Source organism: Bacillus rossius, chromosome 2 (genome assembly GCF_032445375.1).
Source record: "Bacillus rossius redtenbacheri isolate Brsri chromosome 2, Brsri_v3, whole genome shotgun sequence".
In the NCBI taxonomy this organism is placed as follows: domain Eukaryota; kingdom Metazoa; phylum Arthropoda; class Insecta; order Phasmatodea; family Bacillidae; genus Bacillus; species Bacillus rossius.
The window spans coordinates 5211006-5283094 of record NC_086331.1 but is presented as its reverse complement, the minus strand read 5'-3'; the positions used below and the strand labels follow the sequence as shown (position 1 = coordinate 5283094).

Genomic DNA, 72089 nt, shown 5'->3' with positions numbered 1-72089 from the left:
AGGTACATTTCTACAATTTTTAGTGCATTTTATTAAATTTGTGAAGCCCTCCAAAGAAGAACGTGTTCTGTTATTCATGGACAATCATGAGATTCATTTGAGCATTAAAGCTCTTGACATGGCATCTAACAATGGGGTGATAATCGTAACATTCCCCCCGCATACCTCACACAAATTACAGCCCCTTGACTTATCAGTGTATGGGTCTCTTAAGTCTTGTTACAATCACTTAGTAAGTGCGTGGCTTGTCAACCATCCAGGTCAAACTTTCAATATCTATGCGGTAGGAGAAGTTATGGGTAAAGCATTTCCACATGCTTTCACCCCTACGAATATTATGAGTGGATTTAGGATAGCTGGAATTTTTCCTTTTGATAGGGAAATTTTTCGTGACGAAGACTTCTTACCCTCATATGTCACAGATAGGCCTGACATAACTGTAGTTATACCTTCTTTTGAAGTATCTGTAAGCCAAGCCAATGATGGGCCAAACAATGCTACATCAGATGTTTCAGTAGGCTTACAGGAAAGCATACCAACTGACGAAAGTGAACTGACTGCTCCAGGTTTATCTGTTGTGGTAGTTGAGCCTACAGAGTCTTTACCCAGAACTAGTAAAGGGGTAAGCCAAAGCATGGCCCTATTGCCAGAAGACGTCATACCATATCCCAAGGCCAAGGCAAGGAAATCTTTAAAGAAAGGAAGAAAACAAGGAAGGACATTGATTGCGACTAATTCCCCGGTAAAGCTTGAAATAAAAATGAATAAAGAAAAAAGAGACAGAGTAAAAAGAAAACATAATCTTAATGCAAATTCAAAAAATGTGAATACTAAAAAAGATAAACCTAAAAAATTAGACCAGCGAAAGAAAAAAATTTTGGTTCAGAAAGAGCTTCTGCAGGCTTCATCATCTGAAGAAGAAGAAGACGAAGCTGTCACCTTCATTGAAACTGATAGCAGTGAAGAAGAGGCTTACATTTTTTGTAATGGAACTTTTAAAGAGGATGCATCAGGTGAACAATGGATTCGATGCACATCTTGCAAACAATGGGCACATGAACTATGCGCTGATACTGGTACCTTTGGGTGGAAAACCTACCTTTGTGACTTTTGCAAAGGATAAAAAAAACTTTATGTTACACGAAAGAAATAAGTGACGATGGCATAACTTTACAAATTGAACCATATAGTTTGTGTATGATATGCATGTACCTTAATATTATTGTAAATAATGCATAATAGATATAAAATCACAACTGTATTTGTAGAACTTAAAACTGTATTTTTTTACTTATATTTTAAAACTATTTACTCTGTTTTTCAAGGTACAAGAGGGTGTGTTCCGTGGTACATGACCATGTTGTACCATGGAACACTTTGCATGACATTATATAGAATTTTTTTGTTGTTAAACAGAGGCGTGAAACATATAAACTCAAATAGAAAGTTGTTAAAATATCTTCAATAGTTATAATAAATATTTTTTCGGTTCAAAAAAGTGTAATAAAAAATTTAAAAAAAATAGAATCAATAAAGTGTTCCATGGTACAACAGGCTCCCCTACTATAAGTTTAAACTTGGCGAGCCTCTGGGTGTACCGCTGCCTAACTGAAAGCATAATATTTCTTATTTATTTCTTCCTCCCTCAACAGATGCTCTGGCCTAGAAACAACTCGCTGTCCTATCCATGACATTAATATAGAGAAAACACTTTTTCTTGATTTTTCTGAGTTTCCCTCCATAAAACGGCGAGCTTTGGTTTGACTCATAATGAACCTGATTGATTTTATCTTGCACACCCAAACACCTTATTTAGTACGTGATTTTATAGAAAACCTTCATAGGGTACGATGGACTATGGTAAAAAAACCAAAACTCTACCAAAGTTTTGTCCTTACCTCTTTTCCTTTTGATTTTAAATACAAAAATATATTGTGAATGTAAATTGTGAAAAGTTTGATTATGCGTACTGGAGCCTCTGCCCACAAATGTACCACTGAAAATGTTCCATTTGTCAACTGCCTGAAACTATTTGTCAATAAAAACAAATTTTGAAAAAATGGCTAGCGTCGCTGCCTACCAATCTGCGTCACAGGGTCCGGGGTGCGGTCGTCACAATAAATGTTTTTATTCTTAAAAATGACATCAGCACTATCTAGCTTCGAAAATATGAACCAAATGGCTACTGACTATTATGTCAACAGCAGACAGATCTGCACCACGCCCATCTCGCCACACCCACCACGCCCACCTCCAGACATACACACCTGCCAGTCGCTTTGGGGAGCAAAATGTCGCTTTTTTACCCCCACCCCATTATTCTGGTGTCTCCTCTACTAGTTTTGATGTGTTTATCCACTGTTGCCATGTGTGTATTCGTCTGCCAGATATATATTCCAAACATTGTAATGTAATTATTTAAATGTTAATTGTTAATTAAAGTAATGTACAGTATTCATTTGTCTCCCCTATTTAAAAGAATAATGTTCACTGTGTGACTACACTGCAAATCTCAGCCTGTGTAGTTTCCATGCTCGGCGTACTTTGCACGGGAAAGGTGGCCAACGGTGGCCCAGACTGGCCGAGGCCGCGCCAGTAGCCACTCGCTCGGCACAGGAGTAGGACACATCCGCACACCATGGGGTCTACAACATCTTGTCATCACCATCTATAACCTCCATAACACAAGTTTCTTATCGATTTGCATCGGCCTTGCTTTCGGTGCGGTTCAAAGGAACCTGCCGCATAACTTAATTATTTTGTTCAGAGTAACAAGTTTTCGTGAATTATATTTCCTTTCTTTGTAGTTAACGGGCCGCGTGAACATTCCAACATCGCCCACACTGGGCCATCTACGGATTTAACGGGCCAACTTTCTGCAAAACTATCGACTAATTTTTCACCCATAGGAATCTGTGGTGGGCCATGTTCGTCCTGGGAAACTATGCTTTCAATGGTCCTCCGCCCATACTCCAGTCCAGAGACTACTCATCTCTTGTGAAACATCACTGTTCCAACATATAGCAGAACTGTACTAGATGTAACTCCTCGCGAGACGTGTCAAGCTACCAACATCTGCATATCGTAGCTCCACGTACAGACTCCTTTCAAGCTGCGAGTGTAAATTTAATGTAATTGTGTTATTTTCAGTGTTCCATGTTCTGTAGCTCATATAGTGATTGCCGTGTTCTACATCGCGGATGTGACGTGTCATTAAGACTGTATCCCCGTATCATAATCCGCGGGCCTTCTTGAAACCTGACAGTTGGACACTCGTGATCATCGCCACACCCCTGCTTAAGTTGTAGCCGTAAAACTTGCATATCATAAATACGCAGAGACATGCTCCAGCTCCAACACTATATGGGCTGAGTGCTGTGCTAACACTGTAACACCCCTCGTGCCTCAAAATTGAATTATTTTAAAAGGAGCCTTGGAAACTTGCTGGATAAAAAAAGTTAAATAAATTGAATTACCAGAGGTGACACGAGGTGGGGAACAAACAAAATTTAGGAACTTCCTGTAACAAGCAAGGAAGAAGTGGGTGGATCGTTAAAATCAATAAATAAAAACTACACGATTAACTTGATCTATAGTTTCCCTGTTTTATTTGCCCTGATGAAGTATTTTGTTTCCATTATTTTACACACAAAAGGTTTTAACCAGTTTCAAAGATTAACAAAAAGAGAAACGAAAATGGGCTAGCCCGCGATTATTTAAAACAATTTACATTCTTATTTTGAAATATAAACATTTGCATTATAAGTTTCACACACAAAATTGGATGGATCCGATGATTACATTGAAAATTAGTTCTATTCGTTCTACATGTCCTTGAGAAAAACACTGGTCGCTGGTGGGTTGGTCATCCGCTTAAGATAGTTCGTAGCTAGGTGAAGGGGAAATTTTGAATTTACATTACCACCCGGGGTCTTCAAACGATCACGTCGGGAAGTCGAAACGTTTCTTCTAATGTGACCCACGGAACAGAAGGGGGGGGGGGGGGGGGGGGCCACGAGATGGGAGCAATCAATCTCTCCCCGTCATCGACCCTGTCTGCAACAGTCCAAATCAAAACTGATTAGAACTTGTATACAGGCAGTCTATGGGGCAGAAAATGCCCAAAAAAAATTTAAGGAAAAAAAAAAAAGGGGGGGGTCGCGAATTATCACTCACCAAAACAGGGGAGTTGCCCAGCACGCTGTAGTCGTGGAGTCAACCAGGGTCTGGAGCTCGCGAATTGCGCGGCGGGACGCGGATGATTTCTTCATTTCAAAAAAAAAATTAAAAGCTAAAAAAAATAACTATTACATTTCAGACGGACTAAACTACTTGAAAAAGATTATAGGGATAGCATCCCTCAATTAGGCGACTACATAGTCGGTTGCGGCCGGATGGAAGTTTTGCAAAGTCTCGTCGACTCGCCGATAATCAAACGGTCCGTCTGCAGTCGCGGCGCGAAGTGTCCCGCGGAGAAACGCATCTCGTAATTAAAAGTGCCCGCCGGCTCTTACAGGTGGGGGGGGTCTGGGCCGCCGAAAGATTCCGAACTTGCCCGAATGCGGGCGAAAAAAAAAACTCTGGCAGGAGTTTTGAAGTTGGCATCACTGGGCGACAGTAGAGCGCTCTGTCGGGGGGGGCCTGAGTTGAAAACAATCGACTCGCCGCTGGCGTCCATATAACTCAAGGGGGAGCAGGTGCCGCTCTCTGGCGCCTTAGAGGGTAGGCTAGCGGAGAAGTTCGCGACTTGGTCGCTAGGTAGCACTTGTGCTCAGTTTTAGCGCGCACATTTTTTTGAAGAGACCTTGGGAACGGTCACTGGTGCCCAGGGGGTTACGACCGGTCATTGGTCTTACTTGGAACGGAGAAATGGGGGGGAGGGTAAAAGTGCAACGGCGCTGAGAACAAGCGTCCCGTCGTGGCTGCAGGGGAGCGAACATAACACTAATACGTGATGAAAAAGGCCAATCTCAGCTCGTCTCTGAGAACTGGTCGCCTGCAAGCTACAGGCTTGTCTATGCAGTTAGGGTCACGAAGAGAAATGATATTACAGGCTTGAGGCGTGACTGAAGGCGGGGGAAACGGTAAGCTGTCTGCCAGTCAGGGATTAGGCCAGCAAAATATCCGATACGCCGATGGGAAAGGGGCTTCAGGGCACTGAGACAAAGTTTAACTCAGAGGAGTACACCAGACTAACAAATTAAAATTACTCTATAGTAGAGCAAATAAAATTTCCACACAAAAAATTTAAAATCATAATAAAAATTTAAAATATATCGTGTCGAATTTACTAATTAACGGCACATACTTCCCCCCTGAAAGACGGAGTCAGGGTGGCCCACTTGAGCCACCAAAAACCTGGGTTCCAGAAACTTACCCTGTACCAGGATCTACTGTAGTAAACTACTTACAATGGCTAACAATTCTTACGTGTTTAAATAAAGTCTAAAACTTACAGATAACTTATTAAATTAGGGGCGCCCCTTTAAACTAGACAACTTAGAGTAACACTTCTTAACTTAAATATCTTATAAACTAGTACCATGGATTTTTATATTACTTATAATTATGACCTAGGTTTTTTATATCAACACGTTGGTTGAGTATGGCATGCCGTAGTAGGAACGCTGTTCCTTGTATAAAGAAACACAGTGAAGAGTGCCCTCATTTTAGGTTGGGGTGTACTTTCTTCAACTGAGAAATGTGTGCGCGCGCGCGATATTCGCCGGAGCTGGGGTCGGCTAACGCGACCGTGACTGGCGTGAGGTATCGCTGGATCTGCCAGGGGCCATTCCAACGATATGAAAGCTTGGCTGACCTCTTGTCGATCGCCTTGCTGAGTGTGTGTGCTCTGCACAACACTAAATCTCCTACTCTGTAGGGATTGGGATAGCGTTTTTTGTTATATTTTTGCCTGCTTGCCTCGTGGGCCAAGTTCAGGTTTTTACGAGCTCTACTCCAGACTTCCTTAATGTTCCTGGGGTCGTCTGGTAGTAACTCTTTTAACGTCCATTGATTAGAGAGTGGGGTGTTGGGCTGGTATGTAAACATGAGTTCAAACGGTGTTGTTTTGTGACTTTCATGTCTGGCGGAATTGAAAGCCATTTGCAACCACACGAGATTGGAATCCCACCTATCCTGCGAATTCGCATGGAATGCTATTAAGGCAGACCGGAGGTTTCGGTTGAAACGCTCCGCATGCGAAGGCTGGGGGTAGTAGGGAGTCGTGGTCACATGCTGAATCCCGTGTGAAAAACACATGTTTTTGAACTGAGTCGATTTAAAGTTTGTGGCATTATCGGAAGCAATAATGGAAGGTACCCCGGATATTTTGAAAATATAATTTTGGAGGGCTCGAATGGTGATTTCGGCCGTGGCTCTTCTAACAGGGATTAGCCACACAAATTTTGAGAATGCATCTACGCATACTAGAAGCATTGAATTTCCGTCTTTTGACCTTGGGAAGGGTCCCACAAAATCTATGAAAAGTTTTTGCATGGGCCTTTCGGCCACATCGGAACTCAAAAATCCGAATTGTGTTTTCTGGGCAGGTTTGCTCAAATTGCATAACTTGCATAATTTGACCCTCTGGGTTATGTCTTTATGCATTCCGTCCCAGATGAAATGCTTGCGGATGTTTTCAATAGTTTTGAAAATGCCTAAATGTGCGCCTAAAGGTGATGAGTGATAATATTGAAAAATCATGTCCCTGAGATTTTGGGGTAAGGCTATTTTAAAATTCTTACATTGCTGAGTTCTTCGATAAAGAATTCCCTTAGATAGTTTGTGGTATTTTGGGGGTGAACCTGAGTTTATTTGCGCAATTATGTCAGACAGTTGCGGGTCCGAATTTTGGTGGGCTCGTAAATCCGAAAAGGCTAGCGGAAAATCTGTGAGCAATGCGTGGCAGGCCATAGGATTGTTTTCCTGAATCTCGGAGTTGGAAGGATTCTCGAACATTCGAGAAAGGGTGTCTGCCACGATGTTTTGTGAACCACGAATATGTTGGATGCTGAATTTGAGAGAAGCAATTTTTACAATCCACCGACCTAATTTGCCTAGTTGCTTCGGATGGGCTAGAAGCCAAGCAAGGGCCTGGTTGTCGGTTTCTAGTAGGAATTCTTTGTGTTCCAAATAGGGCCGGAACTTATCTATGCCGAAAACTACGGCAAGGCACTCAAGTTCGTATACCGAGGAGGCTTTCCTCTCCTGGTGTGTTAGGGTGCGGGAGGCGAAAGCTATAGGTTGCCTGCAGCCATCAAATTCTTGTGACAACACGGCCCCAATGGCCACACTGGATGCATCGGTTTGCAAAATAAAAGGTTTACTGAAATCAGCCATTCTAAGTACTGGAGGGCTAGCTATTGCATGTTTTAGAAAATCAAAAGCTTTGTCCTGTTCTGGACCCCAATTGAAAACGGAATTTTTTTTACGTAGAGCATTCAGTGGTGCTGCATGCTCAGCAAAATTAGGGATGAATTTGGCGTAAAAATTTGCCATGCCAATAAACCTGGAAATGCCCTTAGCATCTTTAGGGGGTTGGAAATCCTTTATCGCTTGTGTGCTATTAGGGTCAATGGTCACTCCTCGACTTGAAATCAGGTGTCCGAGAAAAGAAATTTCCTGCACTGCAAATTTCACCTTCTTTGTATTAACAGTGAGGCCGGATTTACGTAGTCGCTCAAGGACTTCTTGCAAATGAGCCATATGCTCTTCAAAAGATTCTGAATAAACAACGACATCATCAAGATAATTAAAAACAAATTTGAATTTCAGGTCGCCGAAAATTTGGTCTAGAAGGCGTGTTAACACTTGGGCGCCTGTGGCTAGGCCAAAGGGTACTACCTTGTATTGATACAGATTCCACGGAACGCAGAAACTTGTGACGTGTTTTGACTCTGGTGTTAGTGGTATTTGATGATAGGCCGAATTTAGGTCAAACACACTGAAAAATTTGGCTTTACTGAACCAGTGACATGCTGAATTTAGATCTGGTAATGGCGTCATCTCTACTTCAATTTGCCGATTTACGCGGCGGAAATCGACCACCATGCGGTGACCTTGGCCTTGGTCCTTGGGTACTAAAAATGCCGGGGAGGCGAAACTGGAAGTGGAAGGTTCGATAACATCTTTGTCCAATAAATTTTGTATGTGATCCCGCATTATCTGCATTTTAGGTCCTAATAATTGGTAAGGGTGACACCTAACTGGGGTTTTGTCCAAAAGCTTAATTTCATATTGGGTGAGATGGGTGTGCCCTAATTTTTCACTCAAAACGTCGGGAAAGTTACTGCATAACTTCTCTATTTCTTGTTTCTGTTCAAAGTTAAGATGGGTTAGTGAAATGTTATTATCACCTTTAGCCTCTGTGTGAATGGCATTTACTTTGCTCTGACATTTTGCGTCAGGTGACACAAAAGAAACAAAAACTTGGTTGTTAAATTTAAAGTGAACTCTTCGTGCTTTCAAATCAATTATCATGCCTGTTTTTGCAATAAAATCGGAACCAAAAATTAAATCTGTGGCCAAATCATCTGCTACTAAGAATGGGAAAGACCAAGAAAACAAATCGATTTTTACTTTAACAAAAACAATACGATTTACCTTCAAAGGCTGTTCAGCAGCTGTAAAACACTTTATTTTTATTGGCTCTACCTTTTGAGTCAAACGGTCTTGTTGTAATTTCCTGAATAGCTGGCCTGACACGAATGATCGCACGGATCCAGTATCTATGAGGCCTGGAACTTCTTGTTTTCCAATTATTGTGTTGGCGTAGGGCAAAACTGTGGGTATATTAGCTAGAATATTATGACATGTTCTTTTGTCCGTGGTTCGCGGACAATTACATTGTCTGCACATAGGCCTAAACGTGTTACAGTTTTCCGTTTGCTTGTCTTGGCGGGCTTTGTTTTTCTTAGCTCGCCTTTGTTTCTGTTTTCTTCTTTTGTTTTTTCCTCTGTGTGGGGAAGCGGTGTTTTGTTGAACTTTTTGTTCGTAATTTTTATTAGGGCCTTGGTGAAGGGAAAAATTCCTAATGGTTATTTGGGTGGCTGGCTTAGAAAAATTTTTTTCTGGCCAGCGGTTTACACGTTTTTTGGATTCTGAGAATTTTGATAGTTTGGGCGATAGTTTTTTGCGCGACACTGTTCAATGTAGTGCCCGGGTTTTTTGCAGTACCTGCAGACAGGTATCCGTTCATCTTTATTTTGAGGCTTAGCTACTTGTTCATTGCTGTTTTTGTGTTGCGAATTTTTGTTATAATACTGCTGTTTATTTTCTGTTATTCTGGTATTGTTGTGGGCGTAGGCATTAGCTTCTCGATTTCGCTGGTGGTCTGCGTATTCTACATTTGTGTTGGAGATGCACAAGCGATCAAGCTCGGCAAAATTTTGTGGTCGGGCCTGAAAAACTGCCCGCGATCTTTCTTGAGGGTTAATTCCATCAAGTATGTTAGAGACTATCTCACTCTCAGACACTCGCAACCGAAGAATTTGAGCGGCTAGTTTGATGTCTGCTATGTAATTAGGTAAGGCTTCATTTCTTTGTTGTAGCCTGTTGTACCATTCCAACCTGATGTTGGTCATCAAACGGGCTGGAATAAAATAATTTAGTATATCTTCGTGAAATTGATCAAAAGAATAATTTTGCTCAATAGCGAGCGTCACTCGCTCGCTCAAGGGTGGTTGTGTAAAGGGGAAAATAACTTCTAGGAGTTCCCTGTCTGGAAGGTTTGCCTTTTGTTTGATTTTGAACAAGTTCTTTAGGAAGTCGATTAGGCTCCTGGGCTCCAATCCTGTGGTTTCCTTAAAATTAGCCAGCAGTCTTTCAACGGGATTTGGTATCTTAGCGTAAAAACTACCTCCAGTTGTCTGATTGAAGGTAGGAACCACAGGTACTGGGTTCGGTGCTAGATTAGAGGCGTGAGGTGTGACTGGTGGAGGTTGAGTTTGGTTTTGAAGTTGGTATACCTGCGGGCCCAATGGCAGGTATGTGGTGGCGGGGCTGGGGTAAGGAAGTTGTGATTCTATCCTGCCACCAGGGTGCACAGGGGCTGGTTGTGGTAGCGTAGCTGCCAGGGTGGAAGGAAAAGCTATCAGTGGTGAAACTGACCTTCCACTGGCCGAGGAGGTGGGAAGGGCTTCTGGAGAGGTATGGAGGGATGAGAAGGCTGACCGGAATTCATGATAGGGGTTGAAAATGGCAGGTGAGGTGGAGGGTAGGTATATGGGTTGGGGCATGTAAACAGGATGAGCTGAGAGCGAATGCGTAGGATAGGCGAAGGTGACATTGGTGCTCGGGTGAGTACCAGTCGCCATGACAGTCGCAGATGGAAAATGAGATGGTGTGAATGTCGAAGTCAATGCCCGGCGACGTGATGTCACGGGGGGTGAGGGTGGTGGGGAGGGTAAAGGAGGTGGGGTAGGGACTGGGCTGCCTCCAGTGTGCAATTGTTTTGGGGGTTCCTGTACTTGACTGTCAGTTACTCCTCCTGCCACTGCCTCTACGGGTTCAAGTGTTCTTTGGTCGATTGGGGCTAGTTTGCTCCGCAATTGGAAATTTAGACCAGGAATCTGTTGCCTACAATTCTCGATCTCCCTTTGGTAGATCCCATTTAATTTCTTAGTGGCTACTAGTGTGAGGTTGGTAAATCTCGTGCCAATATGACTCAAGCGAGTTAGCGCACGTAAGATGTTGTTTTTATTTGTCTCGTCTCGTATAGAATTAGTGTAACTGTGGAGTTCCTGAAATTTATTACAAACACAGTTAAATTCCTCCAAAGAGTCCAAGTCAGCGAGATTAGTGACTTGTGGTTGAATTTCGTCGGCACACGCAGCTCGGAATCTTCTCCGGAGCATGCCCATGTTACCGAGGATTGACAAACCTCGAAATCGGAGTTCGTACTCCAGCTCGTCACGGAGGAGATACTCCGGCGTGAGCATTGTGTCCCTTTCGTAGGTGGAGCTTGGTCCAGTCTTACGAGGACAGCAAAACATATACACAAAATTTACGTTGATTGGCCAACCAACAAAGGCTTAAAACTATGGTTGAAACAGTACCTTAAATTCTACACAATACACTCTTAATTTAACTTAGCTTAATAATATCGTAGTTGCTCCGATGGGTTGGAAGTATGTGCCCAGAATACAAAAGTTAACTATAGCTGCCGGCAGACGAATGAGTTGGTACGTCTGGTTACGTCCCGCAGAGGTGAGAGACCTCTGGGGCATGTGGAGGAGGGGGGAGAGTAGCAGACTTCGTGCTATCACGCACGCGTGGCAAGATTACAGCTGTCAACAGACGCCGCGGCCCTCGGGCGTCGGGCGAGGAGAAAGGTAGGAGGGGTGTCTGTGACCTTGTGTGTGTCACGTCTGATAACTGCGCCGCTGTCGGGACAGCTGGGGACCACTTGGGGACGTCTCGCACGCTACGCGCTAGCCTAAGTCCACACGGAAATTTAACTCAAGATAAAATTTAAAAATTTTTTTTTTTACTCAATATAACTACGGGGTGTACCAGCGATCAGTTTACAATATTATTACAAAATTGCTATTATCAAAAATTAATTTAAAAAAATTTTTTTTTGTACTTTTATTTTTAGTTTAGATATGCTTATATTATTCAGGTATGCCTATAGATCAAGGAAACCATGCTCTGCTACCAAGTTGTAACACCCCTCGTGCCTCAAAATTGAATTATTTTAAAAGGAGCCTTGGAAACTTGCTGGATAAAAAAAGTTAAATAAATTGAATTACCAGAGGCGACACGAGGTGGGGAACAAACAAAATTTAGGAACTTCCTGTAACAAGCAAGGAGGAAGTGGGTGGATCGTTAAAATCAATAAATAAAAACTACACGATTAACTGGATCTATAGTTTCCCTTTTTTATTTGCCCTGATGAAGTATCTTGTTTCCATTATTTTACACACAAAAGGTTTTAACCAGTTTCAAAGATTAACAAAAAGAGAAACGAAAATGGGCTAGCCTGCGATTATTTAAAACAATTTACATTCTTAGTTTGAAATATAAACATTTGCATTATAAGTTTCACACACAAAATTGGATGGATCCGATGATTACATTGAAAATTAGTTCTATTCGTTCTACATGTCCTTGAGAAAAACACTGGTCGCTGGTGGGTTGGTCATCCGCTTAAGATAGTTCGTAGCTAGGTGAAGGGGAAATTTTGAATTTACATTACCACCCGGGGTCTTCAAACGATCACGTCGGGAAGTCGAAACGTTTCTTCTAATGTGACCCACGGAACAGAAGGGGGGGGGGGGGGCCACGAGATAGGAGCAATCAATCTCTCCCCGTCATCGACCCTGTCTGCAACAGTCCAAATCAAAACTGATTAGAACTTGTATACAGGCAGTCTATGGGGCAGAAAATTCCCAAAAAAAATTTAAGGAAAAAAAAAGGGGGGGGTCGCGAATTATCACTCACCAAAACAGGGGAGTTGCCCAGCACGCTGTAGTCGTGGAGTCAACCAGGGTCTGGAGCTCGCGAATTGCGCGGCGGGACGCGGATGATTTCTTCATTTCAAAAAAAAAAATTAAAAGCTAAAAAAAATAACTATTACATTGCAGACGGACTAAATTACTTGAAAAAGATTATAGGGATAGCATCCCTCAATTAGGCGACTACATAGTCGGTTGCGGCCGGATGGAAGTTTTGCAAAGTCTCGTCGACTCGCCGATAATCAAACGGTCCGTCTGCAGTCGCGGCGCGAAGTGTCCCGCGGAGAAACGCTTCTCGTAATTAAAAGTGCCCGCCGGCTCTTACAGGTGGGAGGGGGGGTCTGGGCCGCCGAAAGATTCCGAACTTGCCCGAATGCGGGCGAAAAAAAAAACTCTGGCAGGAGTTTTGAAGTTGGCATCACTGGGCGACAGTAGAGCGCTCTGTCGGGGGGGGGGGGGGGGGGCCCTGAGTTGAAAACAATCGACTCGCCGCTGGCGTCCATATAACTCAAGGGGGAGCAGGTGCCGCTCTCTGGCGCCTTAGAGGGTAGGCTAGCGGAGAAGTTCGCGACTTGGTCGCTAGGTAGCACTTGTGCTCAGTTTTAGCGCGCACGTTTTTTTGAAGAGACCTTGGGAACGGTCACTGGTGCCCAGGGGGTTACGACCGGTCATTGGTCTTACTTGGAACGGAGAAATGGGGGGGGGGAGGGTAAAAGTGCAACGGCGCTGAGAACAAGCGTCCCGTCGTGGCTGCAGGGGAGCGAACATAACACTAATACGTGATGAAAAAGGCCAATCTCAGCTCGTCTCTGAGAACTGGTCGCCTGCAAGCTACAGGCTTGTCTATGCAGTTAGGGTCACGAAGAGAAATGATATTACAGGCTTGAGGCGTGACTGAAGGCGGGGGAAACGGTAAGCTGTCTGCCAGTCAGGGATTAGGCCAGCAAAATATCCGATACGCCGATGGGAAAGGGGCTTCAGGGCACTGAGACAAAGTTTAACTCAGAGGAGTACACCAGACTAACAAATTAAAATTACTCTATAGTAGAGCAAATAAAATTTCCACACAAAAAATTTAAAATCATAATAAAAATTTAAAATATATCGTGTCGAATTTACTAATTAACGGCACAACACCATGTAAAGTGTTACCTACCTCTTCTATATTAAACCAACATCGTTTTGGAGTTGTTACTTCCTTTCATTTGACGCCGCCATCGGTGCTCCCTCTGAGAGCACAGGCCGCTATGTGTCCTCAACACCTGAGCCAGTGCTAGTGCGACGAACACGCCCACGCGTGTGTCTTAGTGCAGCGCCTCGAACGGCGTGACGTCAGTCACGGCCGTCTAAATGCTCAAAGCGCCCGGCCGGGTGTGGCAATGCGCAACAGGTATCCAGTGCACATGTAAATTATTTAACAAACAGAAACTAAAACTTTTAATGAGCAAAAAAATTGTCTTTAATTAATTAATGGTTGTGTCAAATATTTCCGCTCACAAAACTGGCCGGCATCGCCTTCCCGCGCTCCGTCGTTTTTCCCGCGGGTTTTCCTCCCCTCCCTGGCCCGGTTGCCAGGGAGAGTAGGCAGTCGCCATCCAGCACTCGCCAGGGCCGGCAGCTGCACACACGGGGAGCCTCCAATTTTCGCGCCAGTTTCCACGCTTAGCATCAATAGGTAATTATCTCCGAATCCTCTTTCTACAGCTCCCCGGTCGGCCCTAACCGGCTGTACGACATATCGTGCGGTCCTTAGATAAAGTGTGCAACCCGACCACGGGTTTTTCAGCGTAATACGTAATTCTGTGTTTTTAGGCAGCCTGCCAAGGCGCCTGCGCCTCACGCTATAAAACCTCCCCACGGAGAATTAGAACTTTGCCCACGCAGGGCGGCTTTGTGCCAAATGCGTAACTGAACTTACGAACGCCTCAACCCCTGGGACGTGCAACGGACGTGAACGAGAGACCACGTTGGGTCCCGTCGCGCCCGTTCCCAGTTTAAACGTGGCCCATGCCACTGCGAGAACCAGTCTCGCATCACGTGACTGTTAGACGTCTGGAGACCGTTTCCACCTCGAGTCCGGGACGTATTCATAATTATTCAGTGTTAATTATCGTGTTCAGATTAGTATGTGTCGTCATCATCATGTCATTGTATAAGTAAGTATTAATTGTTAACCCGCATAGACAGTAACAGATTCACGTAGTACGTGAATCACGAAATATCACGTGTTCTGCACCAGACTTGCCGCGCCACGAACCGTCATCACCGTAGCTCAGGTTAGCCTGCACCCCTTGGTGGAGTAATCCTCGGAACACCGTGAGACGTAATCAGTACCGCCATTCGAGGGCCGTGTAGGCGGAATGAAGGTTGACGACGATAGGGCCAGTCACGTGCCAGTGCCTTGTGTAACGTTCTATAACGTGTGCTACCAGAATAAAACAATCAAAGTTACGTGTTTATTTCACTAATACTGCATCCTGGGAGGCCATAACAGCCCGGGGAGTCCTTTGTCGACGCGTCCCTGCCTGCAGCCACGAGGCCAGGAACCCCGCCCTTGAGACCAAAATTTTCTTTATATCATTTTAACTAACGTTTTTTCAGAACAGGCAGCGGGGACGGCGTCACATTCAATAACTGATGTTTCCAGCCGCACGGCCGAACCCCCTCAGCCCACAGGGCATAAGCTATGAGTACTTCAACTATGAGACAGCCCATACAGTGGCTAGGTTTATGTAAAAGTATTTATCTTTTTTTGTGTGAGCACTGTTCCCCCTCCCCACTCTATGATGTTCTCCTATAGCAGTCTTCATCAGGCTGCGATCCGTAGCGGATGCAATGTTCTGTGGATAACACTCATCTTTGTCGCAACTGATCTCATAATTTCTGGTAAATATATTTAATCGACCTTAAAACCTTTTGCTTTCACTCCCCAAAAGTCTCCAAATAATTTTTACGGTGCAGGGCAAAACCCGACCGCTTTAAACTTCAACCTGCCGCATGACCTCTCCATCGTGTGGTTTCTTGCTTAAGACACTGGCCGACTCCAGAGAACAGAACATTACATAATTAAGTCATTCATTCGCCGGCCATCCTCAAACATAATTCTTGTGAATCTTTTAATCTTTTAATGGGATTCTAGACTTGTGCAGCAAAGCCTGATCCACATTTAAACTCTGTAATCTAAACTATCCTTTCTCAAGCAGACAGCTGTGGGAACTAATTTGGTGTGTTTCGCAAATACCTAACATAATTTGTTTCCAGTGTCACTGTAATTTGTCAGTGCACCTTATGTATACGTATTAACAATGCAGCATGTGATTAAAACCACAATTTCTACAAAATGTTTTAGTCATTTACCAAGTAGAGTATTCTAGCTAGGCAGCAGAGTATCAGCTAGTAAAGCAATGGTTTAGTCCTGGCCACCAAACTTAGTAAACCTTGCTGGGGCCGACAACGACCCACACACATTCAGTGGTTAGACACTTGAGCTAGTCTGGCGCAATTCTGACAATTAACAGCTTCCATTTATGCCAGCATCCAATGGGCTCACCTCGGGTTTCAGCCACGAGACCGCCAGTGATGGTTAGTGTGATGAACAATTTAAAATTACAGATGAATTTCTTTTTAATTGTGTGTGAAAACAGTTGATAATATGAACATCATGTCACCAGATTAATATTTAATTTTCAAACCGGGGGTATTAAGATTATTGCTTAAAAATGTCAACAGAGTACTTCTAATTGGATGGCATCATGTACCTACCAATGGATAAATGACCATGCCTTCAGGATCAAAAGCTAAACTTGGATTTGTGATATGGCACTTTTATTCTAAACTCAACTTAGATAATCTAAAACACCCACCGTCTTGTGTTTTAGTTTAGATTTCAGCCTATAGGAACGCTAAAAACAGTGGCGTGCAGCATGCTTGTATGCTCGTTGCGTGCAGCTCAGAATCTGTACTCTTTGTACTTTGGTTATAAGTTTGTGCGTTGTTTATTTATATGCTTAGTGGGTTTCAAATTAATTTTTGAACAAGTTACGATTTTAGATTTTAATAGCATGGATGAATTTATGGCACCAGCTTTTTTTGTGGTTGATGATGACAGCAATCACAACTTAAACACGTTACCTGCAGATGGTCCTAGCTACTTGTTGAAAGTTAGGTTAGTTTGTCAAGTTTACGTTTTTTGTATTAAATGCTCTGATTTTTTACGGTCGGTATTTATATGTGTGTTCAGATTTTTTAATAATTTCCAAGAAAGGCGTGAAGACTTCTAAATCATTCTAATGATTTGCACATTTTCATTTCATTTTCATTTCATTTATTAGCGTCCTATATTTGACAGTACATATGTCCAGGTTTTGTCAGTAACATTATAAATAAAATACAACATCATAATACACTAACAAAACAATATAAAAAAAATACATTATAACACAATAATATATGTTACAATAAAAAATGATAATAAAAAACAATGCAGCAATTTATGTAGATGCACTGAGGAATTCATTAACAGAGTATGGAGCTATTCGTAGTAGGTAATCTTTGAGATGTCGTTTAAATATGGTATGTGATTGGGATGCTGTATTTAACAGGGATATCGGTAGAACATTTATTAGTTTAAGGCCCATGTAAAAAGGGTTCAATTCGTATTTTTTTGTTGAATGAAAAGGAATGTGATTCTTATAAATGGATCTGGTAAAGTGATTATGTATTTCATTATTCTTTACATACTTAATATTTTGAATTACATAAATGACAACCGAATATATATAAATGGCTGGAAATGTTAAGAGTTTGTTATTCAGGAAAATAGGCCTACAAGAATCTGTCTTACTAAGATTATAAATAATTCTAATAACCCGTTTTTGAAGCTTAAATATCTTTAGCCAATTTAAGGAATTTCCCCAAAAAATAACACCATATCTCATTATTGAATATATGTTTGCATAATACATAGCAATTACTGCTTTATGTGAAGTTACAGTATTAATAGTTTTTATGGCAAAACAAAGAGAACTAAGTCTACGACACAGAAAAGATATATGATTAGTCCAATTTAGATTCTCATCAAGATTCAGTCCCAGTAATTTTGCTGTTTTTACAGTATTAAGAATATTATTGCCAATAGTCACTTCAATATTATTTAATCTATTTATTTGAGAGTTAAAATATATAATAGAAGATTTTTGAATATTTAGAATCAGTCTATTATCAGTAAACCAAGTTTGCATTTGGTTGAGGGTTATGGAAATTCTTTTTTGTAGTTCCTGTAAAGTCTGGCCTGTTACTATAATGGAGGTATCATCTGCAAACATGATAGTCTGGCCATAATCTAGAAACAAAGGTAAATCATTAATAAAAAGCAAAAACAAAAGTGGACCGAGAATTGAACCTTGGGGAACACCAATACCAATTTTCAAAATTTTTGACCTAGAAGTAGTGGTAATATTATTATAAGTCACATTAATACTAGTAATTTGTGAACGATTTGATAAGTAAGATTTTATAATATTGTTTGCAACACCTCTTATACCATATTTACTTAATTTTTCTAATAAAATATCATGGCTTACACAATCAAATGCTTTGGTTAAATCTACAAGTATGCAAGCTGTCAAGACTTTATTATCTAAATGAGAATAAATACTATTGAGTAGAGTGAACAATGCTTGTTCCGTTGACTTGCCTTTAACAAAACCATACTGATTACTGGTAATTATATTATAACAATTTAAGAATGAAAGCAACCGTTTTAATATAATCTTTTCAAGAATTTTTGAAAAATTTGGTAATAAAGCAATTGGTCTATAATTATTAATGCAGGTAGTATCACCCTTTTTATGTAGTGGAATAATTTTCGCTATTTTGAGCCTATCAGGAAATATGCCATTTTCTAAACATTTATTAAATATATAGACAAGGGGCTTTTTAATGTGTTCTGCACATGATTTTATTACAGAAATAGGAACATCATCAAGACCAACAGAATTTTTATTTTTCATACCTCTTATTATTTGAGTAATTTCATTTTCATCTACTGGTGTTAGGTACATTGAATGCAAATGCAAATGAATATCAAGTATTCTAGGTGATATTCCTGTATTTATAATGGTTGAATTGTTTTTTATTAAAGAGGATGCAATTTCCGTAAAATAGGCATTAAACTTATTAGCAATTTGGAAACTGTCAGTGATTGTATTATTATCATCATCAATTAAAGAAATGTTATGTTTATTATTGAAACATTTCATATCATTATTAATTATTTGCCACATTGTTTTACTTTTATTGGTGGAAGATAACAGTTTACATTCAATATAAAATTTTTTAGCATCTATAACAGATTTATTAAATTGTTTTTTAAATTTTTTATAATCATCTCGAATGTATGAATTTTTGTTGCGGAGAAGCTTCTCCTTATAATGATTTAAATTTCAAATCCAGAGGCAAGATCACTATTAATCCAAGGAGAGGACTTATTGTTAATGCTTATCCATAAATAGGGAAAGTATTGATTAAAATAAAGTAAAAATGTATTTATAAACAAGTTATATGCCTTATTGGGATTGCAAGTGTTATAGATTTCTTCCCACAATACAAGTGCAATCTCATTACAAAAAATATCTATTGTATCAAGTTTAAACAATCTTTTCAGTAAATGAGTAGTGGAATTATCATTAGATCTAAGTTCAGTGTCACTTAATTTTAATATTATATGTTGAGCCAAATGATCAGAAATAGCAGTATCAATAGTTTCTGCAAACAAAGTACTAGGGCTACATCTAATATTAGTAAGAATATTATCGATACATGTATTAATTGTATTGCCAATAATACATATTGCTTGGACCTAACACTGAAACTTGTGTTGGAATTTCATATCATAGTTTTGTAGTTGTAATGCATATAAAAAATAAGTTGAATAAAGTTATATATGCTAATGGGGTATGTTAAAAAGATATTACTGTAAAATGTCCATATGTGTGTGTGTGTGTGTGTGTGTGTATATATATATATATATATATCTGTATATATATATATATATATATATATATATATATATATATATATATACACACACACTATTTTTTTTCTTTATGGATACATTTTAACGATGTGAGACATCGGCATCGTTCACATTGTTGAAGCGTTTTATTATGCTTCTATAATTTATCACATCCCAGACCACCTGGCTAGCAAATACACTGGCCTAGGAGTGGACATACATGTTTCATGAACATTTGCAAAACTGAATTGGGCGAAATTGGGCAATCAAAAGGATTTAGGTTCCAAAAGGAATGTTACTTCTGATAATAAGTTGTTGAAATAATGTCTCTCAGACACCAACCGATATTTGTTTTATTGGTAGTTCACTAATATTCACAAGTTATCTAAGCCCCATTTTGAGACCACCAGTCCAAATACATGTTGAATTTACAAAAAAGGCACACATAATTTCTTTAAAGACTCCTAAAACTATCACATGGACAGGTATTAAAAGATGAATTATAAAAGATAGTTTGCAATTATGTTCCTTGGTTGCACACAAACTCATGGTAAAAGCCTAAGGACTAAATCCTCGGAACAAAGACAAAGTTTGCTAGATCCTTGTGGGCTTTTACCGACGACTGGTTACGAAATTCTAGTTTAAAGTTCCCAAAACGAAAAAAGATTGATTGTATTAGGTAACAGCCACCAAATTCTCTTTAAACTCGCATAAATATATTATTTGTGAGTCACCGCCTGACATGATCTATCGGTACCTTGTTCAGACGCTGACTACTAAGGCTATGTGCATGTGCGTATCGCCCGAAAGAAGAAGCAGTTGTACAACCTCTCCAACCAATCACAGCACATCCCTCACAAAAATTTAAACAGTGTACAAATTTCTTATGCCCTGCGACGAGGCTTTTTTGACAAATTACAACATGAAAAATATCACATCCGGTGACATCATTTTTGACCAATCAAAAAAATACCTATAAAAATACCAGCATGGCAATAGCACTGAGTCCTTTCTCATGGCTACCAAACTCTCTGTCTTTGATTACCACGCTTAGGGCAAACTATGCACCTGCTCGAATTCAGACAAAGAATCATGGCTAGAGCAAGAAAATTTCAAAAGAAAATTATGTTTTATATGCCATTTCGAAGAAAGCAAAAATAAGCAATCCGTAAATAATATGGGAAAGCATATAAAAAAGGAAAATTCACAAACAAACAGGTAAAAAGTAGGCCTAGGGGCTTATTCACCATAAAGCAAGCAAATTTGTCAGAACACTTTATAAAGCATGAAACAGTGTAAATTATGATTATAAAACATATGGCAAACAGAAATACTTCTTAAAAGGAATAAAAAGCTATTATTTACATGATATCAGAAAACCTAACCAATTTATTGAATATGATGATATGCCATAATAACTTTTTAATTAAGTGGGGAGTTTATTAGTCTGGGTTGTTACAAATTAAACAAGAAGTACTAAAAAATTCTTTTTTTTAAAACAGTATGCTGGTTAAGATCAAATATTTTATGTGCTGGTACATTTTGTTCATCATTCAACTGTTAAAAAAAGTAACATTTTATGAATTAAAAAAAAAAAACAATCTGTATGTATACAGAATATTTGGTTAAAATGTTAGTGCACTGACATGTCCTGCAGATTTTACTGTATGAGGGAAAATGAATGGGAAGTGTGGCAACTTTCCCTGACTGTGTATAAGCTATAACTTTTCTGAATTATAACGTGCATATGTTTTTGAATTGTGATGTAACAGGGTCGTTACCATAACGCCGAAATACCATAACACCGAATGTCAAAATTGACCACAACGCCGACATCTAGAAAACTGCTGTGTACCACAACGCCGAAATAACAACTGAATGAATTTGTGTGTGTTTCTTAAATCGATACTAATATTATAAAGCTGAAGATATTGTTTGTTTGTTTGAACGTGCTAATCTCAGGAACCACTGGTCCGATTTGAAAAATTATTTCAGTGTTGGATAGTACATTTATCGAGGAAGGCTATAGGCTATATTATATTATCAATAACATTAGAGATCCTTACTAAAAGTCCAATTTAGAATCAAATGCTGTGGAGGGGGTTAGATACAACATGCAGTACACGTGCGAAGTGTGTGTTGACAATGCCGCAGGCGCTAGAAGTTTATTTCCTATTGCCTATTAACATTGTTGCCACGCACTAGATGCCCTATCATTCTTAATTTTCCCATACAAGTAAAAAACACCCGTGTGATATTAACAATGAAGCAATCAGTACCCTCATAAGAGTTCAATTAGTATTTAAATACTTTTTATTACTTTAAATCACAAACCTAAACTACTGTTTTTTTTTTTCCTCTCTCTGTGTTTAATTTGTTGTTTATTGCCCTTTTTTTCAAGTATATATATTTTACAGACTTGAAACTTTACAGTAATGTTCCTTATATTACGCAGGATGACATTTTCCGAAAATTAGATCCCATGGGTGGTTAAAACCAGGCAACAGTGGGTACTTTGTCTGCATGAGAACAGGATTTTGCATTGTTCATGCCTTCTGCGTCTCCATGGCAACGGGCATCGCGCGGCAGTGGCGTACCCACAAGGAGGGGCAAGTATAATGAGCGGCGCAAGAGTGATCTGCCTGTAGACTGCCGTAGCGAAGTACGGGTACATCAGTTGTACGTTGCGTGCACGAGTCTGGAAACCATCGGTGCTATTCATTTTCTCTCCGGTACATTATACAGCATTGTAATAAATTTTCACTGAATTTTTTTTTATTTACCATTACTGTAAATGGGAGATGTGGCTTAATTTTTTTCCATTAGTATAGCGGTGCGAAGCCGGGTCGGGCAGCTAGTGTACCTTAATGCCGAAATACCACAATCAAACCTAACCTTACCTAACCTAACCTAACCTAGCGTAATAGAACCTAACCTAACTTAACATAGCCTATCCTAGCCTAACCTAACCTAACCTAACCTAACCTAACCTAACCTAACCTAACCTAACCTAACCTAGTCTAACCTAACCTAACCTTTGTGGCAGTCCTGCAATGACATTTTTCGGCGTTAGTGTATTTTGGCGTTGTGGTACACAGCAGTTTTCTAGCTGTCTGCGTTGTGGTCAGTTTGGCATTTCGACGTTGTGATGCATCCCTGATATAACATCATCTACTTGCGGTGGCAGATTGATAACCTTATGAAGGGGAAAGGTGCTTTTTCCCAGTTTTTGTCTGAAAACATTTTTTTTACTCAGTTTAAGTGGTTATCAGAAGACTTGAGTTCCTCGAGCCGTCTGTCCACTTGTAGACTCGCTTTGGTTTTGATTCCAGGCGTGAAACTGCTGCACTTCCTGATATAGTTGTAGCGGATGTACACAGGCTGCCTGTGAAAAAAAATTCTACAAGGCATATTATACCAGTGAGTATACTGAATATCTCATTTTTTTAATTACATCACTAGTAGAACTATTCTTGTGATTATTAATACTGGTATTCCAGAACACAAAAAAAAAAAAAGATTTTGGTGTTTAATATGCTACACATGTACCCTAACCATATTCCAAGTGCACAAAACCAATCCTATCCGTGACCTGTCTGATGCTCAAACTTTGGCACATTCGCAGAGCTCACTTTTTCGGTGATTTCGTCTAGATGGCAGACTCACATCTGAAGCCATTAACTCGTATATAGTCACTTTCTTTAACACCATGGGACATACCAAGCGTATTTTGCCAAATGATGCTTTATGGCAGCGAAACTATCCTGGAATACATTTTGTACACTCTAATGGTCATAACAAAAAATAATCACAACTCTAAAAGTACTTGAGAAAATTAGAAAGGTGTGTAATTTTTTTGCAATGGTTTTGCTATCTCTAGTATTTTTTGCAGTAACAATTGTATTGATGGTTGCGAAACGTCTGCTAGAATGCATTTAAACCAGTTTATACCTTTCGGAGGGCACCGTTTATTAAAACGGTTGCTGATTTGCTACCTTACTGGGATTTGTTTGGACACATTCTTAAATGTGGCAATTTTAAAAAAAATTATTAAATACTCAGTATTCAATAATAATATAAACATGATAATAAAATTAATTATTAATTTAGTAAAGCAATCAACATAACATTTATTTAATAATAACAATGAAATAAATTATGCATATGGGCAAAAGTTTATAAACACAATTTCTATCACTAATATTTACAATAAATTAATTTTTTTTATGATATGGACTAGTGTTCAATATCATTCATTAAAGTACATGATTTGAAAGCAAATGCTTAATTTTTATTTGTATGTAACCTGCTTTTGTCCTGTCAATTTTTGTTGCATTCTGCATATGCATCATAAAAATTCATTCTCAACTTTTTTTAATAGCACATTTAAAGAAGTATAATTTCAAAAATACTTTACACGTTTGAAATAGGTGAAATTAAATAAGCAAAAATTTTGTGAACAAATAAGCCTAATTAAAAATAATATCAGCAACTATTTTCTTAATGTTGTGCAAGCCAATTGAATTAAAAAAGATATCTTACTGAAAAAAACTAACTCACTGCACAAGGTCAAGTATAAGCAAATCTAAACATTTCCAAAAATCTGTTAGCAGTACAATTTTGATTGCAAATAATAATTGGAAACATTTGCATTTATTTATGTAACTATTTATTTTTTAACTAAACAAATAGGCATTTATTTAGTATTTTTGGACTTAAAAGAAATGTTTACTTAATTGTTGTGGCAGACAAAGATTTTTGGCACGGACAACAAATGTTTATACTTGTGAGTAGCACTTACTGTCGTGACATGTATAACTCTTGTCTTTATATTCTAAGCTTTTTTTGTGTCTTATAAAACCACAAATTAAAGTAATAATCCTAATTTTAATCAGGAGGTTTTTTTAATTGTCCCTATTTAATTATACAGTTAACCATTCACTTTCAAAATTATGTGGGCACATTTTATACAAACTGCATTTTAATATCTTTATCTTAGATGAATTTAGTATAACACAAATTTCTGGTTTCTATTTATTAAATTTATTTTTTGTATAATAAAAGTTTGTTTTATAACAGCTAATGCTTATTTTAGTGTAAACTTTATCATATCAATAGTTGGCTACACTTCATAAAATATATGTTAATATCATTGTTTCTGCAACGTACAATTGCGTGGAAAGTTATGTGATTCGGCATTTTGTTTATGTGTAACGTAGTATTATAAAACAATATGTAGAATTTGGGTAGAAAATGAGGTAAACAGTCTGGGAAGATTTAAAATTAATTCAAGGAAAACCTGGAAATACCCAGGAATTTTTTTTAATATATATTTTTTTATTTAAATTTGTCACATGCCCACCGACAGTCAAAAGACTGTATTGGGGGTCACGAAACGTAAAGACAAATGCATAGTAATCACTGCAAAGGTATGGACTCCCACCACTGTTGGTACCACACATTAGCAGTGATACCAACATATGAACACAAACACTAATACAGTAAATAAAGACAACACAAGAACACAAACTAACTTAAAAATGGCTTATTCATAATTGCAATAAATAACAGGCATGGACTTATAACTAAGTAAGCTATAAAAATATTTGAAGTTTGCACTTGCAGTTATACACTATTAGAATTAAAATAAAGTTTATTATAATTTGATATAAACCTGAAAATAAGACCATTATTAGTATGAAGAGTACACAGGGTTGAATGTAAGCTGGAATTAAATAGGAAATTCTCAAGTGTATTGTCTAGAAGATGCAAGCAATTAAATGATAATTGTGAACAATAGGCCCGACAGTCTAGAAGAGGAGTTAAATTAGGTCATGGGAAATTCATCAAAATAATTAATTGGATAACTTTTTTTTTTTTAATATTTTCAATTTTTTTCAATATCAGTTAGGTTGATGCCATTCCAGATAATAGAACAATATTCCAACTTTCACCTTATAAGTGCCAAATAGAGTGAGATAATTGAGTCTGAATAAGTTGCATAAGAAGTAATCAATTTTATAAAAGCTAAAGATCTTTGATCATGAGTATATAAATATTCAATATGTTTGTGAAAATATAATTAAGGATCTAGAATGACACCAAGGTTCTTTATGAAAGGGGATTTAGAGATTAAAGAATCAGCTAATTTGTACTCATATTCAATTGTATGATATTTCCTGGTTTTATCTTTATTGAGTTTGATAAGATTTTGTAAACACCAGTTAATAACTTCAATAATGTCTTTTTGTAATAAGAGACCATAATTTAATGTAGAAATAATTTTATAGATTTTTAGATATCAGTTAGCTCTGAACACTCGGCTGCGCCTTGGGATTTGAATAGTCGCCCTGGGAAAGTCTCTCTGCAGCCAATAGCAAATGGTCCGGAAACTTTGCGTGTGGGTCAGCACTGCCGGGCCCAAACGCTTTGGTTTCACTGTGAAGATCCATTGTCGTAATGGCAACAACTAGTCTGGGCTTGGCTTCTGCTTCCGAAACGGACACGACCGGGCCGAAAGAATGCTGTTAAGTTCCGGGGCGGTGGAGCCAGAGGGATGTCCAAGGGTAGTCCAGTCATTTGGTGATCAAAAAGAGGTTTACCGAGAAAGTTTTCCGGGAGTTTTAAAAATTAGTATGCTCATATATTTCGACATGCTCTTTTCGAATTTTCGCTTTTTGGCAATTGTATGCTGAAACCATTGATTTCACAGAAAAAAAGGTAAGTATGTACATAAATTATAGCAAATTTTGTCTAGTTGAATATTACACAGCTATTTTTATCGCTAAATGAGTTGCAAAGGAAATATTGTCAAAAAAATTGTTTTTGGGCGCCATTTTTCCAAAATGGCGTCACGAGCGGCAAAGTTACGAGGTGGCAAAGTGAAAATTCTAAAAGAGCACTTCGAAATCCATAAGCGTACCAATTTTCAAAACTCCCGAAAAACTTTCCAGGTAAAACTCCCAAATGACTGGACTAACGGCTGGCCCTACGGGACCAGTTTTCCTAGGGTCCCCTGGGGCCCGGACTGGGGCAGTTACCGTGTCGGCTGACAGGCTAACAGGCGGTACCAGCCCGCAAGTGCATGACAAATCTAGGCAGTAGTCAATGCTGGGAGTCCCCGCCAAGGTACCCTCTACCCAAGGTTAGTAGAGAGAGGTTGCCTCGATCGCTTGCGCATCGTTCTGCGCATCGCGTCACTTGCAGCCCCGGCTCGGCTTGCCAGCTCGTCCGCTCCTATCAGTTACTTAGTTTACAAGCACATCTGCTCATAATAACGTGTCAAACTACAGCGTAATGCAGGGAGAGTTATTGTAGTGAGGAGTTTAATTGAGAGTGCTTGTGTTATAAAATGTTAGTGTTGCTTATATCATAAGTGCACAGGTGCTTCTTTAATTATAACTAGCAGGCAAAATGTTAAGAACATGAATTTAAAGTGAATTTGTTTTGTTAGGCTAAACACTGTTAAAAAGTTGTATTTAAACATTACAATGCCAGGTACGCGGTGTACAGTGGCTGTGTGTACAAATAGTTTGGTAAAAACAAAATCTTTACCTGAAACAAATTATATAAAATATCATCGATTCCCACGTGATGATCATCTGTTGAAAGTGTGGGTTCAGAAATGCAGACGTGATGGTGAGTGGAATCCAAAAACAACTTACATTATGTTCAGAGCACTTTACAGATGATTACGAGCGCGACTTGAAAGCTGAGTTGTTAAATACATGCATTAAAAGACGTCTTAAACCAAATGCTGTACCTTCATTAAAACTTGGAATTACAACACCTGTAGAAACATTGGAAAGTCGTGTGCGCCGAGAAGACAGAGTTAAATGCAGGGAAAACAAAAAAAAAATGTTATGTAAATTAATCGTAGATTCAAATGAAAATGTAAGTGAGGAAGAAACATGTTCTTGTAGTCAGTTAAAGCATTCAAAGTCTTGTTCTAACAATGACTTGGTTGAAATGCTTAGGAAGAAAATCCAAATTCTTAAAGAAAATTTGTTTCTTGCTGAAAGAAAGTCAGTTTTAAATTTGGAAGTCATGAAAAAACTCAAAAAAGAAAACGTAAATATTAAAAACAAACAAAAAAAATCGTTCTTCGTTAGAGTTCCGCATGCGGAATATTCTTTCAAGTGTTTTTTCAAAAAATCAAATTGACTTATTACTTTCATTGAAAAAAAGAGTAAACTGGACCAATGAGGAAATAGCTCTCGCTTTCACTTTGCGTTATTTCAGTAAGTGATGTTATTTATTTTTAAAACAGAAACTTAACTTCCCATTGCCTGGACTTTCAACTCTTCAACGATGGGCATCTTCATTTGACATGAGAAAACGTATCCTAGTAAAACATGTTCGAACTTTTGAATGTAGCACGTTCTTCGTTGCTAGACTTAGAACACATTGTTATTCTTTGATGAAGTAAAAGTGAAGAAAACGCTCCAGTATGATGCAAAAGAGGATGAAACGATTACACGAAAAACTGCTCTATTCAAGTTAGAAATTTATTTTTAAATCTAAATTCAGTTTATTTATATTGCAAACATTCCCAAAACGTTTTAATGAGCTATGGCTACTTTTATTAAACACTAAGAAATTGATATGCAATTATTTTAAATATTATAATCTTGCTGAGAAATAAATACAAATAAACCATTTTGTTTACTAGTTACATATTAATTATATTAATTTTTAAAAATTCATGGATTCATCATTGATATTTTGAAAATTTTTACTGTCACTGAAAAAATATGTTGAAATAATAATTCATCCTTGTTTTCAGTCACAGCATGTTGTCATTTGAAAAGCATATCAAAACGATTATAATTAACAGTAATCTACAAAGCATAAATGAAATACCATAAGTATTGCGTATGAGACAGGTGAAACGAGCCGAGCTGATAAGAGAAAGCCGTCAGTCAGCAGGTGTAGTATTACGGCTGGGAACGGCGGGGCTGCAGATGACGTCAGAGCGTAGTGTCGGGCTGTCTACATTGTTCTTATGGGATCGAGACAACCTCTCTCTACTAACCTTGCCCTCTACCGACGCGGGTCGCATGGTGAGAAATCGCTCTGGCAGTTGGTGGCTCTGATTGCTTAGAGCACTTCCAGACGAGTTCCCACCCCGTTGATAGGCGGACGCGGTGAGCGGCGATACAGCTCCCGACACTAGCCTGGTAAGCTAGTAGATGTAGGATTCACTTCGGCCAGATCACAGGCCCGCTGGGTTTTCAGAGAGGAACTTTGTACTCAGAACAATGTGTCACAGTTAAAATGACACCTGAAAAGTATAGCTATGACTAAGAGTGACAATACATGTAAAAAAAAAAAGAAACAAATTTATTGTGATTCAGCACATTACACCACTTGGTAAAAAAAAAAGTCAGGTGTTAATTATAAACTGTCATGTTGTTTATTAATGAAAAGTTAATGAGGTGGGTTTCTGCTAGCATAAAATACAAGATGTTCAAATACAAATAAAAATTAATGTTGAAATCAGCATGAAATTTGGCCAACACACTGGGCTAGCCTTGCCCTAACCTATACCTGACACATTATACAATTCATGCTTTTTATTGCTTGCAAAAATATGTAATGTATTAGAATAATGAACCTGTAATATTTTAAGATGTAGTGTTGTTCCAGTTAAAAACTATACATCTTATAAGTACAGTAAACTCTCGATTATCCGGGCCTGGATTATCCGGTTTTCGGGTTATCCGTGCTTGATTTTTTTATGAAGTTGTAAAAAAAATGACGGGTGTAGCTACGCCGCGACTGCGCAGCGCTTTTTTTTTTTACTGCTGACCCTTCAGACCCTCGTTCCCCCGCCATCTTCACCCGTCAATTTGTCACATTTTAAACCATAAAGGAATGCTTTGACTGCTGCTTCCGGCTCAACTCCCCCCCCCCCCCCCCCCCCCCCGCCTTTTCATTTTCTTTTCAAGCGTTCTTTTCAAAGCGCCCCACCACGCTATAAAAAAAAAGTCCATCTACCTCTTTTACCTTCCCACACTCCTGACGGCTGGAAGAGGCATATTTCATGCAGTTATTTACATCAGTTCTCCCAGGCACATTTGTTTTTGTAATCATGTCTGGTAAAAGGAAACGTAAAGTGCTGACAATAGCAGAGAAGTTAGAAGTTGTGGACAGGTTAAGAAAAGGAGAAACTGCCGCGAAATTAGCACAGGAATATGAAATTGTAATCCAAACCGTGCGAGACATTAATAAAAGTGAAGAAAAACTTTTGCAGTTTGCTAGTAGATCAGACATTGTGGCAGGGCCTTCTAAATGTAAAAGCATGAAAACATCTACCCACGCACACGCACGCAACGAGGTCTCACACTCGCACAAAAGGAACAAGGCTCTCGTACACACGTACACACATGGGGGGGGGGGGGGGGTGGTTTAGGAATTTCCCCTGTACCGGCCGAAGCAGCCAGTAACACAATGGGAGGGGGAGGGCTTCTTGAAAACGCCGAGCGAGAGAGAGAGACAGAGAGAGAAAGGGAGTATGTTGTTCGCCATCAGACACCCCTTCCTCACCCAAAAACCCCCACCCAACAACAGCCATCATTCTTTCTGGACAGCTAGGTGCGAGTCATGGTCCACAGCCCCCGCGCCAGCATAGCCACGTCCCTCTCTCGCTTTGCAGCCTTTGTTTACGGCATGAACCTTTTTTTCCTTCCAACTAACGGTATTTTTCCTTGTTTGAAGATGCCATTTAAATCACTCTTTCTTACGAAAGAGCCAACAAGGAAGCACTCGTAATAACCAGATTAGTTTAGGATTATTATTTACGTAGTCAAACTGACAGTGCATTTCAAAACTCTCGTAACTTCGAAGGTCTCGTAGTATCCCATACTCGTAGTTATGACTGTAAAGTGCATCCTAATTTTAATAGGTGGAATTAACAAGAAACAATATCTTGCCGCGCGAGGTAGAAAAATAAAATGCAATAGCTGGAAGGGGGAAAATAAGGTGTATAATATTGTGCTGTGGTTCAGACACTTATTTTGTAGTGACCCCGGATAATAGGTCGTTAAAAGGTGGAGGGTGATGCTGAGATGGGACTGCCGCTCTCCCTCCCATAGCAATAAAGGGGACAGGAGAAGGATGGTGGCAACACAGTGCCAGTATTGTTTACGGTCCAATAAGCTGGGACACGGTATACAAAGCCTTTGCTTGTACTCATCTAATTCTACTGAAGAGACACTCTTTTGCCAGTAAATACACCATTTTTAAGTGGTGAAACGGATTATCCTGGTTTACTTATGGGCATTCAATTATCCGGGCATCGGAAGGTCCCAATTAACACGGATTATCGAGAGTTTACTGTACAACTATATGACTTGCCGTCGTCCGGGGTCTCGGGCTCGAGTCCCGGTGCGGTTCCTAGCGGGAGTGGCTGTTGCAAATGTAATGAGTCCGGGTGGGCGCCAGACTAGTTCTGGTGCTAGTCGGTAGTTGGGTCGTGGGGTCGATTGCCCTGCGTGGCCCACTAGGACCGTCGGCGATGTTGCGTGGGTTTGAGGACTTCCCTACTCGGCGGGGGTTGGGAATAGCAGGTTTAAAGAAGCGTACGCTGAAGTGAGCTAATAAATGACGTGCGTCATTTATTCAGTCGACAGTGGCTCTGGTGTAACGTTGCTGGTTACACGCCACGTTGTACAAGAGGTGACGTTACAAGATACAAATTACACAATTACACGCAACTGAGTCTGAGAGTTACTGAATTACCGTAGCACAAGTTTACAAAAGGAATGTTACACGAGGTTGCGTTATACAAGTTTACGAATGTTACGTGGAGAGGTGCGTCGCACAAGTTTACAAAAGAAAATGTTACACGAGGTTGCGTTGCACAAGTTTACAAAAGAATTGTTACACGAGGTTGCGTTGCACAAGTTTACAAAAGAAAATGTTACACGAGGGTGCGTTGCACAAGGTTACAAAGAAATGTTACAAAGTCACTAATTATTCCGTATTATCGTGTCCCTAGGCTTTTCTGAGCCTGGTTACTCAACGAGGGGTGAGGGTGATTGGAGGCGGCCAATCCCGTAAATCTGCGTATTGAGGCGGTGCTCGCGTCCACTGCAGTGGAGCGCGGACCGCAGCTAAATTCGCTCAAGAGTTCCCTTACGGGGAGTGTCAGCGCCGGAGCGACTGAGATTAACAAAAGTTCTGTCCTCGGGAGTCGGCCCGTACCGGATAATGCACCTACCCCGCGGACCAAGTGTGGTGCAGGGGGGGGTGTGATATTTATGCGGCCGGATTAGGTCCTGGACCGAAAAGCTGGACCGGGTACATACGGAGAGATTATTAAAAGGGTTTGAAGAATGACTATATTTACCAGAAGTGAACTCGGTGTGGACAAAGGATGATGTCTCTCCATGGGACGTGCGTCCGCCCCGGTCCACGAGTCGCGTTGAACTGGCGTCATGTCGTGGCGTCCGGCCGAGGCTCGGTGGCCCTCGCGCCAGGGTTGACCTCATTACGTTAATTTCTGATCTGATAAGTTAATAAGAGAATTTAATGATGCTAAATTCTTATATTAATTTTAAAGGCTGAATTAAGGTCATTTGTCCCTTCTATGAATTGAAAGTTATTATATTTAAGAATTTTTATGTTTGAATGTTTTACGTCACACCAGCGACTGTTCGTCTCTTGTCAGATTGCTCTGGTGGGGTTAATGACGCAACACAAGGTTTGAATAATTATGTCATAAGGTCTGGTTGATTGATTCCGGCAGAAGGCCGCCAGGGGAACACTCACACGCGTATTGCTGTAGTTACACACATGAGTGCCCGGGCACTCCTACTTCGCACTTCCGTCAACCGACTTTAAATTACTACGTAATATAGTCTAATAATTAGTGTTTGTTTTTTATAACGTGGTTGATTGCAGTCTGTTTATTTGGGGGGGGTCGGGTTCTACCTTAGTTGTTGGTGGCTCGCCTGACTCGGGTGGGCCATGGCTAGGGGCGTGTTCCGTTAGCGGGGTGAGTACTGGCGGTTGCAGGTCGGGCTTTAGGGTGGCCTTCGGTCGGACGACGTCAAACGCCCCCCCCTCGAGAAGCCCGACCTTGCGCCGCTAGTGACCCCGCTACGTGGGGGCGCCCCTAGCTTCGGCAGCAGCTCCAGCCAGGTGGTGCTCGCGGCGGCCGCAGCTGGTAGGGCCTGCGTACTGGATCCAGGTCGTCCCACGTCGAACAGCCGGGTGTTGGCTCGTCGGCGTGGTCCGGCAGCTGATAGGGCCCGCGCTCTGGACCTGGTGCGTCCCGCGTCGAGTGCCCAAGGTGGTCCGGCAGCTGGTAGGGCCCGCGCTCTGGACCTGGTGCGTCCCGCGTCGAGTGTCCGAGGTGGTCCGGCAGCTGGTAGGGCCCGCGCTCTGGACCTGGTGCATCCCGCGTCGAGTGCCCGAGGTGGTCCGGCAGCTGGTAGGGCCCGCGCTCTGGACCTGGTGCGTCCCGCGTCGAGTGCCCGAGGTGGTCCGGCAGCTGGTAGGGCCCGCGCTCTTGACCTGATGCGTCCCGCGTCGTGAGTCCAGGTGGTGGGACGTGGGCGGGGGCCCGTGGTGCCTACCCCCGTACGTATTCGTCCAGGTACCTGGGTGGCCGGCGGTTCCTCGGGGGGAGGTTCCCTGGGGCGTCTCCTGGGTCCGGGGGCTCCTGGGGCGATGTGGCGGCATCTGGCCGTAGGTCGTCCGGGGCTGAACGCGGCGTGGTGTGGTACGGACGTCTCTCCCGCTCCGGGATGCCAGGCGGCCCCAGGTCAGTGGTCTCGTCGTCTGGTTCCGTCACCACGGGAATGGTTTCAGCCTCGCCGTCCTCTGTCGAGGTGCTGAGGGAGTCCGGGAGCTCGGTGATCGAGAGTGTCTCGACGCCGTCCTCTGGCGGTCTCGGTGTAGTCGTGGGATCGTCAGTGTCCGGAGGCCACTCGATGAGGGGTCCTTGGGGCTCGTCTTCGCGGGTAGGTGTCCCGCTGGGCTCGTCGGCTACCTCTGGTGCCGGTGTGGCCGTCGTGTCCTCGTACACGAGCGCCCGTGGTCGGCTCTGACCAGTTGGGCTTCGTGCCGGGGTGGTCTCGGCGGGCGTGTCCCCCTCAGGCGCTCCCTCGGTGTCCGGTGTGGGTGCTACCTCCTCGTCGGGGGGGTTCTCCCCGGGTAGGTGGGCCAGCCGCAGATCGTCGCGGTGTACCTTCCTGTCCCGTCTCCCGCCGGTGCATACTAGGAAAGTGGTCCTCCCGAGCCGTTGGCGTACGGGGTGGGGGCCGCTCCACCTTGGGGCGAGTCCAGCGCAATAGTTGCGGGGCGCGTTGGAGAGGGGGTGCACGCGGACAAACACCTGGTCGCCTACCCGCACCGCAGGCGGGGGGTGTTCGGTCGTGGGTGTTATTTCCTGGGCGTATCGCCTCTGACGTTGTCGAGCCTCGTCGTGTTCGGCGGTGCGCCGTTGATCGTGGTCGGCTGTGTCTTCTGCCGGGTGGGGTGGTCCGTGTGTGGTCCATTCCCCTGGCAGTGGCAGGTTGTGCCCCTGCACCATCTCTGCCGGTGTGCGGCCGGTGGCGGCGTTGGTGCGTCTCCGGACGCAGAACAGTGCGTCTGGCACGTGGGTATCCCACTGAGTGTGGTCCGCCCCCAGTCGTATGCGCAGTTGTGCCTTCAGCTCCTGGTTCCGTCGTTCGGTGGGGTTTGCCCTCGGGTGGTAGGCTGGCGTCGAGTGGTGTTCGACCTCGTGGTCGGTGCACCAGGCCTTCCACTGACGGCCCAGGAACTGGCTGGCGTTGTCTGTTAATATGGACTGGGGGTAGTCCCAACGTGACATAAACTCGTTGGTCAGGATGTGAAGTAGAGTGGTGGTCCTGATGTTGCTGCACGGGTACGCTTCGGTCCACCGCGTGAACAAGTCCGTCACGACAAGCAGGAAGCGTTTCCCGCGGGGCGTGCGGGGGTAGGGGCCCATCACGTCCAGTGCAATGGTCTGGAAGGCTGTGGTGGGCTCCCTAGGCCGTTGTTGCTCCTCCCCGTCCCGTCGGCGTGCCTTTCGTCTCTGGCAGACCTCGCACTCGCGTACGTACTCACGGACGTCGTGGGTCAGACCTGGCCAGTGGTAGTGTCGGCCCACTTCGCGGCGGGTCTGGTCCGTCCCGGGGTGCCCCGCGAGGTCGTGGTCGTGGTGGAACCGCAATGTGGCCTCTCGCGCCTCCGTGGGGACGTAGGTTCGTCAGTCGCCGTGGTGGCCTGGGGTCCGCGTCATGACTACGCCGTCCTGCACACGCCAGGTACCGTGCTCGGCCGCTGGGATCTGTCGACGTCGGCGGTCGGCGTCGGCTGACGTCTCCTGGGCCTGGCATACGCGCCGATACAGGTCGGCGGCGGTGTTGGGCGGTCCTTCCTCGTCCTGGGCTTCGGCCGTGAGGCGGCTACATGTAGTGTCACTGTGTTCGGGTGGGTTTGGCGTGACTGGGGGTAGCATGGCGTCCCAGTCGTCCCGCAGTTCGGTGTTCTGGTCGGGTTCACGTGATAACAGGTCGGGCAGCTGATTTTCGGTGCCGGGGACATGCTCTACCTCGAAATCAAACGATTGTAGAAACAAGGCCCACCGAATCAGTTTGCCCTTCCTGCCCTGCATTGTGTGTAGCCACGTCAGGCATCGGTTATCTGTCCGCAGTGTAAAGGTCTTTCCCTCGAGGTGTGGCCGGTACTTTTTCATGGCCCAGACTACGGCTAGGCACTCCTGCTCGTTGCTGTGATATCGGCGCTCTGCCGAGCCGAGCTTTGCGCTAGCGTAGTCTGTGACCTCACGCTCGCCGTCCGGGCCTACGTGGTATAGTACCGCGCCCACCCCGAGGTTACTCGCGTCCGTCTGTAGGTAGAGGTGACGTTCTGGGTTTACACGCGTGAGCGTGTGACACTGTGTGAAGGCGAGTTTGACCTCTTCGAATGCGCGCTGGGCGTGGTCGTTCCACCGGTAACGTGACTGGGGTGACAGGAGGTCTATCAGGGGGGCTATTGTCCTCGAGAAGTTAGGGACGTAGCACCGGAGCCAGTTGATCAGGCCGATGAAGCGCTGTAACTGTTTCCGCGTTCGCGGTACCTCGGCTTCAGCGATCTTCGTGAGGTGGCTCGCTTGCGGCCGGTTACCCGCGGCGCTCACGACGTGCCCCAGAAACTCGACTTCCTGCGTCCCGATGTGGCACTTGTGGTGTGCGACGGTCAAGTGGTGGGTAGCGAGGCGTTCTAGGACCAGTGTAAGGTGTCGGATGTGTTCCTCCCAGGTCTCCGAGAATACGATTACGTCGTCGAGGTACGCTAGTGCGAAGCGATCGACGTAGCCCTCAAGTACGCGCGTCATCATCCCCTGGAACGTCGCAGGGGCTCATTTCAGTCCGAATGGCATCGCTCAAAATTGGAATTTGCGGCCGTCGGGGATGGTGAACGCGGTCTTCTCGCGGTCTTCGGTCCGGATGGGAACCTGCCAGTACCCTGACTTAAGGTCGAGGGTACTGAACACCGTTGCTCGTCCCAGTCCTGCTACCGCGTTCTCCACGCTGATCTGGGGTGGCGGGGCGCTAACTGTGATAGTGTTCAGTGGCCGGAAGTCTACGCAGAACCGCAGTGATCCGTCCTTCTTCGGCGCGAGTACTATGCAGGCGTTGTAGCGACTATTCGACGGTTCAATAACACCATCCCGGAGCATCTCCGCGACCTGTTCCCGTATGGCACGTTGCTCCCGGAAACCGTATCCTCTGGGGGGCTCGTACACCAGGTTGTTGTGGGTGGTCGGGATGTGGTGCTCGGTGACCGTAGTTCGTCTGAGGGGGTCAGACACCGTGAATATTTCCTGTCGCTCTGCTAGTACCCGGTCGATGGCGGCGCGGTACTCGGGTGGGACGTCGTGACGTACCTGGTGAAGTGTGACGGTTTCGTGAGCCCGTGCGGGTAGGGACCCGACGGCATAGACTACCAGCCGCTCTTGCGTGCCGATGTGTACCCGAGTGGCCTTGGTCTCAATTACGGCGTCCTGCTCTGCTAGCCAGGGCTGCCCCAGGACTATCTCCTCGCGGAGGTCCTCGACGACGAGGGCGGTCACAGTGGTGGTGTAGCCCCTTATCCTAACCTGGAGTGTCGCTCGCCCTACGGTCAGGCATGGTCGGGTGTTCGTGGCTAATTGCAATTCCGTCTGTTGAGGTTGGAGTTTCCCGGGCGGTACCAGGTGGGGGGCTACAAATACGTGACTCGCCCCTGTGTCGACTAGAGCAGCCGCGGCTCGCCCGTCAACCTCTACGGGGATGCGCAGGAGGCTGTCCCGCGGGTGGGTCAGCTGGTACAGTTGGGGGGGTCTCTCCCTTCCCGTGACAACCGGGAGCGGTGTTCCTAATGCTCCGCCCCCGGGTTGGCGTTTCCCGGCGGTTGGTTCGCGCGAGGAGGTGGTAATGGGCAATCCTTGTGCCAGTGGCGTGTACCGTCTGGGCAACCTCGCTGGCACAGTGGTAGTCCCTGGACGTCCTGCGTTGCCGACCTGGTGGGTGTGGCGTTGGTTTGGGGCGTGTTTTCGATGGCTCGTCGCCGGGTCGGTGGCTGGTTGTCAGCTCCCCCCTGTTGTGATGCCTGGCTGAGGCGTCCCCGACTCGTGTTCGGTGTGCCCCGTTGCCAGAGGTCGCGCAGGTTCTGTTCGATGGCCGCTGCTTGTTGCACGTATTCCTCTACCGACTCTGGGCGACAACAACGCATGAAAGGCTGGAGGCCGGTGTGGAGTAACGCTGTGACAGTGGGTAGCGCTGTCGTGGGTCGAGCGTGCGGGTTGACGCGTGCGAAGAGGCGTAGTTTCCGTGATACGAATTGTTCGGCCGTCTCGCCGTCCTTCTGCCGCTCGCCATAGAACTGTGAGGTGCAGTCGACTAATGCCTGTTCAGTGTCGAATCGGCGGGTTAGTGCGCCGGCGAACTCCGTCCACGGCATGCCGAACCGTCCCCATATGTCCCACCATTCGTGGGCTGTGCCTCGCAGTTGCCCGCTGGCCTGTCCCGACCACTCGTCTACTGGTATACCTGCTCGGGTCAATCGCACTTCACAGTTTTCTACGAAAGTTCGTGGGTCCTCATGGGTGAGGCCACCGAATTCAGGTAGTGTGACCTTGCCCTGATAACCTTGGGGGCGGTTGTACGTAACGAGGTTTGGGTCGACGGGTGGCGGTGGCTGTTGCGCATGGTGTTCCTCTTTCGCGGCGTGTGTGAATGTCGTGCAGGTGGTCGAGCGAGTGCTCACCACGGTGGTGTTAGTTACTGTTTCCGTCTTTACGGTTGGTGCTTGGTTCTTCCCCGGGAACTGTCCGTCCCACGGCTGTACCCATGAGTGGTCGTGTGGGTCCTGACTGTGGGGGGTGCATTGGCAGGTCATGTACCATGGTCTCGACCCCGTCAGTAGGTCTGTCCCCCTGGGCAGTAAGCACTGGGCGCATAGAACGTCGGAGTTCCGGGTTTGCATGTTGCGCTAGTTATGGTGCGTGTTTAGCGGTGTTGGTCTGTGCTTCTCGCTCGCGGCTCTGTGTGCGCGGTGCAGGCTTGCGCGCGGGGTCGCGCTCGCCGGCTGGGCAGGTGCCCGGACAGCCGCACAAAACGGAGGCCGAGAATGGCCGCGGCGGAGGTGGTGCGCAGGTCGTTCTGCGCAGCGACGGCCGAGAGCGCCCGGACAGCCGCACGAAGCGGAGGTCGAAAACTGTCCGCGTTGGGGAGGGGGTACGGATGAGCGTGCGAGGCAACGGGCGAGGGCGCCCGGACACTCGTACAAACCAGAGGCCAATGATGGACGCTGCGGAGAGGGGGGTCGGGCTGTGACGTAGGCTTCTGCGTCGCGGCTGGCGCTGGAATGCCGAGTGGGGTGGGGGGTGGTTGAAGCCCCTTTGTCCGCTTGCTTCGTCGCGCCGGCCTGTCTTGACCCTAATTACTTTTGCCTGTGCAAAATGGCCGTCCCGTGTCCGTGCTGTGGCTTGGCGTAGCAGGAAAAAAGATTATGATTTAATAATGGCTCAAATTTTCCGTTTTTTCGTGAAAGTTCTTGTGATTTTTCGTGGGGAAAATCCTGATTTTTCTATCTTCGCCCCACGCAGCGGGCGCCAAATGCCGTCGTCCGGGGTCTCGGGCTCGAGTCCCGGTGCGGTTCCTAGCGGGAGTGGCTGTTGCAAATGTAATGAGTCCGGGTGGGCGCCAGACTAGTTCTGGTGCTAGTCGGTAGTTGGGTCGTGGGGTCGATTGCCCTGCGTGGCCCACTAGGACCGTCGGCGATGTTGCGTGGGTTTGAGGACTTCCCTACTCGGCGGGGGTTGGGAATAGCAGGTTTAAAGAAGCGTACGCTGAAGTGAGCTAATAAATGACGTGCGTCATTTATTCAGTCGACAGTGGCTCTGGTGTAACGTTGCTGGTTACACGCCACGTCGTACAAGAGGTGACGTTACAAGATACAAATTACACAATTACACGCAACTGAGTCTGAGAGTTACTGAATTACCGTAGCACAAGTTTACAAAAGGAATGTTACACGAGGTTGCGTTATACAAGTTTACGAATGTTACGTGGAGAGGTGCGTCGCACAAGTTTACAAAAGAAAATGTTACACGAGGTTGCGTTGCACAAGTTTACAAAAGAATTGTTACACGAGGTTGCGTTGCACAAGTTTACAAAAGAAAATGTTACACGAGGGTGCGTTGCACAAGGTTACAAAGAAATGTTACAAAGTCACTAATTATTCCGTATTATCGTGTCCCTAGGCTTTTCTGAGCCTGGTTACTCAACGAGGGGTGAGGGTGATTGGAGGCGGCCAATCCCGTAAATCTGCGTATTGAGGCGGTGCTCGCGTCCACTGCAGTGGAGCGCGGACCGCAGCTAAATTCGCTCAAGAGTTCCCTTACGGGGAGTGTCAGCGCCGGAGCGACTGAGATTAACAAAAGTTCTGTCCTCGGGAGTCGGCCCGTACCGGATAATGCACCTACCCCGCGGACCAAGTGTGGTGCAGGGGGGGGTGTGATATTTATGCGGCCGGATTAGGTCCTGGACCGAAAAGCTGGACCGGGTACACACGGAGAGATTATTAAAAGGGTTTGAAGAATGACTATATTTACCAGAAGTGAACTCGGTGTGGACAAAGGATGATGTCTCTCTGTGGGACGTGCGTCCGCCCCGGTCCACGAGTCGCGTTGAACTGGCGTCATGTCGTGGCGTCCGGCCGAGGCTCGGTGGCCCTCGCTCCAGGGTTGACCTCATTACGTTAATTTCTGATCTGATAAGTTAATAAGAGAATTTAATGATGCTAAATTCTTATATTAATTATAAAGGCTGAATTAAGGTCATTTGTCCCTTCTATGAATTGAAAGTTATTATATTTAAGAATTTTTATGTTTGAATGTTTTACGTCACACCAGCGACTGTTCGTCTCTTGTCAGATTGCTCTGGTGGGGTTAATGACGCAACACAAGGTTTGAATAATTATGTCATAAGGTCTGGTTGATTGATTCCGGCAGAAGGCCGCCAGGGGAACACTCACACGCGTATTGCTGTAGTTACACACGTGAGTGCCCGGGCACTCCTACGTCGCACTTCCGTCAACCGACTTTAAATTACTACGTAATATAGTCTAATAATTAGTGTTTGTTTTTTATAACGTGGTTGATTGCAGTCTGTTTATTTGGGGGGGGGTCGGGTTCTACCTTAGTTGTTGGTGGCTCGCCTGACTCGGGTGGGCCATGGCTAGGGGCGCGTTCCGTTAGCGGGGTGAGTACTGGCGGTTGCAGGTCGGGCTTTAGGGTGGCCTTCGGTCGGACGACGTCAGACTAATGTAAAAATGAGCGAAAACATTATTGCAATTTGTTAAAATATTGTCACGTGCACCTAGCCGGTGCCACCGCCATTTCTGTCACGATCCACCTTCAGAGGGGGGGGCGAGAATCGTAGCTCTTTACATAGAAACAACTCGCTTGGCATCAACTAGTCTTAACTTCATAAAATACTTTACTGTACCTAGGATCATAGGTTCGTCATCCCGTACAGGATGTCTGGTGAGAGCTGAACTAAGGAGATTTTGCAAAATAACATAATACTTAATTAAAATTATTTTATTCTTAAAGTCAAATACTCAACATCATTTTAAAGAACATTTAAATAGCGGGATTACAATTTAAAACAATAATCTCTTTACTTCCTTAACGATTGAACGACCTTACAAGAGAGAGAATGAGAGAACTTCACTAAACACTTCCCTAGTCCTTCCGAATACCTCAAATCATAATTAATACTTAAAATTAAAACAAAGATAAGTCCATACTCACATTTTCCGAAAAGCCTTTCTTGATCGATTACTTTAAAAAAATAACGTAGGGGCCTCTCCTGCCCTTGAAATCCCGAACGAACATTACATTTTAAAAACTATGACGCGTGACCCCTGACGAGGGCCATAGCCTCCGCCCGAAAGCTTGACGACTACATTATGACCTAACTTAAATTAAACGACTCGTGGCCTCTGGCGTCGGCCATAGCTTCCGCCCGAAAGCTTGAATTCCTACATCACGAACGAACTAACAACTCGTGACCACAGGTGAGACGCATAGCCTCCGCCTGAGTGAGCCCCGAGTCACCAATCACTTGCGCTTAAATTCGCGCGCCCTGCCGCGCCTACCATAACAAAAGCTCGTTATTGAAGTCAAATTTACTAAACAACTAACTAGAACATCTGGGAAGACTACCCCCCCTCTACCCCAATGTGCAGGCCACACCGCGCGGCTTGTTACGACAGCGCGCCCCAGTAACTGCGGCCCGTGGCTGCGCCAGCGCGCGGCCAAACAAACAAACAAAATTCTGCAAGCCCGCAGCGCGCCGCGCCGGCCCCGTGCCCCAATTACATGGTCACGCCACTTGCGCTGACGAGTGAACAGAGCAGCCAGCCCAGAGTCCCGTCAGTAAAGTCCCTAAATTTGATTTCAACAACCCTGCAAAATTTCAACCCGCGACATAACCCTCCCCTCACAGAGCTCGAGCCCCATCGAGCTACCTCAAAATTACAAATTGTCTTTTTCCATTAAACCATAACTATAAATTCCTCATTTCACAAAAATAATAATTTTCTTAGTTCCTTGCTGTCTGAACATACATCTAGATTCTGCATAAGATTTATTTTAAAACAACAAGTATTCATAAAATTAAATGTAAAACTTTTATCTGGTTTGTTCTCACAGGAACCTTCAGAGGCTCGAGTTCTCAATTCTAAAAAAATTGTTCTGTTAGTGAAGCTCTCTTTACAAATTAAATTACTGTTCTTAGTTTCTCAGTATTCGTTAAACAATGTGCAAATTCTTGATAATTATTATTATTTTTTTTTTTCGGTTTCTGTTTATTACCATACTTCTTTCGTTCTTCAAAAAAAATTAAGTGTCCTTACAGTGTTTCAATTAATTAAACTCTTATCTCGTGAAGGTTGGTGCAACTCCTCGAAGTCAGTGTTGTCGAGAAGAGTAGCTCCCTGGGCTGGCCATCAGCAAACACCACTCAACTCCAACAGCTACTGGACTGGCTTCCAGGGCAGCTCACAACTTCTCCCCACATCTGCTTCGGAGTTGTGCCATCCTCATCACGAACAGATTACAATTCTGAAACATCATCAACAGGCATTACCATCACGCCTGACAAATACAAAACTAACTACTAAACTGCAATCGATGGGCAAGGATGCAAACACACAAAAAAATAAAATTAATTAATTCAACTGCTAACATAAAGTATCCCACCCTTAGCATAATCTAATCAGGCAAATAATTTGATAGGAAAAACTTAAGGAAGGGAAACATGACCTCCAATAATTTTCCCTAACTCTTGAGTCTTGATCTTCTCTATACAGCAAATAGTCCCCACGAAGTAACTGGGTTGAAGGTCAGTTCACATGACCCACCCATAACCTCTTCTACTCTTCTTTTCTTCTGGGGGCAACCACAATGCCCACCAATCTCTCTCCATGGTGCCGAACCAGCTATCCCATGAGAGTAAACAACGTAGTCAATAGGAGCGCAGAGGGGAAACACCAATCTCTGGCTTGTCGAGTCATAAAACTGCTTTATCTTCTTCTTCTTCTTCTTCTGAGTAAAACATCTGATTAATCTTGCTACTATTCTTCCCAACAATAAAAAAAAAGTTCATCAGGTATCTTCATAAAAAAACATTCTAACTAATAATAAGTCTTCTTTTTCTTCTTTTTTTTTTCTGTTAGATGTAATAGAAGGCCATGTTAGGGAGGTTATAGGGAAAAAGAGTGGCCAATTCCCACCCCATCACCCACCTAGATCATGACTAATTAACTTTTAAACTTTCTATTTCAAACAAATAAAAAAAAACATTTTTTTATTCAAACTTTTAAACTATAATTACTTTTACTTCATAACCTCAAAAGCTAATCAATAATTCTAAATGAAATTGTGATTTACTGCATCCTTGTTCCATCCGATCTGTTTGTTTATAACCTTTCTTGTAAAGTATAAAATTTTCAAACATTACTAATTCAAAAAAAAATTAAATTCTGGTGTCCTTTGAGTTACAATTAACTTTACTATTTCTTAGCTTGAAATAATTTAAGTTTTCAGAACTATTTCATTGTCTAATTCACAACACTTAAAAATCAACTCAAAACAACAAATCATCAAAATCAACAAGATCATCTGACCTACCTATCAGTACTGTGAACTTGAACTGTTCGTACACATTTATAATAAGCTATTGTATTTAAATTCCAACCTAAATAAGGTTTAAAAAAAACTACTAATCCCTCTGTAAATTAAGAAAATTAACTTTAAAAATTAAACTTAAGGTATTAGTTCTTTTTGACAGCTACCACAACTCACTAGTTCCATTACATTACTATAACCTAAAAAGTTCTGTAAATAATGTTTATAACAAAAAAAAACTCCAGTTACTGTCTTCCATAATAAAAATAAAACTTTACATGACCTTATTAATCTCCACTTGTAAGTCCATGGCTGCCAGCTTTCTCTTCTCTTGAATCTTCAGTCTTGGCTCTTGTTTCAGTGATCTTGTATCTTGTCTCTCGAACTCTTGTCATCTTGTAAACTGGACTGCTGCTCAGCTCATCTTAAGGAATCTGTAACAGTTTCAAAAATACATGTTAATTTAAATTACATAATTCCTGTTCTTTGGTCCTAAAAAAAAATTGTATTATTAGTACACATTACCCTGAAACAACATTATTATTCATTGTTTATTACTTAAAAAAAATGCTTTACCATAAAATCCTTTTTTGTTCTTTTCATTAGGCCTATTTATTTTCCTTCTTCTTAATTAAATTCTGCTTCAAATGTTAATCCTAACTTAAGACCTACCATCTATTTATTATTCATTACCTACATTATTTATGTTACCCTAAAATTCCCATAAGTTTCTAATACTTCCTATCAAAGACATTCTCTCTAAAAAAAAATTTACTTGTGACTCTTAACTTAACAAACTTAAAAAAAACTTTTACACTAGACTTAACTTATTATTCATTCTTAGTTACTAAATTTCTATATGTAAACTTTAGTACTTACAAACAAAAACTGCCTATTTCTCTCTACCTCTTAATCTCTTTCAATTATTACAATAATAATGTTACCTTGCATCTTTAAACTTTCTTCTTTTCAATTAAATTAGACATCTCATAACAATAAAAATTCTGCCTATACTCTTCTTATGGGTGTACAAACCAACAACAAAATTTCAAATTCTCAAGTTTCCTTATATTTAAATTATGCAATACAAATAACCTCTGTGGTGCCTGTACCCTTTAGGCCTACCACCTTCTCCTCTCACAGCATAACTCTTATTCCTCGGGGTCTGTATTCACTGTTCCAAATCAAATATCTCAAATAAATTAAAAACAAATTTATTATTTTAAGAAAACAAAAATTTACATTGAATTTACTATGGAGCCTGGAAATCTTAATGTCTCACAGCAGCTAACATGACTAAATCCCATGGAACCCCAGGTTTACATAACCTGTGCCCAAAAATTTAAGCATACCAGGCTTTCTCTGCACTGGTTTTACAGCATCACACACTATTTAGGGCCCCTGATCTGCCATCAGTCCCAAGGAGTTTTCCCACAACCCCTCTCTACACAAGCGCCTACCGCATTCCTCTCAAATGGCTATCGGTTTTACGGCATTCTTTTGGGATCCGACCATCAAGTTAGGGCTAATCGAACATTAAACCTCCATACTTTCAAACAATAAAAATCAATTAAATTTTCTCTGTAAATTCTAAAAATCAAAAAAAATTATTCCAACATGCCAAAGAAACTTCCAAAAAAAATTCATAATCTTATCTTCAAACCATTAAAATAAAAATAAATAGATTACTCTGTTTTCTCCTTAATAACTGTAAACTGTCACCAAATATCATGTCATAAATTTTAACTATGCTTACTGACTCTTAATCAAAAAATCTCATTTGTCCTAATTAATAAACAACCGATTTCCTTAAAATCTCACTGTATCTCTCACACTCAAACTTCACTGGCTGAATATCTCAATAAATTCAAAAACAATTATCTAAACTCTTAAAGAAACTCCTCCCCAATTATTCAAATTACTTCACCTTATTTTATTTCATTACTTAAAACACCTTACTCAAAAAAAATTAATTAATTATCTAGCTATCTTCCATTATTATTTATTTACCGAACAAAACTTTCTCCTAAATTAATTTAGTAAAATTCAATTTCACATTAGGCAAGTACACTAACTCTCTACAGCAATGTTTCTCATTTCCCTCCTTCCTAACTGAATCCAATCTTACTTAACCTCCAGGGAATTTACCTCACAAAATAACCAAAAATTTCACTGTAGTGCCTATCTGCTATAGGCCCACTACACAGGGGGCTCTAACCCCACCAACAAACTTCATTGAAATGGTACCCTATCCCATACAGGATAGCCACTTCGGTACTACCATGGGGAACTCCTGCCCCAAACTACTCACAACTCTCAGGATTCTCCTGACCCTTAATTCCGTAGTCAGCCCATCTCCTATGGTCTGCGCTACAATTCCCTTTCTTCCCAGGGACACAACGCCTCACCTTAGGGTCCCTCGCCCTAATGAAAACATTAATTTTGTCTCTCTGTTCTTTTGGAGTAAATTCCCTCTACACACAAAATCTAGCCTTCCCAGTTTTCTTAATGCTTATCGATTTTATAGTGTACCTCCTTAATAATGTTTACAAATCCCAAAAAAATATTTTTAAAACCGAGGTAGAATTTAACTAACAAAAACATAAACAACTTACAACGAAACACTTCTAGCCTATACATCATACACTTCTTAAAATAAATTACTTACATACTGAAAGTTCCTCTTCTCCTAAAACACACTTAAATTTAAATTTATTTAACCAATAGACTATTTTCTTATCGCTAAGTTACCGTACAGCTGATCAAAACAAGGTCACGGCCTGTCCACGTCTCCGTATGAGCCCGTGACGTCACCGAATTCCATCAGGTGCGCCAACCCTCGCTTGCGGTTCCTCCGTTCTCCGCTAGGTCTCAGCACCTCCCCGTCACGTGTTCACTCTGCCACGTCCACTGACGTGTCGTTCTGAAACAACTCTCAACATTTTTCTAATTAAAACAAAACATCACTATAAATTCTATAACTCTCTTTTACATAAACTCTCGTTTTCTCTTTAATTCCTTTCTAACGTTTATCCTTCCCTCGACTGATTTAATTCGTACGTCTCGTCTCCTACGCGCACGAAAACAAAACAAACTTCTCTTGAAAATAATTCCTATTTACGACAAAAAACTTTATTTTAAATTATAATTCTCTTAACCTACAATCTTAAAATGAACTTCAATTAAATTAAACCACTTGCATTATCTCTAATAAGCATTTAACTTATAACGTATTCTCCTCACGTAATAATCCCCGATATAAATCTACAATAAATTCAACGACTTAAAACAACTTATCACTATAAACTTTATCCTTACAAGTATCCTCAAATAAACATCTGTTACGTCAAAAAAAAAATCTCAAAGACTTCCTCCACTATAGACTAAAATTCCGTAATCCTCTCCTCAAGTAAACTCTTAATAACCTGCTATCAGAAGCTGAAACTAATTTAATAATAAACATAAAAATCTACCTCTCTCTCTCTCCAGAAATAGAACCTATCCGGCGAACTCTACCATTTCTTGTAACGTGCACCTAGCCGGTGCCACCGCCATTTCTGTCACGATCCACCTTCAGAGGGGGGGGCGAGAATCGTAGCTCTTTACATAGAAACAACTCGCTTGGCATCAACTAGTCTTAACTTCATAAAATACTTTACTGTACCTAGGATCATAGGTTCGTCATCCCGTACAGGATGTCTGGTGAGAGCTGAACTAAGGAGATTTTGCAAAATAACATAATACTTAATTAAAATTATTTTATTCTTAAAGTCAAATACTCAACATCATTTTAAAGAACATTTAAATAGCGGGATTACAATTTAAAACAATAATCTCTTTACTTCCTTAACGATTGAACGACCTTACAAGAGAGAGAATGAGAGAACTTCACTAAACACTTCCCTAGTCCTTCCGAATACCTCAAATCATAATTAATACTTAAAATTAAAACAAAGATAAGTCCATACTCACATTTTCCGAAAAGCCTTTCTTGATCGATTACTTTAAAAAAATAACGTAGGGGCCTCTCCTGCCCTTGAAATCCCGAACGAACATTACATTTTAAAAACTATGACGCGTGACCCCTGACGAGGGCCATAGCCTCCGCCCGAAAGCTTGACGACTACATTATGACCTAACTTAAATTAAACGACTCGTGGCCTCTGGCGTCGGCCATAGCTTCCGCCCGAAAGCTTGAATTCCTACATCACGAACGAACTAACAACTCGTGACCACAGGTGAGACGCATAGCCTCCGCCTGAGTGAGCCCCGAGTCACCAATCACTTGCGCTTAAATTCGCGCGCCCTGCCGCGCCTACCATAACAAAAGCTCGTTATTGAAGTCAAATTTACTAAACAACTAACTAGAACATCTGGGAAGACTACCCCCCCTCTACCCCAATGTGCAGGCCACACCGCGCGGCTTGTTACGACAGCGCGCCCCAGTAACTGCGGCCCGTGGCTGCGCCAGCGCGCGGCCAAACAAACAAACAAAATTCTGCAAGCCCGCAGCGCGCCGCGCCGGCCCCGTGCCCCAATTACATGGTCACGCCACTTGCGCTGACGAGTGAACAGAGCAGCCAGCCCAGAGTCCCGTCAGTAAAGTCCCTAAATTTGATTTCAACAACCCTGCAAAATTTCAACCCGCGACAATATGCTGTCACAACAGAACAGTTTTGTACTGTTATTAGAAAACATTTAATAATGAAATTAATTATTTCATTTGATAGGGTTGTATATCGCACAGTTATGCGCAGTGGCTAAAGGGGCCCCAAACACTTAAGGTACCTTTATTAAGCATAGTATTAAGTACTAGATGATAACAAGTGGACAGCAGCGCACGTCTACATAAATAAACATGCTGGCATGTGCTGACTTGTTAAAGCTTTTGTAACATCAGGAACAAAAAAAAACTTTTTCTTTGCTTTGTAGGAGGAGAAGGCAGATGATAATACTCATGTGCCAGATATTCTGAAACTGACTTATGAAGATCAAATGGAGCATGTGGAAATCTTCAGTGAGATGCGTGAAAAAGTGGCTTGGGCCAAAATCAAGCATCCACAGCCCGACCCCCCTCAGGTAAGAACAACAAATGTGTATTCAGGAAGCGTGGGACTGTGAAGCAGGGAGGATGAAAAACTTGATTTTTTATTTATAGAATTTTAATAGGGTTCAAATGTTCCATATTTGTGTGCTGATCAATGAAAAAATAATGAAAAAATACTACTTTGGATCCACAGTTCATGCAAATAGCCCAAAGTTTAGGGTAAATGACAAAAAAAAATTTAACTTTAAGCTCAAAATATACAACGGGGGACCCAAAAAAAAAGAATTTTTGTCTTAAAAAATGTATTTATTACCTTTTTACAAAGTTCCTTCAGTCATATTAGATGTGATGCACTTGTCAAGTATTTTTTTTCCCACTGTTTGAAGCGCCTCTGGAACTCTTCAACTTGAATATCCTCCAGTGCCCTTTGCGAAGCAGTTTTTACCGCCTCCACATCATCAGAATGCTTCCCTATTAGATTTTTCTTTATTGTTGGGAACAGGGAAAAGTCACACAGGGCTAGGTCTGGTGAATACGGAGGGTGGGGAATGACAGACCACCCCTGAGATGTCAAATTCCCCGTGCATTATTCCATGAACATCAAAAAAGACAACAACCATCGTCTTAACATTCAACCGCACTTTTTTTTTTTCTGGGGGAGTTGGGAGTCTTCCACTCGCTTGACGCTTGCTTTATTTCTGGGTCATACCCGTTACACCAACTCCCATCACCTGTAATGACTTTGGTCAAAAAAGTTCGGATCACTTTTAGTCTCTTTTTTCAAGTCCTGGCTCAAATTCAATCGAATGTTTTTTTTAAATCCTGTTTGAGAAGGCTAGGAATATATTTAGCGGCAGCACATCTCATTTGCAAATCCTCAGACAAAATCCTCTGGCACCAGCTCCAACTCACTCCTGTCTCTTCTGAAATTTTGTTGATAGTGAAACGTCAATCCTCGTTGATATTATGGCTGATATTATTATTTATTTTTTTTTAACGTTTTCATCGTTTTAAGGTGTTGAAGGGCGCCCAGAACGAGCATGGTCTTCAACACTCATTTCACCACGTTTAAAGCACCAAAACCACTCGAAAATTGGTGTGCGGCTCATAGCATCCTCCTTGAAAGCCTGCTGAAGCATTTGTTAAGCTTCCGTTACCAATTTTTCTAGCAGGAAACAAAATTTCAGACACACTCTTTGTTCTTTTAAATCTGCCATAACAACTTCACTTGAAAAAATCTAAATAGTTTAAATTTTAAACACTGGAATAACACATGAAAATATGTTTGGCTTGTTAGATGGTTAGAAATTTTTTTCAACGGAAAGTATCCTCAGGCACCTATTTTATTATTTTTTGATGAACCTGCATATTGCACATGGACATAAAATCATTCATTTTCTTTGGAGAGGCAAGATTAATGTTCTGTTTTAAATAAACACTGTATTTTGCGCACAGAACTGGAATGTAAGATGATGGTTTCAGCAGTTGGATACGGAAGAAGAGCATCCAGTACTCTGTTTTGGCGAGAATGCAGACGTGGATGGATTGCGGGAGGGTGCCCTTCCGTTACTGAGCACACTCATGTCCATGACACAGGTGGGTCTCCACTGTAGTCGTTACTTATTCTTTTTACATTTCTGCTCTGTTGGTATCACAGTGTTCACTTATTTCTTTAATTCCTCTGTAAACAGCTTATAGCTGTGAAACACCATCTTACTATTACCAATTTTTTACAATATTAATGAAACAAGAAACTGATTTCTTCAGACAGTGAACTGACTGTGATCCATTTATTTATATATATGTATAAGTTTTTCATAAGTTATTAAAAAAAATAAGTAAAGTTTTAGTGTTTGTGAACTAATTTTAGCTAAAATTTTTGTCATTGTTCACTAAGTGCTAGAGAACTGTTGATTTGCATAGTTCTTTCAATATTGGTTATAAAAACTTTTGACTTTTAAATAACATTTAGGTTGTTTTTTTATGTAAAGCATCATAACATAAATATTTTTGTGTCTTAATGATTATTCTGGACAGTTTCTCTTTGAGTCGAGGCAAGGTTCTAATCTTTGACAAACAATTGGCATGCAGTTTCATTGTAGTAGTTGTACATTTCCATCTCTAATGACTTGGCTGTTGGTAAGAGGTAAAAAAAAAAAAAAAAAAAAAAACATGAAATATTTTTTTTAATATGTGCTTTTCAGAAAAATATTTTGTTGATTTGGTTCTAGGTTCAGATCCTGCAGGCCCTGGATGACCTCATAGATTACCTGGAATGCTCTCCTATGTTGTCCTATCAAAGAGGAGCATGGTTGTACGCACTCCTGGTGTTCACAGAAATACCGCTCACTCCGGAGACCTGCAGCTCACTTCGCACTCTGGCCAGGACTTGTGCCAAGATCCGTGACACTTTGGTATGAATCTTTCTTTGTATTTAATTATATTTTTTGGAAGGGAAATGATTAAATACATGCAATTCTAAATAATATAAAGACACATATCACTTTGGAAGTTAAATTTGCCGTCGTTTGTTTATGTTAACCAATGTTTTTACCATATGTTAGTCAGGGAGAAGACAGGTCTATTTCTTTAAAAAAAGAAATACATAAAACCATCTTTACAGACATTTACTGATTAGGTCTACAAAATGTGGATGAATTCCATTAAAATCAAATATTATGTATTTAATGTGGCCTTGCTGTTTGAAGTTGAATTCAGTTTCAATTATTTGGTGGTAGTACCTTTTGTTTGGAATGTTTACTTAATTATTGTTTAATTTTTTCTTACAGGAGAGTGTATTTGATCCTCAACTGCCGGCAGTGAACCTTTTTATTTGCTTGGTGTCTCAATATTTTGGACAGAAAGATCTTGCAGACATGTGATGGTGATACATCTCATTCCTGGCTAAAACATTTGTTGTAAGACTAAGTGTTACATGCTCTACCTATAATTAAAATTTGTAACTTATATTGTAAATGGATAGGCTATATTATTTAAGTTTGTTTTGTCGTTTATATAATGTGTAGCTATTTGTAGGTACTTGCGATTTCAGGTGTTTCGTGTTGTCAAGTTCAAGCAAGTATTTTGTCACAATCGAGACCTCCGGCTATCTCTCAATTGGTCTGAATTGTACCTACGTAAAAATACTTGAAGAAATTTGTTGGGCGCAGTCACTCACACTCGTACTCTTGCAGATAGATGCCCAAGTGACGACTAATGACGAGGCTATGCAGCTGTATCCACCACGCAGGGAAGAGGCAGGTGCATGACCTCACCGACTAATCACAACACAGACCTCACCGTCTAATCACAACACAGACCTCACCGACTAATCACAACACAGACCTCACCGACTAATCACAACAGAGACCTCACTGACTAATCATAACACAGACCTCACGAGGACACGAAAGTACACAAATATCTTAACCCTCCCAGTGAGGCTTTTCCTGCAAAAAAAATAAACCATGAAAAATCAGTATTTTCTAATTGGCTGATGCAACAACGTGATAACAATCTCGTCCCCCACGAGAGAGAACATTTGAAGTTTTTACCATCATTGGAATTACATACAGAACAAGCCAGAATTATTTCAGCACAAAAAAATAAGTTAAAAAAATTTTTGCTGCAGCGTTGCACAGGTGTCTCTTGTCCTTCCTTTTACCAATACAGTACATAATGTTCTAGAAACACTTCAAACATATCCAAATGTAAATTCAGGTATAAATACCGTAAGTAAATAAAATACTGAAAAAATGCACATACACAAACATTAACGTGGGAAACAAAGTGCGAACCAGTTAAAATATAGTTAAATGGCTTTTGTGAATAAAATAGTTAAATATCACTATCACTTACAAGAATATTAACAATGATAAGATATCAGTATTTAAAAATAGGTCACTGTTACCTTGGACCATTTAATCGGCTGATATGCTTACTGGAAAATATCGTGGCATAAGAATACTTTGCATATCTGGGGAGCGAAGGTCCTGCAATGCTACATACATTCTCCCCCCACCCCTTCAACTTTTCCATTAAATTAACATAATATTAAATTGAAAAGTTATAAAAGAAAGTGAAGTAGAAAAACTTTACTTAAAAAATGCAAAATACTTGTTAAGAATATAAATGTACCCAGTATTACACTCAAGCAATCTTTGCATGTGTAACTTCTAACTTGTACTTCTGGCCACTCAGGGAAAATAATCCAAAACATACTGTCGTTTTTCACTTCCAAATTTTGAATTTTCATGAGCCCCATAGACTCAAACATCAATTCCTGTTTTCTAATTTTAACTCTAACAAATGATTAGTTCACCTTTTTATCCAACTGTATCAGCACACAATAATATCTTCATTTCATAAATGCATAATTAACTCATTTCAACATTGACCTCCTCATTAGCTCCAAACTGCACCTCTGTAGTCAACAAAGAACATTAAAACCTCTTTAAACAGTTCAACGTCAACTTCAATAACTTCAACATAATGAAGGGGGGAACAGCCAAGGAGAAGGAAATACAAACACCCTTGCTAAAAAAAAATATGGCCACACTGCCGGAAACACATTTAAAATTACCCTTCTTGCCTCTCAACTGCTGGACCAAAACTACGACAACCACTAAAACTTTTGCTCCCCGTAATATTCAATTTTTCACCCACAACTTGGCCAATCTCTCCACACTTCGACTGTGCACTTACAAAACTTCAGTAACACCTGTGCTCCCTTCAGTATCTGACACAGCTACTGGTCAAAATCTCCATAAATCTTTTGCTGTAATCCCAAAAAAATAACTCGCTCTCTTTGACTTCTGTGGCATACAAACTTTATAAACTTTAACCTGTTTTACAAAACCTGTAATTCTTCCTTCTATTCAATCTCAACCCTTGTGACTTTCACATAAACACAATTTGAAATACATTGCACAATACCAATGATCCATGGGTCATGACTTCTTAAACTCTTTTCAAACTTGGCGCATTTACATTTAAGTATCTTGGTAACATTATCTTCACTTAGAAACTTTTTATATTGGTACCTATCCTTATAAATAATTTCATTACTGTTATTATACTTAATTTTCTCCATGCTTCTCTCTTAACATGGTAACCACTTAATGACCAAAATAAACAATTTAATTCTAATTCAAAGTAATATCAAAATTTAACCTAAAACACCTGTTACATCATTTCTGTTTACCTTTTATAAAAAAAAAATAAGTCTCGTACAACACAGCGACTCGGTCTTTTCCACTATGACGTGAGCAGACACAACAGCTGTTTACAACATGTTCAAAATCTGCAAATTTCATTTTTCTTTTCCTTTTGCCACAGTCCCTGTGTAAACTCTTTACTCTAGTTCTGTGCCTCTGACTTCTGTCCAGCTTTCCAAGTACGCTGACACACAACTAACTCTGTCTCAGTAGCCTCTGCACTAACAGTATACCATTTGTATTACAATTTTTATCATATTTCCTTGTGTGATTTTTGAAGTGAAACTTCTAATGCGACTTCCAACAAGGTTGCGTTAAACGTTTAACGCTACCATGGAGGGGGTATGAAAGCACGGTTGCGTTAAACGTTCAACGCTCCTGGGGAGGGGGAATAGAAAGAGACAGAGCGAGAGTGAATGCGTGGCACTGGAACGCATGCGCGTAGTATACCTGTTACAGGCCAGCGCGAGCGTTAGCAGTGAGTAGCGTCCAATATTCCAAGCACATGCGCGTGGTATTCTTGCTATGCAGCGAAGTAAACAGTGTGAGCGTCGTGAAATTAGCTGAAATACGTACTTGTTCTATTTTATTGTTCTATTTTAATTTATAATATTCATTATTTCATTTACCTCTTTTTTTTTTTTATTTCATTTGATTTGATACAATACAATATGTTTTCATTAAAAATCAATTTATACCTCTTCCTATTTTCATTTCCACATTACGAAGTTTCACTTCTTCCGCGCGGAGGGACTCCACGCACTATTTTTTTTTTTTAATATTATGCAGATGTAAATGTAAACAAATGAAAAAAACTCCAGACTAATTGGTTTCATTTTAGGAAAGTCCTTTTAATCACTCTGCTTAGATTTGATACAATACAATATGTTTTCATTAAAAATCAATTTATACCTCTTCCTATTTTCATTTCCACATTACGAAGTTTCACTTCTTCCGCGCGGAGGGACTCCACGCACTATTTTTTTTTTTTAATATTATGCAGATGTAAATGTAAACAAATGAAAAAAACTCCAGACTAATTGGTTTCATTTTAGGAAAGTCCTTTTAATCACTCTGCTTAAAAATATTTTTATAAACATTTTCCACATCCAGTGCTAAATTCATTAAAAATGTGATTTGATCATCAAATGTTGTGAACAAGCTATATATAACTTGATGTAAGTTTTTGGACATACGCCATTGCTAAGAACTGTATGTCCAAAAACTTACATCAAGTCATGCACTCCCATTGCACAAATCTTTTAAAGATAACAAGCTATATATATATATATATATATTTTTTTTTTTTTTTCTTCTTAAATGTAAAATAATCATATGCTAGAAGCAGTAGTGATTAATAAAGTGAGAAGTGACCTTTAGATCAATTTTAATGTATGTTTAACAAAAAATAAATGTTACATATTTATCTGTAAGCATTTTTTAATCGAGGACATTGAATCAAAAATAATTTGAAATAGGGTTGGCAGAGAAAGCTACATTCAAACAAACTTATTTATGATGTTTAGAGCTGTCAGAACTTATCAAGCAAGGAATGAAACTTTTTTTTATTAAAGCTCTCTCTCGACTTTTCACCTCCAGCCTAGTTTCAGAAGTGTCATCACTTGAGCTCGGTTTTCTTCAGTTTTAGATATTCAGTCAAAACTGAAGTAAATTGCATCTGACATCATGCATTGATTTTTGACTAAATATTGTTCCATTAAATTTTGGTGAAAATGACTGAAATATCCTGAAATTTGTTTGATCCTTAGTCGACAAATGCGTGTTTTGGATATTTTTCGCTCAAGTGTTCTGTAATTATGGGAAATCAACATGTATAATTCACCTTTGACTTATTATGTTTAATAAGGAACACTTAATATTCAGTGATTTGCTCCAGTTTAGTATGCTTTAATTTTTAATATTTGGAATGATAATTTTATCACCCAGTATCTCTAAATGAAACCCTTCATTTTATGTTAATTTTCAACATTATGTGGAAAAATACTTGCTTGCAAACATTTAAGATTATTCTTATTTTCTTAATAAACAATTTCTAGTATAAATATATATATATATATATATATATATATATATATATATATATATATATTTTAATTTTTGTGTTTATTTATTTATTGTAATTTTATGTAAAATATTGTTTATATTTGTTGATAGTATCTTTTATAACTACATTTGTAGAAAACTTCATTTTGTTCCTATACATTATTACATACATTACTCATGACCCCTTTGCACCAACAAAACTAATGTGTAAGAGGTAACCTTTGTGCTTTTTAGGGTTTGTAGGTATGTACTAAAAAATGTTGGAGACTATAAACAAGATTGATGATCAATGATTCACTGTGGAGCAGATCGTTCAGATCTTGCAATTGCTTCCTGTTGTTTATCATGGCTTGACTGTATTGTTCTGAGTGGGTGTTCCATTCAATCTGTTTGCAGAGTGGATTTATAATAGTATTGTGAGAAAGTTATTTACTTATACCTAAATACCAATATTGAAATGATCAAGTTGGGACTCTGATTTTAATACATTCACCATGGCACAAAAACTCTCATGTGTACGCAAGATTACCATGAATTTGTAGTTTTACAAAGGTTTGTTTACACTTAATAAATATGAACCATGTCATGAACAACTAGCACCATTATACAAGAATACAGCTTGCAATACATCTCAATACATCTCAATACATCAATATAACCCCAGATCTAAGGCACAAATAACAGCCACATTAAGTGGGTTGTCTAAATTAGTCAAATTGGATCAGTGCTGCCAACAGAACAGGGAGTCAGTAAGAAATCTCCCACAGGAATGACAACCACAAAACAAAGAGAAGGCTAGGAGCAATACACTGAAAAGATCCCAGGGACTCGCTACCCCAAGTGAGTAAGAGCTTGTAAAGAAATCACACTAAAACATTTTGCCTTACATTAATAATACTGATCTGATAACTGCATTACGTAATTAATGCTAAAACAATGTAAAGCGAACACAAATTACATTTATACAGAAATACCTTAAAAATACTTTTGTATAGGCCATTTACAAAATCAGTTATAAGCGCTGCGCAACATAATAATGTGACTTAACAGTGTTATTAAAATGTACCTAAAAGTCAGATCAAAACTTAACTGGGAGGCGACCATTAAAAACGTTCTTTAAAACTTTCACTGCGTAAGTTTATAACACATTAAAGATTGTTCTATGGCCAAGTGTGTTCCTTAAATATTTCACTGCCGTGCGTACATCAGGCGTTGAATGGAAGTTGCCCACAGTTGCGACGTAAATTAACAAATAACTTGCAGCTTTTATTAAGTTAATCCCATCACAATGATATTTATGTAAATGGATGATTCCATACTACCGCTTACGTCCCAAATTAATAAAACTAACGTAAGCTCGCTTGTTGATTAACGTATGACAACACTCAAAATTTCTTTGTCTAAAGAATTTTTCTTTGCGTATGGTAATCCACAAACAGAATGCTACTTCAAATACTTGCACCATACCATCTTATGCAGTCACCGCATATTGCTGTTAAAAGTGCACCCGAAGGCAGGTATTCGGTGATCTTCGGGCATGTCGAATACTCTGCGTGAATCGTAGGCTTCCCGCTCGTCACCACACGCACTGGCTTTGCGTGACGTCATACTCCGCAAGTTACACTCCCAGCGGCCGGCCCGTACAACAACGTTCAATTACCACGATTTTAAAATTAAGGCCTGTAAACGTAAATAAGGATTTTAACAATAAACAAAAGATTAAATGACCATTGATTATTCAAGCCAGTAAAATATTGAAACAAAGTTAAATTCAATTATAAACAAAGGGTACCAACTCAAACCAAGCTCCTTAGTAGAAATGGGAACAAATCAAAGGAAAGTGGACAGTTGGGCCACAGGGCACACGAGAGAAAAGGCACAGGAAAAATTACATGTTTAGCAACTGTACTACCACAGCTCGTATGTTTCACCGGTTATTAGCCGTCTTTCGCAGCTGAGTCTGACAACTGGGAGCACTAATGTTAGCTGGTCAAGAACGGGAAAGGGGGGGGGGGGGGCGGCAAAGAGGGGAGAGTAGAGGTACGTGAAGTCTGCAAGTAGCAATGACAAAGAGCACTGGGTCCTCCCAGACATGGGACCACATTCAAAATACATCATGTTTAAGCAGGGTGATGGCACAGTCTTCACCACTGTTGCTGGACACACCTGACAAGCAAGAGGCATATATATAAATGTATACATACATACATACAATAATTTAATGTTTGAATGACTGATATGTGATTTGGCATGGTTTTTTTATATTAAATGGCATATTAAAAATTAATAAAAAATTTCAAATAAAACTATAATTCAGCTATTATGAGCAAGTAGAAATAGCATATTTCAATTCTTTACATTTTTATTTAACCTATAGAATTTTGATTTGATTATATACTTTATAAATCTTGAGGGTTATGTACATCCTGTTTTTTTTTTGTTCTCATTTTAATTGACTATTTTTTTATGTGATTTCTTCAACAAGTCTACTATTCTAGATTAGTTTATAAAAGTTGGTTTGTATGTCATGTCATTAGGTGCTTTTGTGCTATTGAAATTGTGAACATGTTTTCTTGTAAGTATTATTTTTATTAAAATATATGGCATGTATATTTGCTACAATAAAAGTAATGTTTTAAGGAAAATAATTAGTATAATTGAAGCATGTGGTCATATTAGTCTAATTTATGCTATGGTATCATTTTTTTTTAACCAGTGACAGAAATATGCCTTATCATTTTATCAAGTAATCTGTTTCAAAGATGGTATCTGTACCTGCCAGCTAGTCTGGTATATGCCCAGATACAATGTCCTATGTGTAGAGACCGGAAAAATTCGCGAATTCATTTCGCGATAGGCTAAAATACAAATAGTTATACCTCAGTGCCGCCTCTGCTATTGGCTCACAACTCACGTGGATTACTCTGGGCCAATGAGAAACACCTCACCAAAGCTTTATCGAATCACAGGCTGTTACGATGGGACGTCTCACAAGACAGCAGCCAATGAGTGGGTGACATTTGACCGAGTGTACGTAGAACTATGGAGTTCATCCTAGAGGTCGTTGAACACATGAATTTTTCCGGTCCCTACCTATGTGCGACTCTACTATCCCTAATGCCTTCCTTCCCCCAACACACCCTCCAACCAGGAGGACTGCATAGCATTTCCTGAAACTGAGGACACGCGATCACTTACTCGACAAGGAGTCCTTAGCCTCACATTGACAATTCCACAGCAAATTCCAGCATCGTGTGAGGCAGCCATCTTATATATCGGCCATCGTGTCACCGCTCTACGAAATTCAAAGGAACACTAAAAAAAATACAGGTATTTTCTACTCCTCAACGACGATTTATTGAAAAAGAGAAATAGTTCTCCTTTATGCCGAAAAGGATCGTCATCACAAGAAAGAGAGACGCAGCAAAAATGAGATACTTTTAGTTCGGCAGTCCAACAAGTACTGTTCACTCATGAACTCGCGGCAAACTGTCACAAAATCCCGTTCAGATATTAAATGATTGAGCAGGGCAACTCAATTATGTACCTACAGAAATAAAAGGCAAAGGAAACTAACACTATCAAATTGTCACCCTGGTTATTATGTTACAACAAAGATAAACACATATAAAGAAATTGACATTTAAAAAATACTAAGAATGGTAGTGTGCAATCTAAACAGCCTTAGATGTGCTACTTTTGAGATAATATTTATTTTTCTAAAAATATTTGTACAGCTGTTTTTGGAGAAGCATTAGACAAAAAACACTTTGTAATAAAAGCTTGACTTCAAGATAGTGGTCTAATTTTTAACGTAGTCCAAACATAACTTTAACATGCCGCATATTTATTGCCAGCACAGAAATTAACTGCATCAGTGATTTAGACAAAAGAATGCTAGAGAAAAATAAGCTTGCTTGTAACAGTCTATTTTGATGCATTTTATTCAAGAAAATTACCATATAGATATATTCATAAAATATAGGTCTCCAATTTTTTTTAGTAGTGTAACACATCTTTGTTACTGCAACCCAAAAAGAATATAAATCTTATTGTTAAATTGATTCCATACCAATTTATTTATTTATATTAAACAATATAAAATACCTACATGTTTCAGTACATGTAAGGATTCTTATACTTTTGAATATTTCAGGGTGTTCAAGATTTACAAATTGCAAGAATACACAATCTCAAAGAAATATATACACATCATACTTATTTTTGGGAATTAGATGCCAAGAATATTTTTTGTAGTAGACGCAATATTTTTTTTTTTAATTTTAAACTTATTTATGAGATTTCCATATTCAAAGCTCGCAAAACAGTTACCTATTTTCTGGTATCCGATATGTTTTGTAGAATTGCAACATGAATTTTATATATTCTTCCTGAAGTATTTTCTAAAATCTAAATTGTTAAAACTATCTTTAGGAACTAGATATCAAACATGTTTTTTGTAAAAAGTGTTCAATTATTTTTACTGTTTATGAGGATATAAAGTATAAACACTTCGGAATAATTTCCAGCTTGATTTGTATATCCTCATAAGTAAACAGTAATGTTTCCTTACAAATTATAACACATATTTGTAAGAAATTAAAATGATAATTCACTAAACAGCCAAGATTCCAATAGAAAATAAGTTTTGTCTTAGTTCTTCCAAGACACTAGCAAAAATATTTCCTGCAAATTCAGCACAAATTTTAACTGCCTCCACAGCCAAAATCTCAAAACGAGACAAGTAACATCATAATCATACTAAGCAACATATCACATTTCACTACGATAAACTTTTCCTGTAAAATAACCTCATACATACTATAACTGGAAGCAAATGTACAAGATAAATTTAAAAAAGTTCACATATTTTTGCTAATGAAAAAATTCTTGCAATATTTCATAGCACTTGTAACAAAACATTTCTTTACTCTAATTATATATAAAAATTATTACCTTATGATAAAGTACTTACCTGTAATTATTACTTTTTTTTTTACTTTTGTGAAATACTAGGCTTAATATAGAAAATACGTTTTGGTGGCAGGGCCTTATATGCACTTATTTACATCATGAAATATTTACTAAATAGTATCTAATGGCGTGAAAATGTTATAGCTCGTGTAACCTTTTGCAGCTTAAATAAAATTTTGCAAATACCTGGCGAGAGGAAGACATTTCTGAGATCATGAACCTGATTTATTTGTTTCGTGACAGTCCGGCATTAATAATTATTAGAAATTTTGAACAGCGTTACATCAATATTTTTTCAAATAGTTTTACCGGTAATCGTAGTTCAGTCATATTTTCCATAGTCTGAATCTAATAAACAGGCGTTAGATTTTCTCATCCCCTTCAATGATGAAAATCGTAAGACAACCCTTGAAGTTGTGTTACGGGAAGCCTTCATTTCACAGACGAGAGAGCCACACCCGAAGTTCCCCGAAGTTCATGCTCGCTTTTTTTTTCCGTACCACAACAGGTGTATTTATTTGGGATGTAGCTTACTCATACGTCATACGCTGTTCTATCTCATTGTATTAATCGGTGTGGCATTAAATTTTTCAGTGGATTAGGATAGGTTAGCTACATTATAAATACTTTAAAACATTGTGGATGGTTTGTTAGGCTATATTATGTAAGTATAGCTACATTAAAAATACTGTAAAATCATTTTATGGTTGCTTAGCAAATAACCTTTTTTAATATGCAGCTATCCAGCGCTAGGAAACCGTTTACATAATTTCACAGTATCATTAATGTAGCTATCCTAACCAAATCAACCGTCCACAATGTTTTGTCTTTCCTTTTATCAACACCGCCAAGGGCGTCGCCAGCCGATGGCCTGGGGGGGGGGGGGGGCAAGTTTTGGGAAAAGTATGTATTTTTTTCCATTTGGCTACACTTTTTTAAATCTCTAGGGCTCTAGGGGGGGGCAGGTGCCCCCCCTACCCCCCCTCCCCTTGGCGACGCCCTTCAACACCGCCATATTTATTTACATTGAACAAAAAAAACGGAAGATGCACGATCGGGAGTTTGGCTCTCTCGTTTATGAAAAGAAAGCTTCCCGTTGTGTTACATTTAGGGTCCGATACCTGGCGCTCCAAGTGTCGGCCATGGGAACCCGGCGAAGCTGTTGGCCGTTCTCCTGACCACGCCGACCGGCCAGTGGAGGAGGAGGTGAGAAGGAGAGGAGAAGAGGAAGCAAGGATTGGCAAATGAATCAGAGTCGCCAGGCGATAGTGCTCGTTCGAAGCGGAGAGCGAGAGATCGCGAACATGATAAGGGGGGGAGGGGGGTGTTGAACGATTAGTCATCCATTGTTGCCAGCTCTGTCCACACTGCAAGTTGCAACATGGAGCGTGGCGACAGGCAGATTACAGGCTGGCTGACCCCAGCCTACGATGGGCTTATTGCATGCACTCTAAGGATTCCGTCCACACCGACATCAGAAAGACATTCACATTCAGAGCTAAATTATTTTTAATTTTTATCTGCGTGACTTGTGAACAATCTGTGATTTTACTTAGTCTACTTAATATAACCATATACACTCGTACAACATTTAACATTCAACATGTTTTATGATCATATTATAATAATTTTAATAATAATTGTAACCACAGTACCATATATTATCATTATATAAATTTTCAATATTAATACAGATCGAAACATGCTTGAAGGTCAAATAATTGAATTAATCTGAACTGTAACACCCGCAATAAATTTATTCTTTATTGCAACACAATCCCTACGATTATTATATTTAAAAGATGAAATTAATAATTCAATAATAACTACTAAAGCTATTGGGCATCAATGATATTGAACATATGAATATTCAGGCTTTGATAATACAGAATTTGATTCATACATAATTAATAGAGAAAATAATAATTTCCGTCTATTAGACGTAGATAATCTAATAGTCCTACCATCAAATACTTTTATTCGAATGATTGTAACATTTAACGATTTTTTTTAAATATAGGTGCGAATCCAAAAATGTTACACCATCAAGTTGGAGTCCGTGATTTTTAAATCGCGCTTGTCATAAGATCGTTGTGTTTTGCAAATGCCTGGCTAATACATATATTTAAAATAAATAATAGTTTGCATAACCATTAAATAACGTGTAACGCCTAAAAGTAAAGGAATCGGGAGACCTTGGTAAACGTGTATGTTTAAATACCAACATTTATGTTAATTTTTGTGTGACCATGTATGTGTGTTTGAATGTATCAGTTGATTTTTGAAGACACTATTTAATGGTACATTCCTATTTGCGTATTTGCGGAGTTTGTGGATACCACTTTCAAATAAAGTCAATCTGTGTGTATTGTAAGTATTAGATGGGCATTTATGTGAATTACTATCACGATAGTAGAATATAATAGTTCCTCCTGGCCCTGTATTCTGGCTGTGGAGCAGAGAGCGGGTCAATGACCGACCTCTCTAGCGTCACTGCGGCCATCTTGGATGACCTTGACCTTTGACCTTGACCCCGGCGGCTATCTTGGATCCGCAATTTGGTTTTCTAGAACTTGCCGATTTTTTTGCTCTGGTCCCAACAACACAGCAAAAGTAAATTTTGTAGAACGAAAAATAATGTTGGTTTATTATTTTTGAGCTTAAATATGGTGTAATAAAGTGAATACAAAAAATTTTGCTTTTTTACGGAAAGTTTACAAAACGAAGACCAGATTTCGTGGCAAACTTATCAAGAACTTCTTCATCGCTTATTTTAATGTCTCTATGGATTGAAAGCAATGCTAGTCTATTAAGCCTACTTTCCGATGTGGTAATTACTTCTTAAGAAAGTCTTCAATCTTCTTAAGCTTGAGAAGCTTATTTCCATGGTTGCAACAGAAACAGGCAGAATTGCTATAGTAGTTTCAAGAGAATATGAATGTTGGGGAAGAATTTCTTGTCACATTTTTCTAGAGAACTAATGGGTGTTTTGGGATGATTTTCAGATCTTTCCTGACTCCACTTTTCTTTCCACCACATAAACTTACTTTGCACGACCTCTTTATGAGACAAATCTTTTCAGTAGAAATGGAAAGCAGATTCTAATGAACAGAAATCAAGTATTTGAGAAACAACATAAGTCACAAACAACAGATTTTACAGAAAGTGAATAAAATGTAATAGTCAATGGTATGTGGCCAAATATGTATATGTGATACTATGGATACATTACGATGTTAATTTACTTCTCTTTAATGTAAAAAAGAAAGACATTGTATTTACAACCCCCCAAAAACTATATTTAAAAATGCTGGACTTATGTTGTTTCTCAATTTCCTACATAAACTAAAAATATATTGTTCTGAAATGTGCTATTTTTGCTTTAAGGTAGTCAAAATATTCCAGAAAACATAATATTTATTTGCGTACACAAAGTAATACTATAATTTTACTTATAACATAAAAAATACCAATAATTATATGAATATAAATGCATCCAGTCCCTAATGCAATAATCTTGCTGATATGAGAAAGTCTATACGATGTAGGTTTTTAGATCGACCATTGTATATGTGGCCTACACCAACTTTAATATTGAAAGATCACATTTTAATATAAATAAGTATGCACATGTCCCTCTTCAAAATTCACTATTTGCTGATGATGTGCGGTAAAGTCTACATTGATGTGATTAATCATCAGGCTGGTTTTGCGTTACTTCTGTTACACATGTTGGCCACAAGAATAATTCATTATAGAATGACTGGCAATCTTCTGTGTGTGGCAAGTAGTTTTGCAACTTGCGGAGGTAATCTATTTTGTTCTGGTTGATAGGGATGTAACCTGCAGGATACACCATGTTTTTTGGAAGAACAAGGTCCGCAAGTGTGCAATTTATAACCCTAAAATTGTGCTTGACAAGGGAATCAATGAATGGTCGTGCCACAACAAGTCCAGCATTGTCACTTGCATAACTGAAGTGCATGAACTGACTTGGTTTGAAGCTTGTTTTCTCGTCTCTAGGCACAGATTTTCCATAGTACTCTCGTGACAGCACATTCTTCTTAAAATACTTGGGCCACCATTGCTTGAAGTAGAGAATGCTTATGGAATCTGCTATTACAACAGTGAAGGATCTCTTGCAGGATAACGTTTCAATTATCTCAACATACTCCTTGATGGTGTACACTCTGTCGTACTTCTTGATTTTTCTCTTGAGTACTGAGAAATCTCTATCGCAGGGCAGGAAAGAGTGTCCTCTTATTGGGAAGAACTGTTCGATATGTCTAAAACGTTTAAGAGAAGTCAAAGCAGACAACATTCTGATGAATGTATGGTTTTTTTTTTGTGCGCTGCACCCATCAGAAAATATGTACAACTCTTTGACTCCCTTCAATGACGTATTCAAGAACTCCAAAACAAATGAACATACCTCATTAGACCCCTTTGTTCCAATTCCCTCATGGTACACAAATAAAGTTGCATTGCCATCTTTGAGATTATGTATGCAGAAAACACTTATCGTTAACTAAGGTAAAACACCTCCTGGACTGGAATGCAAGTAGGTGTATTTGGTTCGTTCTGGGACAGGGGAGGGGGGAGGGGGATTCGGGGATTATGTCACTTCCTTCGACCATGCACGCACGAAAAAGTATCCCGTTACGTTCATCACCCATGTTGGAATACGTCACTTCCGCCGGCCATACACGCACGAAAAAGTGTCCCGTTATGTTCATCAGCCATGCACGCACGAAAAAGTGTCCCGTTACGTTCATCAGCCATGCACGCACGAAAAAGTATCCCGTTACGTTCATCACCCATGTTGGATTACGTCACTTCCGCCGGCCATACACGCACGAAAAAGTGTCCCGTTATGTTCATCAGCCATGTACGCACGAAAAAATGTCCCGTTACGTAACGAACGAACGGAGGAGGACGGACAGACCAGCTCGCCAGGACGTCTCGCTCTGAAAAGTATTAGGCGGTAATAAACAGCCAGGAGGTAACGAATATAAGCCTACTTCTACACGTGTTATGAACGCCGGATACATACGGCCAGGCAACCATGTGTTTTGGCGCGCTCTACTTCCACGACGCGCAACGGCACCGGCAAGTTTTTATTACTACCTCCTCTCAAGTTCTGATCTCCTAATACTTCACAGCAGAGAAGCGCTGTTGGTCGGAGCCTGTAGGTACTTCCTTCGCACACCTAACCTAACCTAACCTAACCTAACCTAACCTAAACTAACCTCACCTAACCTAATCCATATGCTAATCTATGCTAACCTAACCTAACCTAACCTAACCTAACCTAAACTAAACTAAACTAAACTAACCTCACCTAACCTAATCCATATGCTAATCTATGCTAACCTAGCCTAACCTAACCTAACCTAACCTAACCTAACCTAAACTAACCTAACCTAACCTAATCCATATGCTAATCTATGCTATGCTAACCTAACCTAACCTAACCTAACCTAAACTAAACTAAAATAAACTAAACTAAACTAAACCTAACCTAACCTAACCTAACCTAACCTAACCTAACCTAACCTAACCTAACCTAATCCATATGCTAATCTATGCTAACCTAACCTAACCTAACCTAATCCATATGCTAATCTATGCTAACCTAACCTAACCTAAACTAAACTAAACTAAACTAACCTAACCTAATCCATATGCTAATCTATGCTAACCTAACCTAACCTAAACTAAACTAAACTAAACTAAACCTAACCTAACCTAACCTAACCTAACCTACCCAAACCTAACCTAACCTAACATAACCTAACCTAATCCATATGCTAATCTATGCTAACCTAACCTAACCTAACCTAATCCATATGCTAATCTATGCTAACCTAACCTAACCTAACCTAACCTAATCCATATGCTAATCTATGCTAACCTAACCTAATCCATGCCAATCTATGCTAATCCATGTCAATCTATGCCAATCCGTATGCCAATCTATGCTAATTCGTATACCAATCTATGCTAACCTGTATGCCAATCTATGCTAATCCGTATGCCAATCTATGCTAATTTATATGTTAATCCATGCTAATCCATTTGCCATTTTGTATTTCTAGTAATTTCCACCAACTTCGAATCGTGACGTCACCGTTGCACTTTTCGTCACGGCCGCCATCTTGGATTCGAATTTTTTTTTCGAACTTCAACTTTTCGAAATTTGATGTAAACATCAGCCGCCATCTTTTGCCTTCCTTAATACATACCTAAGACGTCACATTTGAAATTAAAATTATTATACAGCCACCATCTTTAATTCCAGCACAGACTACCAGATGGCGCTAAATTCAAAAATTAGTTGCCATAGGCGAAGCCATCTTGGTCCTCAAGTTGGTTGGTAGATGTCGCTAGTATCGCGCGCCAAATTCAAAAATTAGTTGCCAGAGGCGCCGCCATCTTTAATTCTTAAAGTTACTGCCGGAGCGCGCCACCGTCGCCATCTTTAATTCTTAAATTTACTGCCGGATGTCGCCAAGTCGGTAGCCTGTATTCACCAAGTTCTCTGTTGCCGCCATCTTTAATTCATAAAGTCGCTACCAGATGGCGCCACTGTCGGCCATCTTTAGTTCAAGGCATTGTCGCCGGATGATGACAAGTTTGAATTTAAAAAACCTACAAGTGTTATGCAATGTGTAACCAGTCGAGACAAGTCGAGATAAGTTTGGAACATGAAGCCATATTCTAAACTACGTTTAATATATATATGTATGCATTTATATGTTTAGGTTTGATAGAGTAATGCAAGGGAATGGCTTTTCATTTATATTTGCGACAAACAAACCATCCATCCGATTACATTATTCCAAGTAACCATATTGGATGATGACATCACCGTTGCAATTTCCGTTACGGCCGACATCTTTAAATATATTATCCGAGTTTAATGAAAAAAATTTTTTAAATTTATAAAAAAAAAAACTTTTACGACACTGAGCTCGGAGTCCTCGGTTCGAATCTGGTGAGGGCAAAAAAAATGGCGACCGATCCTTCCCTCGTGGTGGCTGCAGGCAGACTGACTCCCACCACTTTTTTTTCAAAGTATATATAATGTCATCTAGTATGATGCCATGTCCGCCATCTTGTCTTCGATGCTGGAAGCCATCATCATTGTATCGTCAGCGAGAGTACGCTGGCGCCATGTTAGTTTAGTTCTTATCCACTAGAGTGCAGTAATCATTTATTACTGTGACACCAGACATCTTGAAATTTGGCCGCCATCTAGAAAAACCGTAATTATTTAGTTAGGAATTCAGGAAAAAATCCAAAATTCATCAAAATAATCACTCATTAACTTACATATTGATTCGATCCGCTCCAGTCCTTGTTTCTATACTATATCGATGCAATAAAGTTTAATTTTATGAAAAAAAAAATAATAATTTCAAGAAACCATGTTCAACATTCTTAAAGAGAAATAAATCCTCTACTACCATCATCCTATCAGACATCAAGACCAACATCTTTGGAATATTCGTAATAATTAACCTAGAAATTCAGGAAAAAGTTAAAAATTCATTAAATAAATTTGCAAACAATATACTGATTAATTAGGTCGACTAAGGTCCTTGGCACGATCCTGGACGAAGCTAAAATATAATTTAATTTAAATACCAGAAAAGTGTAAGGTTCGAGAAATAAAACACCACAAAGTCTTTTACAAACATAATATTTATTACACAATTTCTATCCTACTACAGGATTTCTTGCGAAAGCCAGCAATCTTATAAACATTTAGCCCTGCATAGACGTGCAACGACTACTTCTTAGCTCCAACAGCTCCAAATGCTCCAACAGCTCCAACAGCTCCAAATGATCCAACTGCCTTTTCTTTCAACAGCTCCAATGATATTGGGCTACAATGGTACGAGTCTAAGAGACTACGATGCTACAAGGCTACGAGTTTAAAAGGATCTAGCTGGTTCCGAGTTAAACATGACTGTGAGACTGCATGACTAAAAGACCGCATTGCTACGAAACTACATGTCTATGAAGCTACATGGATACAAGTCTACTCGGCTCCAACACGCAATCTACACACAGTACACACAGGAAACTGAACGTACACACAGTACACACAGGAAACGGAACGTACACACAGTACACACAGGAAACGGAACGTACACAAAGTACACACAGGAAACAAAACGTACACACAGTACACTCAGGAAACGGAACGTACACAAAGTACACACAGGAAACAGAACGTACACACAGTACACACAGGAAACTGAACGTACACACAGTACAAACAGGAAACGGAACGTACACACAGTACACACAGGAAATGGAACGTATACACAGTACACACAGGAAACGGAACGTACACACAGTACACACAGGAAAAGGAACGTACACACAGTACACACAGGAATCGGAACGTACACACAGTACACATAGGAAACGGAACGTACACACAGTACACACAGGAAACGGAACGTACACAAAGTACACACAGGAAACAAAACGTACACACAGTACACACAGGAAACGGAACGTACACAAAGTACACACAGGAAACAGAACGTACACACAGTACACACAGGAAACTGAACGTACACACAGTACAAACAGGAAACGGAACGTACACACAGTACACACAGGAAATGGAACGTATACACAGTACACACAGGAAACGGAACGTACACACAGTACACACAGGAAACGGAACGTACACACAGTACACACAGGAATCGGAACGTACACACAGTACACATAGGAAACGGAACGTACACACAGTACACACAGGAAACGGAACGTACATACATTATACACAGGAAACGGAACGTACACACAGTACACACAGGAAACGGAACGTACACACAGTACACACAGGAAACGGAATGATCATACATACAGTAGCGGAAACACACAGGCTTAGTTGGAAATCGGAATACAAGAAATAAAAATATTAAATTTTTACTTTCAATATTTAATTACTTCTCAACATTACCCAAATACAAGTAAAAGAAGCCATTATTGTATGTAGCCAGCTCTCCTCAGTTCTTTGATTATGAAGGATATTTCTTTGATGCACGAATAGTTTCCTGCACAAAGCGAGCCATGTAGAAGTCTTAGCCGGTCAACCAATATGTTTGGATCTATCCATGACGTGTAATCAATCTCTTCTACCACCATCTTACTTGCTTGTTTATTATAAATTCTTTTATAATCACAATCGTCCCAGTGATCATAATAAGCATTATCAGATTTATTTATTATAACACGACGTTTCCATCGTTTCGGTCTCAGGACATCGCCACATTCTTCGATCTTGTCAGCTCTAGGTGCTTCATCACAGTCTATGCCTTTGTCAACAGCATCAGAGTCACTGTAACAATCACTGTAGAAGACATCCTCTTCACCCAGATTACCGTATGAATTCGCTATCGATGATGTCGAAGTGTCTTCATCGTCTTCATGCTTCCTTTCTAGGAGTCCATCATTTTTACAAAGAATGGAGGATCTACTGAATATAGGCTTGAATGTATTCTCACTTTTCACGGTGTTGATACTTACATTAGTTTCAGTCTTCCCGAAGCCATTAGCATCCTTCAATTTATGTTCTTCCTCACGATCGGGTGAGCTAATACCATCACGCTCAGGACAAGGAAAATTATTGTCGTAATGCAGATCACTCTTCTTTAGTCTAGTGGATTCATCGGTGTCCTCTATGCCGTAAGTAGTCTTGACTTTACATGTTCTACCATGTCTTTTTAAGCTGTCAATTCGTGTTAACAACCTGCTACAACGATTACAGCTTAACATGTTGCGTAGTGGGTTTCTAGCACAATCATTCTTCTCATGACGTCTAGCATTCCTTCTCATGACAAAATCCTTGCCACAGTATCTACAGTGGCTTCCTTCCGATTCAGCTGCAGATAACAAACCATGATCCATGGTAGCTTCTGTGACTAATGTTAGATACAAACTGTCAGTTTTCTCCAATTGGAACCATTTCTTAAATAGAATTTTTTAAATATTTCATCAGCGAGAGTTAAGTTATCTAATGCAAAGCAAATTGATGCAAGTAGTTCTGGCTGTCATCAAAAGATGTCGCCACGTGTTGCTTGCAGGTAAATAATATCTATTTCATTAATGCGGGATGCGGAATGCTCACTATCGATCGCAAAGGAAGGTTAGTTTCGCTAGACTCCAAGGAGAAGGAAGTTCGACCTTCCTGTTAGTGCTTCTTAGATTTCTCATAGATTATTATTATTCGACTGAGAAATGATTTTTTTAAATATCCACCTGATAAAAATATTACAAGTGATGATTCAGTGGCAGAAGTTCACTAATTAAATGCAACCTTGAATAAAAATTACATGCCTCATTAAGTAAAAAAATCCTTCATGCAGAGATCAATTCCTCATCAGTAACCAGAAGCACTCGGAGAAAACCATCAGATGTCTAGTCAGGAATAATCAAAAGCACCCCGAGAAAACCATCAAAATATTGTCAAGTATAATCAGGAGCACACGGAGAAAACCACAATAATATTGTCAAGAATAATTGGAAGCACACGGAGAAAACTATCAAAATATTGACAATAATAATCAGGAGCACACTAAGAAAACCACCATAATATTGACAAGAACGAACAGGAGCACCCGGAGAAAACTACCATAATATTGACAAGAATAATAAGGAGCACACGGAGAAATCCACCATAATATTGTCAAGAATAAACGGGAGCACACTGAGAAAACCACCATAATATTGACAAGGATAATCGGAAGCACACGGAGAAAACCGCCACAAGTTTTGTTTGATATCATAAAATTACAACAAAAAAATATTTAAAAATTAAAAATATAAACGAATAAAATTCAAAATCTGATTCTGCTAGCTTGTGAACTTCTCTTTGATGTGCAAAGTTAGAGTTCTAGTACAAGCCAGAATCAGATTTTGAATTTTATTCGTTTATATTTTTAATTTTTAAATATTTTTTTGTTGTAATTTTATGATATCAAACAAAACTTGTGGCGGTTTTCTCCGTGTGCTTCCGATTATCCTTGTCAATATTATGGTAGTTTTCTCCGGGTGCTCCTGTTCGTTCTTGTCAATATTATGGTGGTTTTCTTAGTGTGCTCCTGATTATTATTGTCAATATTTTGATAGTTTTCTCCGTGTGCTTCCGATTATTCTTGACAATATTATTGTGGTTTTCTCCGTGTGCTCCTGATTATACTTGACAATATTTTGATGGTTTTCTCGGGGTGCTTTTGATTATTCCTGACTAGACATCTGATGGTTTTCTCCGAGTGCTTCTGGTTACTGATGAGGAATTGATCTCTGCATGAAGGATTTTTTTACTTAATGAGGCATGTAATTTTTATTCAAGGTTGCATTTAATTAGTGAACTTCTGCCACTGAATCATCACTTGTAATATTTTTATCAGGTGGATATTTAAAAAAATCATTTCTCAGTCGAATAATAATAATCTATGAGAAATCTAAGAAGCACTAACAGGAAGGTCGAACTTCCTTCTCCTTGGAGTCTAGCGAAACTAACCTTCCTTTGCGATCGATAGTGAGCATTCCGCATCCCGCATTAATGAAATAGATATTATTTACCTGC

At 40.5% G+C, this 72089-nt stretch overlaps 1 protein-coding gene and 1 long non-coding RNA gene across 3 annotated transcripts; one reads left to right on the top strand and one right to left on the bottom strand.

Annotated features, from left to right (window-relative positions):
- Window positions 1-16411: 16411 nt before the first annotated feature.
- Window positions 16412-55445, top strand: LOC134529050 (gem-associated protein 2). 2 transcript variants are annotated; one of them, XM_063362748.1, is made up of 6 exons: window positions 16412-16623; window positions 22806-22893; window positions 48104-48250; window positions 49704-49814; window positions 50450-50632; window positions 51008-55445. In XM_063362748.1, the coding sequence occupies exons 1-6, from the start codon at window positions 16520-16522 to the stop codon at window positions 51098-51100; spliced, it is 726 nt and encodes a 241-aa protein (XP_063218818.1). In that variant the 5' UTR covers window positions 16412-16519; the 3' UTR covers window positions 51101-55445. The 2 variants fall into 2 exon arrangements, with proteins under 2 accessions (XP_063218818.1, XP_063218817.1); XM_063362747.1 differs by having other exon boundaries at window positions 49701-49814.
- On the bottom strand, window positions 42695-46173 carry LOC134529051 (uncharacterized). Its single transcript, XR_010074450.1, has 2 exons — window positions 45840-46173; window positions 42695-43605 (listed from the first exon to the last, which is right to left on the bottom strand). It is a non-coding gene; the product is annotated as an uncharacterized LOC134529051 (long non-coding RNA).
- Window positions 55446-72089: the final 16644 nt, after the last annotated feature.

Excerpts from the sequence above, each read along its gene's own strand:
- LOC134529050 (XM_063362747.1), top strand. The coding sequence starts at position 16,520 with ATGGATGAATTTATGGCACCAGCTTTTTTTGTGGTTGATGATGACAGC. Across the intron at positions 48,251-49,700 it reads CACAGCCCGACCCCCCTCAG|CAGTTGGATACGGAAGAAGA; the intron begins GTAAGAACAACA and ends TGATGGTTTCAG. Across the intron at positions 50,633-51,007 it reads CCAAGATCCGTGACACTTTG|GAGAGTGTATTTGATCCTCA; the intron begins GTATGAATCTTT and ends TTTTTCTTACAG.